This window comes from Salmo salar, chromosome 17 (genome assembly GCF_965601325.2).
Source record: "Salmo salar chromosome 17, fSalSal1, whole genome shotgun sequence".
Taxonomy (NCBI): domain Eukaryota; kingdom Metazoa; phylum Chordata; class Actinopteri; order Salmoniformes; family Salmonidae; genus Salmo; species Salmo salar.
This window is the reverse complement of record NC_138307.1, coordinates 16,899,501-16,971,143: the sequence shown is the minus strand read 5'-3', so window position 1 is coordinate 16,971,143 and position 71,643 is coordinate 16,899,501. Positions and strand designations below refer to the sequence as shown.

Below are 71,643 nucleotides of genomic sequence, written 5' to 3'. Positions count from 1 at the left end.
GTGTGTGTATGTGTGTGTGTGTGTGTGTGTGTGTGTGTGTGTGTGTGTGTGTGTGTGTGTGTGTGTGTGTGTGTGTGTGTGTGTGTGTGTGTGTGTGTGTGTGTGTGTGTGTGTAGGTAAAGGGGTTCCTAAAGAGAGTAAGAAGAAGACTGAAATAAAATAATGATTTGTTGCTGACTGTATTATTTGAACCTACTGGATTCAGAGTATGAGTTTAAAACCCCTTTCCCATTACTGTGCCTTACTCTTCTAACCATTACATTTTAAAAAATACTTATATTTCACATTGGCCAGACTGATGCTAAGCTACTGTATATAACAACACTAAACCAAGAGGTCTGGACTTTTATGGCACAAGAGGGCATACTCTTGTTGGTTGCTGGTTCAAACTCCGCTTCAGTTTTTTCACTGCTTTTGACATATCACTCCCTGCTAGATCCCTGTTGTCTGGAATAAATATACTGTAAATTATATTCTGACTAGTTTGAATTGTGTGGGCTCAATCAACCATCAATAAGCTATTATCAACCACAATGGGGCTGCCTCATCAATGGGGCCACTGTGGAAATGGTCAATAACTTCAAATTCCTTGGCGTACACATCTCAGAGAATCTGAAATGGTCTAACCACATGAACACCATACTGAAGAAGGCACGACAGAGATTCTTCAACTTCAGAAGTCCTGAAGAAATCCGGCCTGTCCCCGAGGGCCCTCACAGTGTTCTACAGAAGCACCATCGAGAGCATACTGTCGGGCTGCATCACAGCCTGGTACGGCAACTCCACCGCCGCGGACCGCAAGACTCTTCATAGGTTGATACGTGCAGCCGAATGCACCATTGGGTGCACACTGCATGCTCTACAGAGCACCTAAACTCAGCAAAATAAGAAACTTCCTCTCCCTGTCAACTGCGTTTATTTTCAGCAAAATTAACGTGTAAATATTTGTATGAACATAACAAGATTCAACAACTGAGACATAAACTGAACAAGTTCTACAGACGTGACTAACAGAAATGGAATAATGTGTCCCAGAACAAAGTGGGGGTCAAAATCAAAAGTAACAGTCAGTATCTGGTGTGGCCACCAGCTGCATTAAGTAATGCAGTGCGTCTCCTCCTCATGGACTGCACCAGATTTGCCCGTTCTTGCTGTGAGATGTTACCCCACTGTTCCACCAAGGCACCTGCAAGTTCCCGGACATTTCTGGGGGGAATGGCCCTAGCCCTCACCCTCCAATCCAACAGGTCCAATCCAACAGGAAGTCATGCACAGAACGAGCAGTATGGCTGGTGGCATTTTCATGCCGGAGGGTCATGTCAGTATGAGCCTGCAGGAAGGGTACCACATGAGGGAGGAGGATGTCTTCCCTGTAAAGTACAGCGTTGAGATTTCCTGCAACGACAACAAGCTCAGTCTGATGATGCTGTGACGCACTGCCCCAGACCATGATGGACCCTCCAAATCGATCCCGCTCCAGAGTACAGGCCTCGGTGTAACGTTCATTCCTTCGACACGCTAAACGTGAATCCGACCATCACCCCTGGTGAAACAAAACCGCGACTCATCAGTGAAGAGCACTTTTTGCCAGTCCTGTCTGGTCCAGCGATGGTGGGTTTGTGCCCATAGGTGACGTTGTTGACGGTAATGTCTGGTGAGGACCTGCCTTACAACAGCCCTACAAGCCCTCAGTCCAGCCTCTCTTAGCCTATTGCGGACAGTCTGAGCCCTGATGGAGGGATTGTGCGGTCCTGGTGTAACTCGGGCAGTTGTTGTTGCCATCCTGTACCTGTCCCGCAGGTGTGATGTTCGGATGTACCGATCCTGTGCAGGTGTTGTTACATGTGGTCTGCCACTGCGAGGACGATCAGCTGCCCGTCCTGTCTCCCTGTAGCGCTGTCTTAGGCGTTTCACAGTACGGACATTGCAATTTATTGCCCTGGCCACATCTGCAGTCCTCATGACTCCTTGAAGCATGCCTAAAGCACGTTCACGCAGATGAGCAGGGACCCTGGCCATCTTTCTTTTGGTGTTTTTCAGAGTCAGTAGAAAGGCCTCTTTAGTGTCCTAAGTTTTCATAACTGTGACCTTAATTGCCTACCATCTGTAAGGTAGGCAATCTTAATGACCGTTCCACAGGTGCATGTTCATTAATTGTTTGTTCATTAATTGTTTATGGTTCATCGAACAAGCATGGGAAACAGTGTTAAAACCCTTTACAATGAAGATCTGTGAAGTTATGGGATTTTTACGAATTATCTTTGAAAGACAGGGTCCTGAAAAAGGGACTTTTTTTGTTGTTGCTGAGTTTACAAGAACAGGTGTCGTAGAAATGCCAAGAAGATCATCAGGGAACCCAGCCACCCAAGCCATGCCCTGTTCTCCCTGCTTCAATCACTCAGAAGTGGGCAGAACAGGAGAATCATGGCAAAAACTGAAAGACTGGCCAATAGTTTCTACCCTCAGACCACCAGACTGCTGAATAGCCACCCACTAGGCAGCTACCTGCACCCCGCTCCCCCCTCCCCCCTGCTACTCCACCTATGGACATTCGCCCCGCCCCCCGTTACTCCACCCATCGACATTTCCTGCATGCTGCAGCTTGAAGCCGAAGATTTTCACTCACACCTGCAACCCTGTACATGTGACTAATAAACACTCAATCACCTATGCTATACTGCTTTCACACGCATATTAATTATACTCTCCGTTTCATCTAAAAACACATGCAAAAATCCATACTTTTATTTTGGCTATGTCAGAGGGGAGTGGTGATGTTATGATAGATTGTACTACAACAAAGCTTGTTTAATTTCTTTCTGACTACAATTCCCAAGATGCAATGTCGAAGCGCCTCTTGGTCACTTACCGGAAGTTTCTACGTGTTCAGTTGTCAGGAAGAGCTATTTTTTTACTGAGGAAAAGGAACTTTCTTCTCAAAATAGGAGGTTCAGTAGGTACGTTTATCCAACATTCTTATCTCAGTCTGCAACTAAACCATACATTCAGTTGTAGTCTTGGCTAACGTGCTACTAAGGCCAGCCAGTTCCATCAAAGGGTCTATGCTACGGACCTAACGTCAGCTAGCTACATTGTTTAGTCTAACGTTTGTCTTTTGACACTCGCTGGCACAAATTACTTTAGTTTAAACAATATTGTTGGCAGGGAAAACCACAGTTTGCCAGCTGACGTTAGCTTTCAAGAGCCATCTAGCTAGTTACTACTAGTCTGTTAGCCTGGCATGTCAACAAAGATCTGAGCACAGTATATCACACTGTCGTGACTGCTGGAGAGTCTGTTACAGACATATCAGATAGCTAGTAAGATGTCTAAACTAAACTACCGCAGACAGACTGACAGGATGGACAAGGAGGTCATTTAGGAAACAATCAATGTGACTGTTGCAATGACTTAATGTAATTTCATGGTAAAAGTCAATATTGTGCAGGTTCTTGGATGTTGACATAAGCTGAGAGTACTGTGTCACCAGGTGAGGCCTATGCAGGGAGAAAGGGAAGACTGCACCTCCACTGTAAATCAAATTCAGTTTATCTATGGCTCTGATTTGGTCTTCGTGATGCTTCCTGTGTTTCCCAGCACTATGTTGCCGACCACCTCGCCGCAGAACGGAAGCCTGAGCGCCCGCGATGCGGCACGCCACACAGCGGGCGCCAAGCGCTACAAATACCTGAGGAGGCTGCTGCACTTCAAAGCCATGGACTTTGAGTTTGCCGTGTGGCAGATGCTCTACTTGTTCACCTCCCCACAGAGAGTCTATCGTAACTTCCACTACAGGAAGCAGACCAAGGACCAGTGGGCCAGAGACGACCCTGCCTTCCTGGTGTTACTCAGCATCTGGCTCTGTGGTCAGTATCTTGGGTGTTTTTCACAGCAGTCGATCTATAACAATCACCTGCCCTTTCTGAACAAGTGTGCTTTCTAAAAACAAGGAGTGGGAACTGTGTAGCAATAGTTTGACTACTAGAATAACTTTTTGCAATTTAGAGAGTATAAATATGCACAACCAACAAAAAACAAAGCACCTTTAAAGCATCATATTAAAGTTTTGATTAGAAATGAAGCAGTAACAAATCATTAACCAACTCAAAATAGGATGCAATAAGGCTTTCTGTATCGGATGTAACCAGCAATCAAACAGGAATGAATGTATCATTTGGAGTATTAATGCCTGGTTATGGGACCCTCTTTCCATTGACCTGGTCTCATCTCACATGTGATTAAAACAGATCAGAGACATAAAGAGTCTGACAAATGACTGAAAGAAATTGATAGTAAGATGATTGTGGGAGCCCGTTTTGTTAGACTTATACAGTAAAATAAATAACTGAGACACAGAGCTCCAGTCAGTTTTACAATGGGTAACTAGCAACATGCTGGTGCTAAATATCACAACCGAAAAGCATCATTTTTGGGACAAATCACTCGCTCAATGCTAAACCTCGTTTAGATCTATTATTGAATAATGTGGCTATTGAGCAAGCTGAGGAGACTAAACTGCTGGGTGTCACCCTAGATAGCAGCTGTCATGGTCAAAACATATAGACTCAATGGTTGCTTAAATGGGAAGAGGTTTGTCCGTGATCGGGCGTTGCTCAGCCTTTTTGACATCTGTTGTCCAGACAGTTCCTACAGGCCCTAGTTTTGCTGCACCTGGACTACTGCCCAGTTGTGTGGTCATGTGCGGCAAAGGAGGACATGGGTAAAATTGCAGTTGGTCTAGAACAAAGCAGCCCGTATCTCACTTAGATGTACATGGAGGGAAAATGTCAGTAACATGCATGTCAGTCTCTCCTTTCTCAAAGTTGAGGAGAGATTGACTGCATCACTATTGGTCTTTGTGTGAGGTATTGATGTGATGAAGGTACCAAACTGTCTGTTCAAGCAGTTGGTACACAGTTCAGACACTAACCGGTACAACACAAGATATGCAACCAGAGGTCTCTTCACAGTCCCCAGGTCCAGAACAGAGGCTGGGAAACACAGTATTAAATAGAGCCATGACTACATGGAACTCTGCCACCCCAGGTAACTCAAGCTAGAAATAAAACCAGTTTAAAAAAAACAGATAATAGCACACCTTACTGCACAAAGGGGACTGTGAAGAGAGACAGCCATTTGATATTGTATTGTAATTTGCACTGTACTACTTACTATATATTAGACCTAGATATTGTATGTACTGATATGTAGGCTATGTGTGATGTTGTAAATGTATGTATTTCAGTGCTTTATTAAAAATGTTCTGTACTATGCATTGTCATGTTTCATGTGGACCCCAGGAATGGTGATGGGGTCCACATAGCTGATGGTTTTCCAGCAGCTAATGGGGATCCTAATAAATAACAAATATATTGCAAATTACAATATTATCATCTTTATGCTTTTTTCCTGTGGCTGTGACACCTGTCTCTCATCCTCTGTGTGTAGTGTCCACAGTGGGCTTTGGGCTGGTGCTGGACATGGGCTTTGTGGAGACTCTGAAGCTGTTGCTGTGGGTGGTGTTCATAGACTGCATCGGCGTGGGCCTGCTCATCTCCACACTCATGTGGTGAGTAGAGATTTACAGAAAGAGCTAGATGGACGTAAGGTGTATGGAATGGCTGGAAGCTTGAGGCCAGATGGAGCAAGAAGCATCATAGTGTGTGTATGTCTATCTGGTCCCTTCAGATACAGGCTAGAGGTTTGCCTTCGGGCTGTGCAAATGTTTAAATGCTGGTCCTTCCCCATGCTCTAAAGGCCCTTTCCTGTCTGCTGTATCCCCAGGTTCATCACCAATAAGTACCTGCTGAAGCCGCCCAGTAAGGACTATGATGTAGAGTGGGGCTACGCATTCGATGTGCATCTCAATGCCTTCTACCCCCTGCTTGTCATCCTGCACTTCCTACAGCTCTTCTTTATAAACCGTGAGTGCAGACATGTTATTACACATTTCTAACAAGGTGTTATTTGTTGTAACGCTGTCTGATCTCTGCTGTTTGTTTCAGATATCGTAGTGATAAACTCAGACTGGTTCCTGGGGTACTTTGTAGGGAACAGTCTGTGGCTGACAGCCATCGGCTACTATCTATACATTACATTCCTGGGATACAACGGTGAGGCCCCTTTAAGTTTTATCAAAGATTTTTTTAATAACTTAACCAAGATAGACCACAGCCTGTCGTTTCCAATGGGAACAAATGAGTCATAGTGGGCAGAACATGCAAGGAGGTGGGTAGAGCCAAGCACGAGCCAGCGAGATCCCATTGGCCCGTTCTAGCCTGCATCTGCATATTTCCGTTAGAGAACACCTTCTCTGTTGAGTGCCCATGTGCTATAACTCAATTCGCCTTTGCACTCCTTCTAAACAATGTGATGTTTTACAACTTTGGCAAAGTCTACAAGACTTAGTCCACTCTGTTCATAACAGATTCTAGTTTTGGGAACAGAAAACTGTATTGAGATCAAATGTTTCAAAACATGCAGAATGTCAGTCATCCTTCCTCTGCTGGCCACTGAGCTTCATTTTACATTTCAGTCATTTAGCAGATGCTATTATCCACAGCGATTACAGGGGCAATCAGGGTTAAGTGCCTTGCTCAAGGGCATAGACAGATTTCCCCCACCTAGTCGGCTCAGGGATTCAAACCAGGACCCTTTCGGTTACTGGCCCAATGCTCTTAACCACTAGGCTACCTGCCGCTTCCTCTCACTGCCATATTTGGTAGTGAGTGGAAACGACAAGCGGATGCTTCACATTTATATATTTGTTCTGTGGTTTTATTCACCCTTAAAGGGATAGTTTCACCCCCAGTGAACTATCAGACCCTCTAACAATGGTTAGGTCTACCAACTGTATATTTACTCCAGTTCCTCTCTCGCTGTCCCTCAGCATTGCCCCAACTGCAGAACACAGTGGTTCTGCTCTACCCCTTCGCCCTGCTAGTTCTCCTCTACATCCTCTCTCTCTCCCTGGGATGGAACTTCACCAAGGGCCTCTGCTGGTTCTACAAGTACCGCGTCCAGTAGACACTCTGGAGTCAGGACCAGAGCCCACAGACAGGTGGCTCTGAGGACTCATGGACAATGCTTTCATTCTGGAATGTGATTGGATGGGGTGATGCAGTTTTGTATACATTGTAAATAATACTTTGGTTGTAAGATACACAAATCGTGGATTGTTTTTAAGATATCTCGGTTTGTTTTCTTTCTTTTTTTAAATATGACGCACTGAAAATCTTGTTTATTGAAGAGAAAGAAGTAAAGAAAAGTGGTGAATTTGTATTTCAATTGGACTAAGGGGCGTTTCTCTGAGTGTACATTCCTGAGCACTTTCAATAAAGAGGTTTTACTTCATCCCCTTCTTCATTAACAGGAAAGAAATGCAATCTAAAACACGTGACAGTTGCTCCTGACCTCATGTAATATAGTAAAACAATATCAGAAAATTAACATTGTAGAATATTTATTTCCTGATAAAGTAAAATGATTGATGGTGATTCAGAACATAATGGCAAGTCAGACACTAGAGACATATCCATCACCTCAAACTGTCTCCCTCTTATCAAGATCTATCTGTACGAAACGCATTACGAAGAGTGGAATTGGAGCCCTCCCAAATAATTTGGTAAAAATAAACAATATGGGACAGCAGTAAGGTGTAGTTCCCAGCCCAGCGCTTATTACTTCAGGGAGTCCATCAACATCCCCTTGAAGCTCTCCAGGTCCACTGTCCTCATGATGACAACTTGGTGCTCCTTCTCCAGGACTCCCAGCTTGTCCAGGACCATCATGCCCCGGGTGTAGGTCCCCTGAAGCTCCACGGTAACCGCCACCGGCTCAGACACCCACACGAAACCGTCATCGATGGCCGCCGCCATGGCGTACGAGTCGCACGACACGAAACCCGGGCCAGCCGTCATCTCCCGTTGGTAGCGAGCGCAAGTGGCCACGGTGTGTTTGAAGATGCTCTTCATGAAGCGGGCCTTGTCTGAGTCCTGGGCCAGCCAGTTGTCACAGAACGACTGCAGGGTGCAGATTAGAGATGGATGGGACAAGTGGGTTTGGAGAAAAGACAAATCAACTTGCTCAAACAAAATGTATGTAAAATACTTGTAAAAAGACCGCAGGAGATATTTTGATACACAATTCATTACTAAGTAAGCCAGTGGATGCATCTCAATAATTGAAAGAGGCCACCTCCTTGTCTCATTTCCTCCCATCTGCTCTGATGTGAGAGCTGGACCAGTGCTTACAATACACCTGGTAGTGTGTGAGCCTTTATTTAGTCTGTATAGGTAGATGACCAGTACCTGTGCTCTTACCCATGGTAGCTTGTTCTCACAGCAGAACTCCCAGGTAGCGATGTAGGTTGGACAGAAGAAGCGGTTCAGGACGATGTAAGCAGCCTCCGGGTCGGCAGCAAAGTTGAACTCTGCACACACTGTGGTGTTCCCCCTCGCTGCAAACACAAATAACAATATCCAAGAAACAAATACGTTATTATTAGGTCATTATTTATATCATTTCATAACATCCTACCAGGTCAATTGACTGTATGACAAAGTATGTTGATAAGTCACTAGGCCTATGTAAATGGCATTATAGACATAAAGCCCTTACAGTCAGTGTTGCCTCCCATGATGAAGAGACCTTTGAGTTTCTGAGGGAGGGTGGGGTCAATCTTCACTGCAAGGGCCAGGTTGGTCAACGGGGCCAGAGCTACCAGACACACCTAGACAGAGAAACAACACTGAGTCAATCCAGACATCTACTATGGAAGGGAAAATAAATACTTAACGTCTTGGCAACGAAGCACTAGACCTTCTTGTTATAAACTGGTGCTGAACATCTCAAACTAAGAGCATTGTGTTTGGTACAAATCATTAAGTTCTAGACCTCAGCTGAATCTGGTAATGAATGGTGTGGCTGTTGAACAAGTTGAGGAGACTAAATTACTTGGCGTTACCTTAGATTGTAAACTGTCATGGTCAAAACATATAGATTCAATGGTTGCAGATGGGGAGAGGTCTAGCTGTAATAAAGAGTTGCTCTGCTGTTTTGACACCACACTCCAAAAAGCAAGTTCTGCAGGCTCTAGTTTTGTCTAATCTTGATTATTGTCCAGTCGTGTGGTCCAGTGCTGCATGGAAAGACCTAGTTAAGCTGCAGCTGGCCCAGAACAGAGCGGCACGTTTTGCTCTTCATTGTAATCAGAGGGATAGTGTTAATACTATGCATGTCAGTCTCTCTTGGCTAAGAGTTGTGGAGAGACTGACTGCATCACTTATTTTTAAAGAAACATTAACATGTTGAAAATCCCAAATTGTTAGCATAGTCAACTTACACACAGCTCTGACACACACACACACACACACATACACACTTATCATAGTCCCCAAATCCAGAACAAATTCCCCAAAACGTACAGTATTATATAGAGCCATTATTGCATGGAACTTCCTTCCATCTCATATTGCTCAAATAAACAGAAAACCTGGTTTAAAAAAACAATAAAGCAACACCTCACAGCACAGCACCTCTCCCCTATTTGACCTAGATAGTTGGTGTGTATGTATTGATATGTATGTATTGATATGTAGGCTACATGTGCCTTTTTAAAAATGTATGTAGTTCTGTCCTTGAGCTGTTCTTGTCTAATGATGTTCTGTATTATGTCATTCTGTATCATGTTTCATGTTTTGTGTGGACCCCAGGAAGAGTAGCTGCTGCTTTCGCAACAGCTAATGGGGATCCTAATAAAATACCTTCTTGTTTGGATTCCAAGCCCCAATGCAAAGACATTTCTCATAGATCTAGGGGTGCTGGGGTTTGGTTTTAGCTTAAGAACCTAACCCTTTTGTTACTGACCTCTCCAGGGTTCTCATTGACCAGCCTGATGATGGCTTCCACAGCCCCTTCTGTCTGCAGCAGCTCCAGGCCCGGGGCATCTGGGTCAGGGGTGTCCCCCAGCCCATCCTGCCCGTGGAAGGGGCCTGCCGACAGGGGGTGGCCCATCAGTGGCTCCGCAGCTCCACCGAACACTGGGATCTAACGCAACACAGTAGATATAATACACACTGATATTAGTCTATAATAGAGCATAAGTTTACCACCAAAATTGTATGATTGTTACAAATCAAATCGTTGTTTAATGTAGTGAGCAGTGTTTCCGCCAGGCCTACCTCAAGTCTCTGGCAGACCTTGAGGACGCGCAGTGTGTTCCTGCAGGAGTTTTCCAGGGAGGTGTTGCCGCTTACGCAGGTGATCCCCAGGACCTCCACGTTGGGGGCTGCGAGAGCCATCATGATGGCCTGGGCGTCATCCACCCCCGTGTCCACGTCAAGCACCAGTTTCTTCTCGGACCTCCTTGGATCCTTGAACGCTTAGAGGTGCATTCAACAACATATTCAGAACAGCAGTAACATTAAAAATGGGACATTACACTCCAAAATCTAAGATTGTGAACAATTTCTTTACCCGCAAGATTGTGCTTGACGATAGTTAGACTGTCGTTGCGGACGCGTCTTCTTTGAAAGACTAAAGCATGTCTGCTACACCTTGTCATGCACATTTATATCGGAATGCATGGAGAAGACACACAGTATAGGAATTGAATCAGAAGTTATCAGGCTGAGTAGAGCAGCCGTAAAGAATATCTGATATTTCCTATATGGAAACCATGTGTAACCCTGCCAGCTATACATTTTGGTGTTGGAACTGGCTTCTCAATAGGTCCCGTGTGGCTCAGTTGGTAGAGCATGGTGTTTGCAACGCCAGGGTTGTGGGTTCGATTCCCACGGGGGACCAGTACGGGGGAAAAAAATTATGAAATGGATGCATTCACTACTGTAAGTCGCTCTGGATAAGAGTGTCTGCTAAATGACTAAAATGTAAATGTAAATTTTTAAAATTGACCGGGCTAACGTTCTGTGCATAGAAATATAATTTATTATTATTAATATATAATTATATTTCTAATGGTTCTGTGCTACGTGAAACCCATGGACAAATGTCCTGCACACGTAGGTGGATAACCAGAGTTTGCCGGCATGTCACAGGTCAAAAGGTCGGTAAACTGTAGCCTGTTATTACCACTGGAGGTAGCGAACCGGAGTGTAAGCTCGCGAGACTTCCGGGTGGTTGTTCGAAGGTCAGGTAAAAAAAAATCAAACACCACCACTACATGTGAGGGTGTAACATCCGCAACGTAATGGCAATGCGCCGTCCTTAACATAATATCCCGTATTATGTCAGAAATACTAACCACATCCAGGCCGCCTTTTTCTTGCCTGTTCTCTTAGCTTTGTGTCAGTGTCCATCACCATTCGAATCCCTTTGGTCACCTCTTGTTTCTTCTCTTGTTTCTTTCGCTCACATTTTGGAGGACAGTTCATTGTTGCTGCAATGTTGTGAATGTCCTTCGGTAGGATGACTTTTCCAGTTACTTTGGTGAGCTCTTCAATCACCAATCTTTTGTTGCCATCGTACTTTGTCAGCAATTCGGAACACTTGGCGCGTTCAGCCGGACATAGTTGTCTCCTCTTGGGGTAGTGCTTGAACGCAGCCTGTACAAGAACATTCATTTATATACATGTGTGAACCACCATCAACCAGTAATTGTTATGCGATAGTCCTACTGTATTTTATCATAACAGTAAGACTATAAAATGCATCATGGTATTGCCATCTGGAATTGAACCATTATGTTGACCACTCACCTCACTGACTTCATGGTTGTGTATTTTGACCATTTCCTTTACAACTAATCTCTCTCCATCCTCTGTAGTTTTGACTTTGATTAAAGCTGGGCATCCAACCCTGCAGGTACTGTAGAGACAATGAGCCTGCTTTAACATTGTTTGAAAAATGTAAAACGAAATACATTTCTAATTTATATGCTCTCTTGTCCTGGAAAACATTACATTGAAATACTCTTTATTATGACGGACGGTGGCTGCAAAACAGTGCCCCCTGTCAGGAGATCTAGCAGATATGTAGGCTACATGACCATGGATACAAGCAAAAAAAAGTCATCTAGAAATGGAAGTTAGCTACCTCGTCTTCGGACGCACTCCTTTAGAATGTGATAAGAAATTTCTGCCACCGTGTATACAAGTCAGATGTATGTTCACATACTTCAACTCAGGATTGTAATGGTGCCTTGGATTTAATCGTTTGACTTTTTCAATTGTTCTTGCGTCGCGGCGATAAAACTGGACAAAATTCTCATTTTCGAATGCGGTGACCGCATTATTAAAGTCTGTATAATTTGAGTATGTCGACCCAACATTAAGAGAAGCCATTCCTCTGCACGAAACAAAAGACGTCCTTTCACGGAACCGCAGCCACTACCAGCGACTGCTTCTTATTCCCCCCTTTTTGTTAGTTCTTTAGTGTGCAAACCAGATGTTGAGTGCATTACTGCCACCGTCTGGACTGGAGTGTGATTGAGAGTAATAGACCACATGAAAGTGGACTGCTTGTCGGCCAAGGTTGTATTCTTAGCAGACTGTAGTTCTCTCAAACATATTAAAATACCAATCTTTGGACGTATCCTGAGCAGTGGAAGAAAATATGATCTATATATTCCAGAGATGTTTTAGTCAAAAATAAAGTGTCCAATATTAATGATCAAATAAAAATGCAGGGTTACAAATGGGGCTAAAAGCTGAGTAGATTTGCCTTCACTGTGCGTGACCACTATGGTCCTGACAGTTGTCATTCACTGTGCGTGACCACTATGGGCCTGACAGTTGTCCTAGGAATTCAACCCGGTACTTCTTTGTAAAAAGAGAAGTGAAAAATAAACCCAATTACCTCCACCTCTGGAAATGAGCCGCTGATGTCCATAGTGTGCCGTATGCCAATGGTGCTGCCATTGTCTTCAAGTAGCACTGTATTTTAGGAATCAAAATGTGTTGCACTTTGTTTCTTTCTAGTTGTGACTATGAGTAAGTCTTTGGATCGCTCTACAGACATTATAACTGGCTTCATATCTCTACAGCTTTGCTACTGTACAACAAGTGGCATCTTGCAGAGAACAAAAAAATCCTAGTAGCCAGACAAGGTCTTTTGTTTTACTGTGGCCTGGCTGGATGACATTTCACTCTAGCTAGAGTCATCCAGATAAGATTCTGGAAAAGAATGGAACATTCCAACACCTTGATGTAAACTTTCAAGTCTTCCATTACAAAGACAAAACAAAGACGAACATTCTTTTATTAGCGTCAGATATTGATGAAAGCTTCATCTAAAGCAACAGTCAGGCCTATACAGATATCCTCTTTGTGCAGGATACAAGATATGCGCTCATTACAATAGAAAGAAATACAAATCCAATCCCAACACTTATTGAATTATACCCTATAGTATAGTACATAAATGCAAAATAAAGTCTGCAGACAGCAAAATATGTTTCCAATAATACTACAAATATTTATGAGCATGAAAGAAACTACAGTAAACAATACACTAAATGTACACAAACTGCATCTCACAGTTGATTTTAATGGGTAAATCCTGTCGTGTGCAGTACAGAGGTGCCTGTTGAAAAGCAAACATAATATGTGAAGCTTTGATAGATACACACACACACACACACACACACACACACACACACACACACACACACACACACACACACACACACACACACCTCATTTGTAGGGTCAAGTCTCCTCTGGCTCAATTGTGTGTCAAATTGCAATCTCATTAAATGTTGCAAAACAGAAAGTCGACATTGCCGCTTGGTGGTGAAAATAGACATGACAAATATGTTGTTGAGCAGCACAGTTTCCAGATTAACGTACAATTTAACTCCCATACCGATAACAATTTTACTGACCATTTTTACCCTGGTCAACAACACCTGCCAACAAGACAATCCTAAAATAACAGTGCAACAAATGCAGAAAATGATCTGAAAGAAAAGTGCCTCTTGGGTGTTTAAATGGTTTACTACTGGCCTTTACATGGTTCAATATTAGAACAGAAAATAATCTACTCGATTTCCTTTACAAGCCAATGTTATATAATGTATTATGTTTCATTTGCTACCCTCAAACCAAACTTTTTCCAGAAATGAACTTGGTAAAAGAGGGAAGTGGATCTTTCTATAACATTAATAGCTTTTTAATATTCCTCTAAGTCTTTAAGGAATAGTTCAGGATTTTGGCAATGAGGCCCTCTTTGTGCTAAGCTTGTTAGCATTGGCTCGCGAAACTACCTCTAACTTCACCCGACTCCCAGGTGAACTCGTGCCAAAATCCCAAACTATCCCTTTAAGACAGTGCTAAGACTTCACAGTGAGCTGCCAGATAATGCCACACAGCTAAATCCATTCACAATCACAACCCTTCATTTGGCAAAGAAGTTGAACGCAGGCTTTACAGATATGAAAAGGGAAACAGTACATAGGTGAGGTACGCATCAGACACTGAAAGCTCTGGTTGGTCTTGGGTTGCCATTGCAGTCGGTGGGACGTCTCTTTGCAGGGTTTCTTAAACTATGGGTCGGGTCCCAAAGTGGGCCCTGGCCATGCAAGAGGTGGGTCGTGAGTTATGAGAATACATCTCTAATCACGCACTATTTCGTCTTCCTTTGGGTCGCTGGTGAACCATTTGGGTCACAGGAGGATGGTCAATTTCTTATTTAGTTCTGGAGCTGAAAACGTTGAAAGAACCCCTACTCTACAGGATTAGAGTACTGCTAAATCCACGTGGGGAAGGAATCCTTCATCAAGTCCATCAGACTGGCTTGACTTCCACATTAATGTGTAGTCTATGTGTAACACTCCCTAAATACGAACTCTGAAATGCATAGGCTCTGGCCAATGACGCCAACCAAATGTACAAATCCCAGTTTACATGTTAACTATGGGTTGAGAGACACAACTTTGAACATAGTCAGCATGAAGTAGCATCATCCCAGGATGAACGTTTGGTGACCTATAGATTGCCTGAGGCTCTGAAAAGAACAAAGTCCTCACTGTGTATAGCGGTAAAGAATCAGTGACTGTCTTTTCAGGAAAACGACCTCCTTGCTGTATCTTGACTACCCTAAAAACGTGATATAACCAGACAGTGTTGTTACTAGTCCCACCTGTATTATCTACAACTTCAGAACAATCTAGAAAGGTATGTGAGGTCTGAATAAATTGTATATCGTTTCTCAACCAGTAGTGGTTTGGCATTTTCCCCATTCCATAGTTCTTGATATTCGTCTTTGAAATGGAAAATATGCATCGATTCAGTGCACAGCTATTTACCACAGGACTTCCCCAACTACCGTAGGTTGAAGACCATCTAACCAATGATTCATTTTTTTATGCTGCCGTTGTTGTTGCTGTCCCTATTACAATAGAATATGATCCAAATCAAGTCTCAACCTTCCCAAACGTTCCGTCGGGGGGCCTGTAATGTTTGGGGAAGGCCTTGAGCTGCAGACAGTTAAAAGCATACTTGCGACATCCCACGTTCTTCATGGTATTCTCCCGTCTGCAGCCCTCACTGGGAAAAAGGAGGGAGGGAGGGAGGGCAAGCACAGATAGAGAGGATGACAGCAAAGTGAAGAAAACAAAACAAAAAAAGGGCTCGTGTTAAAAGACAATGAGGAACCCAAAAACCCAACCAACACATTGACGCCACAAAGAAACATGGGGGCAACAGCTAAAGCGAACGGTCGGATTGTCCCGGGAAATGGGGAATATCGGGATGTTGTTGGAGGGAGGGGAACAGAACACTAATACTGTGTACAGAAGACGTGCTTTCTAGATAGAGTTACGAGCACCCCAGATAAAGTGAAACAAGAGCAATAGCAAACGCACAAACTTAAAAGTTCTACATTCTAAGTTCAATGCAACAGTTCCATTCCAGGGAAAACAAACAGAACTGCACTATTCAGATACTCTATAGTGAAGTATACACCTTCTCCTCTGATACATTTGGCATGACGTTTATTATATAACATTAAAACTGATTCTTTGGGCTGCTGACTAATTGACTGCTATTGCACTTTCCAGAGAGAAGCATTAGAGAGAAAGGGAGAAATGCATTGTATTTCAGAGAGAAAGGGAGAAAAGTATACTATTTCAGAGAGAAGCATTAGAGAGAAAGGGAGAAAAGTATACTATTTCAGAGCATATTCATAAATGGTTATCCAAGCAATCCTGATATTGGGTTGGAACTTGGCAAAATACCAGACAAGGGTTAATACAAAGATATCTGGAACAGCAACTACAATGTCTCCCTCTCATTATAAAGTGACACCTGCATGACGATGATGTAATCACATCAAACTCTCCATAAGAATAAATATATTTAGCAAACGTGAGCATTTAGACATACAAGCATGAAAATATAATGCAAAGCAATATAAATATATTCTCTATAGTCAAAAGCGCTAAGGAATTCAAGAGAAACAGAAAAATAACACTTGAGAATTGAGTCAGGAACTTGGTTTTAGTTGGAATATTCCTGGATTTAGCATCACTATGGTTACAACATGTTTAACACAGTGGGTTTCTTCATCAGAATTAAATACACCAGCAGAACAAACTGTCACCAGCACATTCTGCAGTTCTCTACAACTTTAGAATGGTCTCCTAATTGCGTGTATCCCCAGAACGGAGCAATCCAACTCTTTTCATAGGACCTACTGGGTGACAAGCTTCTGTAGTATCATTACCAACCAGCAGGACAAGCTATTTCACATTTGGTTGAAGCAAACGTCATCCTAATATTGTACATACTGGGGTTGCATCCTAAATAGCGCCCTATTCCCTATATAGTACACTACTTTGACCAGGACCTATAGGGCTCTGGTCAAAATTAGAAAATTAGTGCACTATGTAGGGAATAGTGTGCCATTTGCGACATAATTTGTGTGCCGCTCCCCTGGCTGACACTCAGCTCGCTCCCCTGGCTGACACTCAGCTCGCTCCCCTGGCTGACACTCAGCTCGCTCCCCTGGCTGACACTCAGCTCGCTCCCCTGGCTGACACTCAGCTCGCTCCCCTGGCTGACACTCAGCTCGCTCCCCTGGCTGACACTCAGCTCGCTCCCCTGGCTGACACTCAGCTCGCTCCCCTGGCTGACACTCAGCTCGCTCCCCTGGCTGACACTCAGCTCGCTCCCCTGGCTGACACTCAGCTCGCTCCCCTGGCTGACACTCAGCTCGCTCCCCTGGCTGACACTCAGCTCGCTCCCCTGGCTGACACTCAGCTCGCTCCCCTGGCTGACACTCAGATGGTGTTTTCATGGGACAATAGAGGTTAGTTCTACACTAGCATACTTATCAATAGATGATCTGATTTTATACATTTCTATTATTTACAATATGGATATATAAGATTGAAAAAGTAAATACTGTAGAATACTGAGAAAGAAATACTGCATGTACTTACGTATTTGTCGATATTGTAAAACATTGCACAAAAATCGGTAAAAATAAAACATCTGAATATTCAAAACCAAATAATTGAACTACCCTAAATACACTATTAAACCCAGCCTAGCTCTCATACCAGTCACACAGGTGAGAGGCCTAACAAGCTTGCATATAGCTCAACCAACAAGGACAAAAGAATGCCTCCAGCTTTCCATTGTGGGGGTCTAGGAGTTGGAAATGGGGGGTGGAGGGGATGTAAGACAAGCGTGACAGTCTCACAGAGGAGGCTATTTTGGGACGGATGGTCCATTTCTTTAGTAGGTCACTTTAGATTGGATTGAGTGTGGCCGTCTTGGGACGTAACACAGCACTGAAGACAGGTATTATACTGATTAAAATGGAGAGAGAGGCTATGGGGCTGAAAAACAATAATACCACTAGTCTACATATTAATGAGTGCATATACCATTAGATGGCTAATCATGTTTTTATGGGACTAGATAGCAACTACTGTATATGATAATGGTTGATGGACTCTCTCGGCAGAGACCAGGAAGTCCAGAGTGCAAGGCTTGGAAGTAACCCAAAGAGTCTGCTATCAAATCCAGAGAAGCGGGATGGATTTGGGCTGCTGGAAGTAACCCTTTGACCTGGAATAAACATCCAAGACCTTTAACTACCATCTGAGACCTGGCTAAAACATTTGGCACAACAAGCATGGGCTGTGTCTCAAATCATCCCCTATCCCCTATATTTAGTGCACTACTGGTCAGAGGTAGTGCATCATCTGGTGGTAGGGAGCCATTTGAGGTTTGCCCATGTACATTCTCTTCTCTGTCATTTCCCTAGAACTGCAACCCTTATAGGTTCTCAAACAAAGAACCTATTCATAGATACAAACTCTATAGTAAATAGGAAACTTGGTACAGACATGAAATCTGATAAACTAAAAAATAAATACTTCAGAAAAAAACTACACTGCATAATCAAAGCAGCCAACAAAGCTCCCCTGAAATATCATACATTCCCAGATTTAGCCAATTCAAATTGCTCCGACCAAGATGAAACTGTGTCAATTGGCAAGACAAGCTAACAACCTTCATTAAGATGACAACGTTGATAAAAAGTGCATTGGTTTAAAGTGAAAGCGGACACAAGTCTCTCCTGCTGTAAGAGTAGGAAGGCCTGAGGAACAACAAAATGGCCACCAGATCAAAACCACATCAGCTTGATATTGCATGGCCAAGCCATCCCTTGGCTTATGCTGTATGCAAACCTTATGGAAGACGTAAACGTCAAGCAAGCCAGAACATTTGCATGACTGAAAATAAGCTCTGTGCAAAACCAAAGGATCCATGACATCATATTATCATAATAGCATGGTTATAATCATGTCATGAGTTGGGAAGCTGCACTATAAATACTCAAGGACAACTGGGACAAAACTTCCATTAAATTCAGCTAAAACTTCTTACCGGCTATATTTCAAAGTTACTCTCCATACTCTGTTTGTATTTGATTGTTGTAAAACAATGGGTGTTAAACTGAGTAATATGTCAGAACACTGACAGTAACAGTCTCATATAGTACTGCACATAGACCTTTAGACCAGCCTCCTGCTCTGACTGGATTGGTTAGGACCGAGAGCAGGGCGGGAGGAGTGCTGGCTGCCCATTGGGTGGAACAGCTGGTAGTTTAGCCGAGTGATGCACATAAAGTCCAGTCACACTGTCTGTCCTCGACCAATCAGAGGGTTCTCCCGGCTGAGCTCCAGACAGACTGACATAGAGCGACTGACTGACTCCCTGTCTTCCTCCTTGACTGACAAACTAACTTTTTGCCTTTCTTCCTGACTGACTGATGGACACACTGGGGGGAACGGGCAGAGAGAAGAGGTGAGTAGAGGTTGAGAGTAGGTGGGGCTGGGTGGCAGAGGGGCTGTGCCTTCAGCTGCAGCGGAGCTTGGCCAGGAAGTAGGCGACGCTGAGGAACAGCCAGACGACCAGCAGGTTGGGGCTGAGGGCCAGCAGGGGCAGGGAGTACAGCAGGCTGGGGTCCAGCCTGAAATCACGCACAGGCAACAGGCCACTCAGGTTCTTCTGGGTGACCCCCTCCCTGGTCCCAATGCTGCGGAGAGGGGGAGGGAGGGAGGAGAAGCCGGGGCCAAAAAGTACAGGTGGCATGGATGGATGGATGGATAGGACAGGGATGAAGTGGCCAATAAGAGTGGAGGAGACGGTAATACACGATATGAATGATATGTGGTGGCCATGATCAGCCATGGATAACAAAGAGAGATACCAGTGATGGTGCAGGTGGGGTGTGATAACATTACGGTTAGGGCCACAGCCAGTGGAATGGAACGGGAAAAGAAGACCCATTCAGCCAGTAATGAACCCAAACAAGGATAAGAAACACCCCAAATTAAAAACGGATAAAGGAAATAATTCCAACCAAAACATGAGAAATGATAGACATTGTCATAAAAGAGGAAGAGAAAGAGAGAAAGGAGAAAATTAAGAGAAATGTTCTGCATCTTTAGGAAAGGAAAGATCAAGAGGTAAGAAGAGAAGACAGTGATGATTCTGCATGTTCATACCACAGACAACAGATATGGGGGGGGGGGGGGGGTTGTGCTCCAATCCATTTCATTTCAGTCAAGTCATTGAATTTGGATTCACTTCCTGAATAGCAGGTGGGGTGGGGGGGTATGCCAGCCTCAAGCCATGCACTTAAAATTCCCCATACCAAATAGGAACAGGAAGTGGGCAGGTGAAGAGAGGAGCGAGAGACCATGCAGGAAGCTGCAGGACAGCATTACATTACTACCCAACAGATCTTTCACATAACCTACTGTACTCTACAGGGCTTCCGTTCTGGGAGTCGTCACATCCTTACACAAGGTTTCTGTTCCTTCTACCCTCCTTCACTTCGTCTAGCCCTTCTTATCTTCTCAGCAAGCAGTGTCAGAGAACAGGGGGATGGGGTTGGAGGAGAGCTGGATAGGGGGATGATGTGGGGGTATGGATAGCGAGCTCTGTCGTCATGGGGGAGCATTCTCCACAAACTGGCTGGACAGACTGACAAGCAGATGCTGCGTGAGGAACCAATGCTAATTACAGAATTAAAATACAACTTCTATATTTTATTATTTTTTAAATGGCGGAGAGGGGACCCTGTAGTTGGCACTGTCCCAGCATATGGAGCGAGCAATGTGTGTGTGTTTCTTTTTAGTTCAGGCAGTGGGCTGGACACCTACCTGCGCATGCAGTCGAGGGCCTGGGAGAAGACCTGTGGGGCCATGCCATGTTCGTGCTGTAGGATCAGACACTGCTCCAGGGTGACGGACATGGCCGTGCGGTCCTTAGCACTCTTACAGCTGGTGAAACGTACGCCGTTCAGACGACGACAGATCTGGGGAGGAGAGATACCAGGAAATAGACAGCAGGCTGCTCACTACAAAATGATTCTTCAGCCCTGCTCTGGATCCTCATTAGTAACATCCATACAGTATGAAATGGACTGGACTCAAAAGGATAATCTCCAACAATTCATTCATGGCCCTGCAGCGAAAAATGGGCTTACCTCTGCTGCCTGCCACAGGATGTCCACGTTCTTGTTCTTCCTGGCGTGGACGTTCTGTCCCAGGAACCTCAGCAGCTCTGGTAGACACGTCTGGGAACGAGACCTGGGCAGGCCTGAGACCAGCGGGGGATGTTACAGGCTACATCTTAACAATATTCTCCATATAGGTCCATTTACTTTATGGTGACTTACAGTCCTCAGGTAGGACCATATAGGGCCATTTACTTTATGGTGACTTACAGTCCTCAGGTAGGACCTCCTTGAACTGTTGATAGTAGGAGTTGAGTCTGGCCAGACTCTCTAGGTTAATGATCTCCTGCAGAGACGTGTCTCCAAACCTGTCACAAACAGATGACATGTCAACAATACAGGGACATCACCACTCTGCATCCCTCTATCATTCCTTCCCCCCGCTCACTTCTCTGCCAGCGTCTGCTGTTCGTTGATTCCCACGTTGAAGAGCACCGGCTGGACGCGCAGCAGCATGCCGTTCTGGATCTCCCGCGGCAACGCGTCAAACATGGTCTCCGGCAACGGGATGCGGACGTTGAAGCCATCCCGGTTGCCGGTGATGACCGGCAGCATGTCGGGGGAGGAGCTGGAGGTTGCCTGGGTCACCTTGAAGGTGACGTTCCGTAGGTCCATGATGCCAACCGACATGTCCTCCAACATGGACAGCTCCTCACCTGGGAGGTATGTGAGAGAGTGAACAATTACTAAACAGAGAGAGAATGAGAGAGATAGAAAACGAGAGAAAGAACGAGAACGAGAAAGAACGAGAACGAGAGAGGTGAGTGTGTACTTTACCGTAGGTGCTGAGCAGAGACTCAAACTGGGCCAGTAGGCCGATGGTGTAGAGCTGCCTGAGGAAGCCATCGTCACGGAGACAGTTCCTCAGCTTGATGATGAAGCCACAGATGAGGGCAGTGAGCTGGAGACAGATATTAACATTAACACTGAGTATACAAAACATTAAGAACACCTGTTCTTTCCATGACAGACTGACCAGGTGAATCCAGGTGAAAGCTATGATCCCTTATTGATGTCACTTGTTAAATCCACTTCAAATCAGTGTAGATGAAGAGGATACGACAGGTTAAAGAAGGATTTTTAAGCCTTGAGACATGGATTGTGTACGTGTGCCATTCAGAGGGTGGATGGGCCAGACAAAAGATTTAAGTGCCTTTTAACGGGGTATGGTAGTAGGTGTCAGGTGCACCGGTTTGAGTGTGTCAAGAACTGCAACGCTGCAGTATTTTTCACGTTCAACAGTTTCCTGTGTGTATCAAGAATGGTCCACCACCCAATGGCCATACAGCCAACAAGACAGCTGTGGGAAGTATTGGAGTCAACATGAGCCAGCATCCCTGTGGAACGCTTTTGACACCTTGTAGTCCATGCCCTGACGAATTGAGGCTGTTATGAGGGCAAAAGGGGGGGGGGGGGGGGGCAACTCAATATTAGGAATTGTTCCTAATTTTGGTATACTCAGTGTATATTAACACTCAACATTCACTTCAACATCACATAAAAAAAAAAATCTATTTACACACATTCTACCTCACTGCTTGTGTGTGTGTGTGTGTGTGTGTGTGTGTGTGTGATGTATGCGCACGTGTGTTTGCTAATGGGTGTCCGTGCACATGCATCTGCGCGCACATCAGTATGTGTGCATGTGTTCTGTGCTGACCGTCTGGCAGAATACCACGTCTCTTCTGTACTGCAGGGACAGGTCCATGGCGATGGTAGGAGCACTGTCCTGCATCAACAGGAACACCATGGAGCTCTTAGCCTTGTCACTCATCATAGCCACACACTCTGTCAGCGTGGTGAGGAGAGGGTACAGCGCCTCGCTCCACTCCCCTGGGCCACACACACACAAACAAAAACAGTAACACACACACAGTAACACACACACTATGTACTCTTCTGCATTGAAAGCATCCTGAGAGACCCTTGAACTGCTGCTGCAACTCCTTCATATAATGTGAGACAATAACATGTGAAAACACATTGGACTTTAAGTCCATTTCTGATAAGGTACTTGAAACAGATGTCATATATAGAGCTAGACGAAGCAGTAGCACTGAGCTGGGCTGCAGCTAGAAGCAGTCAGAGAGACGGGACAGAAGCAGGGGAGAGGACAGAGCTCTTACCTGGGAAAGCCTCCTCGCCACTGGGGCTGCCATCTGGAAGGGGTGGAGGTGCCACATGCATGGTTAGGGAGCGCCATCAGCAACATGGCAGACAGCACACACAGTACAGTAAAAGCACATAATAAGCTAGCTGGCTACAGTACATAGGCTGAGCTGGTACATAGGCTGAGCTGGCACATAGGAGGCCACAGCAACGGGACTTTGGCTGGCCTCCAGAATACAACAAGCACTGACAGATCTACCTAACACAGAGAAAGATTAACCACAAATAGGAAATATACATCATTGGAATGTTTAAGAAAAAATATTGCACAAAAACAAGGTAGGCCAATTCTAATAGGTTGAGATATGATGAATATGATAGCAGTATGATGATAGGACAAATGTGCATGACAAAGCAAAAAAGCAAGTGAAGTGAAGAAAGAAAGAAACCTACATGGGGTTTTGTCAGGGCTGGGTGGGCATGCATGAGTCAGATTCAGGGTGAGAGGAGGCAGGAGGGAGGATGATGGTGAGGAAGGTAGTGATGGTGATGAAGGCTCCTCCTGGGTCATGCATTCGGGGTTGATCCAAAATGCCCTGGTACTCTGGTTACCTTTTTTACTGCTGCCGCCCTGCTGGTGGCCTGGGGTAGTGTCCCCCTGGCTGCTGTCGCCAGGCAGACGGTACTTCTGAAGGAGTTTGTCCACCCGCTGGATGATACACTCCAGACTCTTGTCTACATTTACCCACACCTTCTCCTGGGGGGAGGGAATGAAGAGGAGGAGGAATAGAAAAGAGAAGAACAGTGTAGGGGAAGGGAGAGAAGTGTGGAAGAGAGGAGAAGTGAGGAGAGACGAGAGAAGAGAATAAACAAAAGCCAATAAAATCTAGAGTTCCAGTCAAGACATCTGATGACCAACAAACCAAACACAACAAATCCCTCAGTAAACACACTGCTTTCTTCCTTACATACTGGAACTGTATTTAAGTGCTCCTAAACCACACAGGCTAAACTGGAGTTGACCTGTGAACCCCTGAGTCCTGGTGACCCCTTGCCTTACCCACTCCTCCTCGTGCCAGTCGACGTGCAGCGAGGAGCGGCTGTTGCATCCGCTCCACTTGGCCAGCAGCGTGTCCTGGTCGTTGCGCAGGACTACTTGATCGGTGGCATCGGCGGAAGGTGACACCTTGGAGGCGATGTACTCGGGGCGCGCCGCGTTCAGCGCCTGGATGGCCGAGGCCAGCAGTTTGCAGTCGCACTCCGTCACCAGCTGGCGAGTCTGAGGGTAAAGGTCACACGAACCACACAGCGGGAATTGAGCCAAGCAAGAGGCGCCATTCTGTATTCTCTTCCGTCCACATGATGACAAATTAAATTGGTCAAATAATATATCAATCTCTTTGGGTTTATGACTGAAGACAAAATACACACCCCACAAAGGTCAGTAAAACAGCACAAACAGACCTGGTACCAGGCCAGGGGCTCTCCCTCCCCAACAGACCTGGTACCAGGCCAGGGGCTCTCCCTCCCCAACAGACCTGGTACCAGGCCAGGGGCTCTCCCTCCCCAACAGACCTGGTACCAGGCCAGGGGCTCTCCCTCCCCAACAGACCTGGTACCAGGCCAGGGGCTCTCCCTCCCCAACAGACCTGGTACCAGGCCAGGGGCTCTCCCTCCCCAACAGACCTGGTACCAGGCCAGGGGCTCTCCCTCCCCAACAGACCTGGTACCAGGCCAGGGGCTCTCCCTCACCTTATCAGCCAGGATGGCGAGGGTCCTCTCCAGACCGTTGGCAGAGCGGTCCTTGGCGGCGCGGGACAGCCTCTCAGCATAGTAGCTGACCTGGGTCTTCAGGGTGTTGATGTGGGAGATGATCTCCTTGGCCCGGACAATGTCCTGGGGGATGTACACTATAGACTGACAGCTGGACAGGGCACTGCTGCAGGGACGGACAGGGTGGGGTGTTAAGAGAACACAGCATTTACCCTGAGTCACTCATACAGTAGATACTAGAGGTCGACCGATTAAATCGGAATGGCCGATTAATTAGGGACGATTTCAAGTTTTCATAACAATCGGAATTTTTTTTTTTTTTTTTTTTTACACCTTTATTTAACTAGGCAAGTCAGTTAAGAACACATTCTTATTTTCAATGACGGCCTAGGAACGGTGGGTTAACTGCCTTGTTCAGGGGCAGAACAACAGATTTTTACCTTGTCAGCTCGGGGATTCAATCTTGCAACGTTACGGTTAACTAGTCCAACGCTCTAACCACCTGCTTTACATTGCACTCCACGAGGAGCCTGCCTGTTACGCGAATGCAGTAAGAAGCCAAGGTAAGTTGCTAGCACGCATTAAACTTACCTTATAAAAAACAATCAATCAATCATAATCACTAGTTAACTACACATGGTTGATGATATTACTAGTTTATCTAGCCTGTCCTGCATATAATCGATGCGGTGCATATTCGCGAAAAAGGACTGTCGTTGCTCCAACGTACCTAACCATAAACATCAATGTCTTTCTTAAAATCAATACGCAAGTATATATTTTTAAACCTGCATATTTAGTTAATATTGCCTGCTAACATGAATTTATTTTACCTAGGGAAAATGTGTCACCTCTTGCAACAGAGTCAGGGTATATGCAGCAGTTTGGGCCGCCTGGCTCGTTGCGAACTGTGTGAATACTATTTCTTCCTAACAAAGACAGCCAACTTCGCATGATTTAACAAAAGCGCATTTTGCGAAAAAAAAAACAATCATTGCATGACTGTACCTAACCATAAACATCAATGCCTTTCTTAAAATCAATACACAGAAGTATATATTTTTAAACCTGCATATTTAGCTAAAAGAAATCCAGGTTAGCAGGCAATATTAACCAGGTGAAATTGTGTCACTTCTCTTGCGTTCATTGCATGCAGAGTCGTGCAATGACTTCAAGCCTATCAACTCCCAAGATTAGGCTGGTGTAACCAATGTGAAATGGCTAGCTAGTTAGTGGGGTGCGAGCTAATAGCGTTTCAAACATCACTCGCTCTGAGACTTGGAGTAGTTGTTCCCCTTGCTCTGCATGGGTAACGCTGCTTCGAGGGTGGCTGTTGTCGATGTGTTCCTGGTTCGAGCCCAGGTAGGAGCGAGGAGAGGGACGGAAGCTATACTGTTACACTGGAAATACTAAAGTGCCTATAAGAACATCCAATAGTCAAAGGTATATGAAATACAAATCGTACAGAGAGAAAGTCCTATAATAACTACAACCTAAAACTTTTTACCTGGGAATATTGAAGACTCATGTTAAAAGGAACCACCAACTTTCATAGGTTCTCATGTTCTGAGCAAGGAACTTAAACGTTAGCTTTCTTACATGGCACATAATGCACTTTTACTTTCTTCTCCAACACTTTGTTTTTGCATTATTTAAACCAAATTGAACATGTTTCATTATTTATTTGAGGCTAAATTGATTTTATTGAGGTATTATATTAAGTTAAAAAAAGTGTTCATTCAGAATTGTTGTAATTGTCATCACAAATAAAGTAAAAAAATACAAAAACAAGTAAAAAAAACGGCAGATTAATCGGTATCGACTTTTGGTGGCCCTCCAATAATCGGTATCGGCGTTGAAAAATCATAATCGGTCAACCTCTAGTGGATACAGGGACACACAGACAGTAGTCACACACAGACAGTAGTGACACAGACAGTAGTCACAGTCACAGACAGTAGTGACAGTCACGTAGACAGTAGTGACACAGACAGTAGTGACAGTCACGTAGACAGTAGTCACACAGACAGACAGACACGTAGACAGTCACGTAGACAGTCGTGACAGTCACGTAGACAGTCGTGACAGACACGTAGACAGTAGTCACACAGTCCCGTAGACACAGTCCCGTAGACACAGTCCCGTAGACACAGTCCCGTAGACACAGTCCCGTAGACACAGTCCCGTAGACACAGTCCCGTAGACACAGACAGTAGTCACAGAGACAGTAGTCACAGTAGTCACAGAGACAGTAGTCACAGAGACAGTAGTCACAGAGACAGTAGTCACAGACTAGAGGTCGACCGATTAATCAGAATGGCAGATTAATTAGGGCCGATTTCAAGTTTTCATAACAATCGGTATTTTTGGCCACCGATTTGCCGATTATTATTATTTTTTTTTACCTTTATTTAACTAGGCAAGTCAGTTAACACATTCTTATTTTCAATGACGGCCTAGGAACGGTGGGTTAACTGCCTTGTTCAGGGGCAGAACCTTGTCAGCTTGGGGATGCAACCTTATGGTTTACCTTGTCAGCTTGGGGATGCAATCTTATGGTTAACTAGTCCAACGCTCTAACCACCTGCTTTACATTGCACTCCACGAGGAGCCTGCCTGTTACGCGAATGCAGTAAGAAGCCACGGTAAGTTGCTAGCTAGCATTAAACTTATCTTATAAAAAACAATCAATCATAATCACTAGTTAACTACACATGGTTGATGATATTACTAGTTTATCTAGCCAGAACTGCGTTGCATATAATCGATGTGGTGCGCATTCGCGAAAAAGGACTGTCTTTGCTCCGACGTGTACCTAACCATAAACATCAATGCCTTTCTTAAAATCAATACACAGAAGTATATATTTTTAAACCTGCATATTTAGCTAAAAGAAATCCAGGTTAACATGCAATATTAACCAAGTGAAATTGTGTCATTTCTCTTGCGTTCATTGCACGCAGAGTCAGGGTATATGCAGCAGTTTGGGCCGCCTGGCTCGTTGCGAACTAATTTGCCAGAACATTACGGAATTATGACATAACATAACAGGAACATTTAGACTCACGGATGCCACCCGTTAGGTAAAATACGTAACGGTTCCGTATTTCACGGAAAGAATAAACGTGATAGTTTCCGGATTCTACCATATTAATGACCTAAGGCTCGTGTTTCTGTGTGTTATTATGTTATAATTAAGTCTATGATTTGATAGAGCAGTCTGAGCGGTGGTAGGCAGCAGCAGGCTTGTAAGCATTCATTCAAAATAGCACTTTCGTGCATTTTGCCAGCAGCCCTTCGGAATGCATTGCGCTGTTTATGACTTCAAGCCTGTCAACTCCCAAGATTAGGCTGGTGTAACCGATATGAAATGGCTAGCTAGTTAGTGGGGTGCGAGCTAATAGCGTTTGAAACGTCACTCGCTCTGAGACTTGGAGCAGTTGTTCCCCTTGCTCTGCATGGGTAACGCTGCTTCGAGGGTGGCTGTTGTCGATGTGTTCCTGGTTCGAGCCCAGGTAGAAGCGAGGAGAGGGACGGAAGCTATACTGTTACACTGGCAATGCTAAAGTGCCTATGAGAACATCCAATAGTCAAAGGTATATGAAATACAAATCGTACAGAGAGAAATAGTCCTATAATAACTACAACCTAAAACTTCTTACCTGGGAATATTGAAGACTCATGTTAAAAGGAACCACCAGCTTTCATATGTTCTCATGTTCTGAGCAAGGAACTTAAACGTTAGCTTTCTTACATGGCACATAATGCACTTTTACTTTCTTCGCCAACACTTTGTTTTTGCATTATTTAAACCAAATTGAACATGTTTCATTATTTGAAGCTAAATTGATTTTATTGATGTATTACATGAAGTTAAAATAAGTGTTCATACAGTATTGTTGTAATTGTCATTATTACAAAAAAAAATAAAAATAAAAACAGCCGTTTAATCGGTATCGGCTTTTTCTGGGTCCTCTAATAATCGGCATCGAAAAATCATAATCGGTCGACCTCTATCACAGAGAGTCACAGAGACAGTAGACGCAGACACGTACAGAGACAGAGACAGTAGACGCAGACAGAGACAGTAGACCCAGACAGAGACAGTAGACCCAGACAGAGACAGTAGACCCTAGACCCAGACAGTAGACAGTAGACCCAGACAGTAGACCCAGACAGTAGACCCAGACAGTAGACCCAGACGTGTAGACAAAGATGGTAAGAGCACACACAGGAACGTGAGACTGAATGTGCACTGCATTCTGGGAACTGAAGGAGATTGTACTTCTGCAACATTCTCTCACACTGCTTGACAGATTACACAGCTGGCTACAGACAATACATATGTGAATAATTCAACTCTGTTAGAATATTCTACTCTGCAGGTCTGGGACTGAGGTGAGCATCCACATCTGCATGCACAAGCCTGTTCCTCACCTGGAACACAGACAACATAGAACCACAGATGTTCAGAGTGAGGCAGACTGTTTAAGATGTAGAATGCCGTTGTTATGGATCTGTCGGTCTCTGTAGTTCTATGCCTCTGAAACCCCATAGCAAGAACTCTACTGTAGATCACCCTCTGTCCATATACAGTAGCTTACGATGGTATTCACAGGCGGCCATTGTGGATTCTCATACAGTGGTGAAACACAGGTAGGTGACTGAGCGACTCAGCCTTACAGCTAAACAACAAAGTCAGTGGTGAAACACAGGTAGGTGACTGAGCGACTCAGCCTTACAGCTAAACAACAAACTCAGTGGTGAAACACAGGTAGGTGACTGAGCGACTCAGCCTTACAGCTAAACAACAAACTCAGTGGTGAAACACAGGTAGGTGACTGAGCGACTCAGCCTTACAGCTAAACAACAAACTCAGTGGTGAAACACAGGTAGGTGACTGAGCGACTCAGCCTTACAGCTAAACAACAAACTCAGTGGTGAAACACAGGTAGGTGACTGAGCGACTCAGCCTTACAGCTAAACAACAAACTCAGTGGTGAAACACAGGTAGGTGACTGAGCGACTCAGCCTTACAGCTAAACAACAAACTCAGTGGTGAAACACAGGTAGGTGACTGAGCGACTCAGCCTTACAGCTAAACAACAAACTCAGTGGTGAAACACAGGTAGGTGACTGAGCGACTCAGCCTTACAGCTAAACAACAAACTCAGTGGTGAAACACAGGTAGGTGACTGAGCGACTCAGCCTTACAGCTAAACAACAAACTCAGTGGTGAAACACAGGTAGGTGACTGAGCGACTCAGCCTTACAGCTAAACAACAAACTCAGTGGTGAAACACAGGTAGGTGACTGAGCGACTCAGCCTTACAGCTAAACAACAAAGTCAGTGGTGAAACACAGGTAGGTGACTGAGCGACTCAGCCTTACAGCTAAACAACAAAGTCAGTGGTGAAACACAGGTAGGTGACTGAGCGACTCAGCCTTACAGCTAAACAACAAAGTCAGTGGTGAAACACAGGTAGGTGACTGAGCGACTCAGCCTTACAGCTAAACAACAAAGTCAGTGACGGCGAACAAACAATTATTTCCGTGCAGAAAGAACCAAACAAACAGTGGGGAGAATAAAATGACTAAAGAAAAGAATCAGAGTACATAGGAACTCACCATTCTTCCTCATAAACGCTGATTAGAAAATAAAGATGCAATTGGAAAAAATTTAAAAGCCAGAAAACTGAAAATCATCTTAGAAATATATAATATAATTAACGGGAAACGCCAGGGCTAAAAGCAGCATAGCATGTAGTGTACAATGAGAAAATGACAAAAACAGGAAGTCGGCAGTCAAAATACGGATCATGCAGTAGCACAGGAACAAGGGAAAACAGACGTACATGGATTTGATAAATGAAGCATTGCATTTGACAGTATGTTGTGGGGTATCATTCATTAACCACAGAAATAATATCATTCTCAAGACCTGATTCTCAACTATATAATGATGTTTATGTTTAGACGAAAGCAGTGGTTCGTGTTTAATGCTGGTATTCATTCTGCCTAATGGTTAAAACCTGTTAAAACACCGTAAACATGTTTCGACATTTTAAAAAGGATGGGGAGAGGTACAAGGGTGTTTCTCTACCAAAAACAGACTTAGGATTCACTTGATTAGAAATGTGTCCGTTAAAAACAAGAGACTTAAAAAGCCAAGCCCATTCCCAGCCAGATAGTCAGTCAGTAGGGTTGTTAGCTGAAAAAATGTGATAAGATTAGTGAGCATTGGCAGCAAGAAGGATAAGCCTAATAAAAAGGTCTAACCAAGGTTCTACCACAGTTCCACCTGGGTTCCACCTCTTTGTGAGGTTCTGTACTCACTGTTTCTTAGCCTCCTCGAACTTGGTGATTTGCTTGCGCAGGCCGCTGTTCTTGAAGCCCTGGCAGTGGGCGGCGGGAGCCCCGATAGTCACCACGTCATACGTGTGGTCTGAGGGAACATAAATATTATGGCCAAAGTGGAGAGCTGCATGAACAGCCAGGAGGGGAAAAATGGAATGGGGCTCAGCTCACCAAAGCCAGACTCATCCTGCACCCTCATCCTCTGGACATGAAGGTTGGTGGGTATGAACTCCAGCTTCCTCTCTGCCTTCAGGTTACTGGCCTTGAACGATGGACCTGAAGGAAAGATCAGAGAAAAGAGAGAGGTGGAATAGACAGTAGGATTATCATGTTAAACCACAACAAAACAAGCACCTTAGACATTGTTATCCGAGGCTTAAATAAGTTAGTGAGTGTGTTACTTGTAGTCGTGCGTGTGTGCGTACAGTACTAACCCTTGTAGTTGGTGAGGTCAGAGAGAGTCTCCTGGTAGGCGAGGATGATGTTCTGGTACTGAGTGACTATCTGTCGTCGAAGGTTCTCCCAGCATGGTGACAACTCTCCCAGCTCCTCCAGCTCACAAACCCTGAACACAGACACACACACTTTGGCATTAAGTGACATTTTATTAATGCACACTCAATAAAAAAAATCTCTGGACACGGTCATAAATGTGCATGTCTGTGTGTGTGTGTGTATATGTCTATGTGTGTGTGTATATATATATATATATATATCTATCTCTGTGTGTGTGTGTGTGTGTGTGTGTGTGTGTGTGTGTGTGTGTGTGTGTATATATATATGTCTATGTGTGTGTGTGTATACACACACACACACACACACACACACACACACACACACACACACACACACACACACACACACACACACACACACATCTGTGTGTGTGTGTATATATATATATATATATATATATATAGCTCAAAAAAATAAAGGGAACACTTAAACAACACATCCTAGATCTGAATGAAAGAAATAATCTTATTAAATACTTTTTTCTTTACATAGTTGAATGTGCTGACAACAAAATCACAAAAATAATCAATGGAAATCCAATTTATCAACCCATGGAGGTCTGGATTTGGAGTCACACTCAAAATTAAAGTGGAAAACCACACTACAGGCTGATCCAACTTTGATGTAATGTCCTTAAAACAAGTCAAAATGAGGCTCAGTAGTGTGTGTGGCCTCCACGTGCCTGTATGACCTCCCTACAACGCCTGGGCATGCTCCTGATGAGGTGGCGGATGGTCTCCTGAGGGATCTCCTCCCAGACCTGGACTAAAGCATCCGCCAACTCCTGGACAGTCTGTGGTGCAACGTGGCGTTGGTGGATGGAGCGAGACATGATGTCCCAGATGTGCTCAATTGGATTCAGGTCTGGGGAACGGGCGGGCCAGTCCATAGCATCAATGCCTTCCTCTTGCAGGAACTGCTGACACACTCCAGCCACATGAGGTCTAGCATTGTCTTGCATTAGGAGGAACCCATATGGTCTCACAAGGGGTCTGAGGATCTCATCTCGGTACCTAATGGCTGTCAGGCTACCTCTGGCGAGCACATGGAGGGCTGTGCGGCCCCCCAAAGAAATGCCACCCCACACCATGACTGACCCACCGCCAAACCGGTCATGCTGGAGGATGTTGCAGGCAGCAGAACGTTCTCCACGGCGTCTCCAGACTCTGTCACGTCTGTCACGTGCTCAGTGTGAACTTGCTTTCATCTGTGAAGATCACAGGGCGCCAGTGGCAAATTTGCCAATCTTGGTGTTCTCTGGCAAATGCCAAACGTCCTGCACGGTGTTGGGCTGTAAGCACAACCCCCACCTGTGGACGTCGGGCCCTCATACCACCCTCATGGAGCCTGTTTCTGACCGTTTGAGCAGACACATGCACATTTGTGGCCTGCTGGAGGTCATTTTGCAGGGCTCTGGCAGTGCTTCTCCTGCTCCTCCTTGCACAAAGGCGGAGGTAGCGGTCCTGCTGCTGGGTTGTTGGCCTCCTCCACGTCTCCTGATGTACTGGCCTGTCTCCTGGTAGCGCCTCCATGCTCTGGACACTACACTGACAGACACAGCAAACCTTCTTGCCACAGCTCGCATTGATGTGCCATCCTGGATGAGCTGCACTACCTGAGCCACTTGTGTGGGTTGTAGACTCCGTCTCATGCTACCACTAGAGTGAAAGCACCGCCAGCATTCAAAAGTGACCAAAACATCAGCCAGGAAACATAGGAACTGAGAAGTGGTCTGTGGTCCCCACCTGCAGAACCACTCCTTTATTGGGGGTGTCTTGCTAATTTTACATTTACATTCTAGTCATTTAGCAGACGCTCTTATCCAGAGCGACTTACAGTAGTGAATGCATACATTTCATACATTTTTTTTCCTGTGCTGGCCCCCCGTGGGAATCGAACCCACAACCCTGGCGTTGCAAACACCATGCTCTACCAACTGAGCTACAGGGAATTGCCTATATTCCATTTGCACAACAGCATGTGAAATTTATTGTCAATCAGTGTTGCTTCCTAAGTGGACAGTTTGATTTCACAGAAGTGTGATTGACTTGGAGTTACATTGTGTTGTTTAAGTGTTCCCTTTATTTTTTTGATCAGTGTGTGTGTGTGTGTATATATATATATATATATCTGTGTGTGTGTAGTAGTGTACCTGACAGCGTCCTCCTCCAGCAGCAGTTTGACATACTGTCTGGGGATGTTGAGAGACAACACACTTTCAGCCATCTGTTCAAGCACCCGCAGGTGGTGACCGTCCGTGGTGGGGAAACGGTACATTCTGGACATGGTTCCTCCAAACACTGACACACACACACACGGAAAATGCTCAACGTCATCTAACACAATCTCTGAATCATTTCTTTTGCTCCACAGTTGAGTAATAAATGATAAAGGACCTGCATATTTCAAAAGGTCCTATTTTGTCTCGGTGATGATTTAAAGTGTAAGAGGAGCGCGTAGAAAAAGTATTTCCTTCCCAGAGGACAATAAGCCATTCCACTGTATACAGATGTCTGTCCACACACACACACACACACACACACAACCTGAGAGCGGTGACTAAGAAAAGCAACACTCTCTCACTGAGCATACGGGTAATGACATTACTCAGTGAAACCTGCTAACATCCAGCCAAGAGGCGCAGAAATCATTTTTTACAACAGAATCACATTAGGTGAAATGTTACGGAGGATGATACCGAACTGCATTTGTCTCAGGTGACACTTATGAAACATTGGCGCCTGCTTACAAAGCGTCTCAGTGGGGAGACAGACTCTTCTAGTGGGATTTGGTAGAGGTGGTGCCAGTGGGCTGAGATAATGGGACAGACCCAGATGTCCCTCCTACCTGATGTCAGCAGGGTGTCTTTGCATAAAGATGCATATTTGGCTCTGACACCCATGGATTCTGTCAGGCTCTCATCCACCGGAAGCACGGTCTGTGGCACACAGGGATAGAAGAGTCACACATGCAGGATACACACACACACACGACCCTGGCCACGGTCTCACAGGTCACGGGTGTCTGACATTTGGTGTCAGCGGTAGGGATCCGGCGGAAGTCTAGGAAGCTCACCCTGCCGCTGATGGTGTCTGGTAACCTGGCAACAGGCAGAGTCCTCTGGTCCCTCTTCTCCTCTATCTGCCAGGCCATGATGGTGATGTTCCCCACGTGCTTGTTCTCTGCAGATCTGTTCATCAATAACACATCAATAGGGCTGTCAACGGCATCCCCCAGGATCACACAGTCAAGCAGCAACAATCAAACAGCAAAAAACTATGACAGACCCAAAACAATCTAGCTGAAAAATGTATAGGCTTCATATTTACATTACTATGGAGTCATACATTTAAGCATCCTCGTCGGTTATAAGACAATAATAATTTGGGTGCTTATATTTGTCCTATTTCACAAATGTACAAGTATATATTATACACGTGTGAATTAGATTAGACTCCTCCTGAGACCCCCTCACAGAGTGGGGTCACGGCCAGGGTCAGCCTTGGATAATTAAAGAATGAAACAGAATTAGTGAGCGTTGGCAGCAAGCAGGACACACCTGATACAACATCAACCCTGAAACAATTAGGGTTAAGTGCCTTGCTCAAGGGCACATAGATTTTGTTTTACCTTGCCGGCTCAGGTTACTGGCACAGTGATCCAACCGCTAGGCTACCTGCTGCCTTACCAAAGGCATGTTTTATTTAACCTTTATTTAAATAGGCAAGTCAGTTAAGAACAAATTCTTATTTTACAATGACGGCCTACCCTGGCGACACCGGGCCAATTGTGCTCCACCCTATGGGACTCCCAATCACGGCCTATTGTGAAAGAGCCTGGATTCGAACCAGGGTGTCTGTAGTGACACCCCTAGCACTGAGATGCAGTAATAGGGATGCAGACCACTGCGCCACTCGGGAGCAATATGAAGATAATTCTAATGACATACGAATCCTGTCTGATTCAATTCCATTGTTGGGACTGATCAGAGAGGTGTTTATGGTAGACACGTGACTGTCAGGGTCAGGTGTAACCTGTGTGTGTCTCTCATACCTCAGGTGTAACCTGTCTGTGTGTCTCTCATACCTCAGGTGTAACCTGTCTGTGTGTCTCTCATACCTCAGGGTCAGGTGTAACCTATGGTTCTTCTCCTGCAGCAACTCCTTCACAGGAAACAGAGCTGAGCCCAATAAATACATCTAGGTCAGGAGAAAGAGAGAAGGCGAGAGAATAAAGAGAGAGAAAGCGAGGGCGAGGGAGGGAGTGAGCGAGAGAGAAAGAAAGGATACAGAGACAGACGTCTAAGAAAACAACACTCCCAAGGTGGCTGGTGAGGGAAGGGAGATGATGAAAGGAATGGGACTGACCTAGTAGTTTATTATCTGATGGGACCAGGACATATTGCTTGTTGTTTTAATCTTATCTAATATCACTCTACTCACCGTGCCCTGAGAGCGGTCCTTGACGTCGTACACAGACAGCTTGACCTGCGTCTGCTGGTTGATCAGAGAGTCCAGGAAGAAGGCTATGCTGCTCAGGAATATAGGGTTATTGGTGCCCTGTAGGGGGAAGCAATCAATCCATGAAGCTCTCATTGTTGCTTCATCTAAACTGTACACATACAGAAAGATATTAGTTAACAACATTCTAAAATCCTGTTTTATTGTCACATGCACCCATCTGTTGTGTTGTTTTACAGGGTCAGCCATAGTAGTACGGCGCCCCTGGAGCAAATTAGGGTTAAGTGCCTTGCTTAAAGGCACATTGACAGATTCTTCACCTTGTCAGCTCGGGTATTCCAACCAGTGACCTTTCAGTTCCTGGTTCAAACTTTGAACCACTAGGCTACCTGCCGAATAACAACATCCTACAATCATATAGGAACACAACAGTGCAGTGCAATGGACGGCCCAAGGGGGCAGAGGGACGACGGCAGTAGGGGGCAGAGGGACGACGGCCAACAGGGGGCAGAGGGACGACGGCCAACAGGGGGCAGAGGGACGACGGCCAACAGGGGGCAGAGGGACGACGGCCAACAGGGGGCAGAGGGACGACGGCCAACAGGGGGCAGAGGGACGACGGCCAACAGGGGGCAGAGGGACGACGGCCAACAGGGGGCAGAGGGACGACGGCCAACAGGGGGCAGAGGGACGACGGCCAACAGGGGGCAGAGGGACGACGGCCAACAGGGGGCAGAGGGACGACGGCCAACAGGGGGCAGAGGGACGACGGCCAACAGGGGGCAGAGGGACGACGGCCAACAGGGGGCAGAGGGACGACGGCCAACAGGGGGCAGAGGGACGACGGCCAACAGGGGGCAGAGGGACGACGGCCAACAGGGGGCAGAGGGACGACGGCCAACAGGGGGCAGAGGGACGACGGCCAACAGGGGGCAGAGGGACGACGGCCAACAGGGGGCAGAGGGACGACGGCCAACAGGGGGCAGAGGGACGACGGCCAACAGGGGGCAGAGGGACGACGGCCAACAGGGGGCAGAGGGACGACGGCCAACAGGGGGCAGAGGGACGACGGCCAGCAGAGGGACGACGGCAGTAGGGGGCAGAGGGACGACGGCCAGCAGAGGGCAGGGGGACGACGGCCAGCAGAGGGCAGGGGGACGACGGCCAGCAGAGGGCAGGGGGCGACTGCAGTAGGGGGCAGAGGGGCGACGGCAGTAGGGGGCAGAGGGGCGACGGCAGTAGAGGGCAGAGGGGCGACGGCAGTAGAGGGCAGAGGGGCGACGGCAGTAGAGGGCAGAGGGACGACGGCAGAGGGACGACGGCCAGCAGAGGGACGACTGCAGTAGGGGGCAGAGGGACGACGGCCAGTAGAGGGACGACTGCAGTAGGGGGCAGAGGGACGACGGCCAGCAGAGGGCAGGGGGCAACTGCAATAGGGGGCAGAGGGACGACGGCCAGCAGGGGGCAGAGGGACGACGGCCAGCAGGGGGCAGAGGGACGACGGCCAGCAGGGGGCAGAGGGACGACGGCCAGCAGGGGGCAGAGGGACGACGGCCAGCAGGGGGCAGAGAGACGACGGCCAGCAGGGGGCAGAGAGGCGACGGCCCCAGGGGGCAGAGGGGCGACGGCCCCAGGGGGCAGAGGGATGATGGTCTGTCTCACCTCAATGATCTCAGTCTGGGCGTGTTTGGTCCAGAAGGCCTGGGGAGGGGTGGTGCAGCTCACTGCCACAAAGCTGTTGGGTTTCCGCTCCAGAGCTGGGGTCACCAACTCATTACAGGCTGGGGAGGGAGGGACACAACACGTTGGAACGCATGGAACAAGAAATGAAAGACAAATTCCTATAGAAGTTCATTTACTGTACTCACCCACACTGAACTCTAGAACAGGCTCATCTGGATCCTGGCTGTTCCCTACAGAACAGCAAAGTATCATTAACTCATACAAGTCATTTTCCACTAATTCAGTTGGCAGAAATGAAAGGACAACAGTGATAAAAACATGGTGTACCTTGATATACAGACTGGATAAACAGGATGTGTACAAGACAGGAAGTAATTCCATTACCAATTGTTCATCACATGGTCTCTCATATTGTTTGTTTCCTTGATATTGTCTGTGTCCAACACACAACAAGCAACCCTTTCCCATTCTCACCTGCGAGCGCCAGGCCGATCATCTCAGAGGAGAGGTCAAAGGTGTTGGCCCGGTACACTGACCAGGGTCTCTGGTGGCGGGGGCTACGCTCTCTAGCCTCCGACATCCTGATGGCCTTCTCCGGGGGGAGGAGAGGCACGGGTGGTGGTGGTGAGAACACACACACCCTTGTACTGAGCCACTCCACGGCCCCGCCTGGGCCTTCCTCTACGAGCTGAGAGAAGGAGAGAGAGGGAGAAAGAGGGACAATGATACACACCAATTATACGTCCATTCACATCTCCACTCTGACCATTGTTTCTCTCTCGCTCTCTCTCTTCCCTCTCTCTCTCTTTCTTTTCCCTCTCTGTACCTCCCCTTCACCGCTCACGTTTTGCTTTTGGTGCAGGAGCACTGCAGGCTGTGGAGGTGGCTGGACTCCCAGAGGAGAGGCTAGTCCACATACAAAGAGAGAGAGAGACGGACGGAAATATAGAGAGAGAGACAGGGATGGAGGGACATCGACAGAGAGAGCTGCACGTGTCTGTGAACATGCAGTTAGATATCATTACTCTGCTTCAGCAGCATCCCGAGGGCACTGCATCCATCTCTCTGCTGCACAATCTGCTCTCAACCGCATCTGACAAATGAGCTTATTTGTGTGTGTGCGCACACGCGTCCGTCTGTCCCTCAGTGTGCGTCTATGTGTACTGGAGTCTGACTGCCTGGCAAGGCTTTCGTCCATGGAGTCCTAAATTATCCATAGATTTCAGAGTTTTGATACAGTGGATGCATTGTCTTTGTTTGGGCACAAAGTGTTCAACATGAAGTAAACACTGTCCTTTAGCCTGCCAGCAGACAGGAACAAGCTCTGAATACGACAAAGTTATTCGTCCTGTTTACACAATGGTCTCCCGTTATTTCATAACTGTTGCTTACAATTTCACACTATTATTTCAAGGGGCACTTTATCACATTAATTCAGAGAGAAGTAGGTGTCAAATCACACATATTTCAACCCTTGTGTCATCAGTTAATTGATAGCATAGAGGAACAGAGTTATAAAACGTATGATCTTAAATAATGGTAGCATACAGTGCCTTCAGAAAGTATTCAGACCCCTTGACTTTTTCCACATTGTTGTTACGCAACAGCCTTATTCTAAAATGTATACAATATTTTAGTCCCCTCATCAATCTACACACAACATCCCATAATGACAAAGTGAAAAGGTTTTGATTTTTCTAAAATAAATAAATAAATAAATAAATAATAAATATATGTGGAAAGGCACACACCTGTCTATATAAGGTCCCACAGTTGACATGGCAGGTCAGAGCAAAACCAAGCCATGAGGTCGAAGGAATTGTCCGTAGAGCTCTGAGAGAGGATTGTGTCGAGGCACAGATCTGGGGAAGGGTACCAAAACATTTCTGTAACATTGAAGGTCCCAAAGAACCCAGTGGCCTCCATCATTCTTAAATGGAAGAAGTTTGGAACCACCAAGACTCTTCCTAGACCTGGCCGCCGGGCCAAACTGAGCAATTGGGGGAGACGGGCCGTGGTCAGGGAGGTGACCAAGAACCCTATTTGTCACTCTTACAGAGCTCCACAGTTCCTCAGTGGAGATGGGAGAACCTTCCAGAAGGACAACCATCTACGCAGCACTCCTTCAAAATCAGGCCTTTATGGTAGTGGCCAGACAGAAGCCACTCCTCAGTAAAAAGTAACATGACAGCCCACTTGGAGTTTGCCAAAGGCACTTAAAGGACTCTGATCATGAGAAACAAGATTTTCTGGTCTGATGAAACCAAGACTTAACTCATTGGCCTGAATGCCAAGCATCAGGTCTGGAAGAAACCTGGCGCCATACCTACGGGGAAGCATGGTGGTGGCAGCATCATGCTGTGGGGATGTTCTTCAGCGGCAGGGACTGGGAGACTAGACAGGATCGAGGGAAAGATGAACGGAGCAAAGTACTGAGATATCCTTGATGAAAACATGCTCCAGCACGCTCAGGACCTCAGACTGGGGCAAAGGTTCACCTTCCAACAGGACAATGACCATAAGCACACAGCCAAGACAACGCAGGAGTGGCTTCGAGACAAATCTCTGAATGTACGTGAGTGGCCCAGCCAGAGCCTGGACTTCAACCCAATCGAACATTTCTGGCGAGACCTGACAAAAGCTGTGCAGCGAATGCACTGTATAAGCTGGCATCAACTGAAGGGTCTAGATAGGCATAAACGGAGCAACAGGTGCCCTTCACACAAAAAAACAATGAGTGGTGACAGATGTTTTTCTCAACGTTGAACTGATACTTTCATATTAGTGATGTGTATTCCAAATATAGAGTGCATTTCTGCTCTCCCTCTTCATCACAAAACCCTCCAATGTCCCTCCCACTCCTCATCCTCTTCCCACACCTCCCCCTCAGGGGACATAGTTCATCCAGGGAAGGCCCTCAGCCATTGGCCATTTAGCCCAGAAACCAGGCCTCTCCTCAAACAGGAACAATTAGCCCATTTACACTGAGGCTAGAGGCTGTGGGTAATAGACCAGCCCTGGTCTACTTAACAGCTTCAGTAGAGATCCACACTATTTCTGTCACTGCTAACAGCTGGAGTATAGTAGCTAGCAACAGCCCACAGCACCAGGGCTAGAACACCTCAGAGAGACTAGGTCAGGCAAGGAGGAAAAACTCAGAGCTGCTTGCTTTCACATACATCTATTGACAATACCCAGGTTAGTTAAGATGATCAACACTGCCTGGATGTACCGTATAAACAAAACCACTTATCAAGGTTCCGTTGAACGCTTTGTTCCTCTGATACCACAGGTCCACTGCTGGGTTAAATAACAAGTGTTGGGCTGATATGTAGGGCCTCCTTCATGCAGAGAGCCTTTCAAGCGTTCATGTGGACTATCCCAGAGATTCAGCTGTGGCGAGATAATACAAACAGCAGGATGTTGTTCTAGGGATTCTGATGGAACCACTCCATCTGCCCCGATTGTCTCCATGGTAACAACAGTGCGCTCTTCAAAGTATCACTCTAGGCCTTGCTCAATGAAACACTAACTAGGTTTCCTGAAGAAAAAGGTTTGCTTATTTAGTTGGACTGTAAGGACATAGACATGACAGAAGGGTTAGTCATCAGCTTGACTGGAAGGCATATTACTGTGTGTTATGATGAAGAGTAGGAGCAGAAGGATGAGGACATCTTGCTAGCTTAATGATGTCTGCTCTGATCAAGTAGGTAAACTTCCCCTGCAGGCCAGTGTTTCTCCTAGGTTACATCAAGGACATCTTGCTAGCTTAATGATGTCTGCTTTGATCAAGTAGGTAAACTTCCCCTGCAGGCCAGTGTTTCTCCTAGGTTACATCAAGGACATCCTGCTAGCTTAATGATGTCTGCTTTGATCAAGTAGGTAAACTCTCCTGCAGGCCAGTGTTTCTCCTAGGTTACATCAAGGACATCCTGCTAGCTTAATGATGTCTGCTTTGATCAAGTAGGTAAACTCTCCTGCAGGCCAGTGTTTCTCCTAGGTTACATCAAGGACATCCTGCTAGCTTAATGATGTCTGCTCTGATCAAGTAGGTAAACTCTCCTGCAGGCCAGTGTTTCTCCTAGGTTACATCAAGGACATCCTGCTAGCTTAATGATGTCTGCTTTGATCAAGTAGGTAAACTTCCCCTGCAGGCCAGTGTTTCTCCTAGGTTACATCAAAAGAAAGGAACAGAACTAAATACCCGGACTGCATAGACCAAAATATTTGAGGCTGTGTTTAGGCAGGGGTGTGCAACAGAGCTAGGGAAGGGGGGGGTGGGCGTCCCACCTAAGCATTCATAGGGGAAACCCTGTCGGAGAGACACACATCCTCGGAGTGCCGTCAGTTAGGCATCATTCCACAGAGGCTGGGCTGGGGGCTTTCCTGGCAGGAGTACAAGGTGCTGGAGGCCTGTCTTGTCTACTCAGGCAGAAATGCTGGAGGAGAGCCCATCGATAGCAAGCGGATGCTGCTGGTGGTGAAAAGCTCAGCAGATACAGGTCTGGTTAGCACACTCATCACAGATCCTCTTCTGCCCGGCCAGTGCACATGTGGCTCTGGTCAAATAAAGTGCACTATATAGGCAAAAGGGTGCACTTCAGGGAATGAATCCAAATGTCTTGTATGTGCTCTCTGTACAATGGATCAACATTGATTGAATTCATTGTCAGGTTCTTTGGCTACTATCTACAACTGTTCTGTAATTGCCTGGGAATATGGGCCACATCGGTAAGAGCCAAACGGTAGCAGATGGTGGTAGGTCTGATCAACGACAATGGTGCCAGGATCGTGGACTACAGTAAAGGGAGGGCCAAGCACACCCCCATCCACAGGGCTGTAAGGGAGCGGGTTGAGAGTCAAGTTCCTCTGTGTCCTCATCACTAAGGAAGTAACATGGTCCTCACACACTACACAGTCAAGACAACACCTCTTCTTCCACAGGAGGCTGAAAAGATTTGACATGGGCCCTCAGATCCTCAAAAAGTTCTACAGCTGCACCATTGAGAGCATCTTGACTGGCTGCATCACCGCCTGGTATGGCAACTGCTTGGCATCTGACCGTAAGGTGCTACAGAGGGTAGTGCGTACGGCCCAGTACATCACTGGGGCCAAGCTTCCTGCCATCCAGGACCTCTATACCAGGCGGTGTCAGAGGAAGGCCCTAAAAATTGTCAAAGACTCCAGCCACCCAAGTCAGACTGTTCTCTCTGCTACCACACGACAAGCTGTACCGATGCACCAAGTCTGGAACCAACAGGACCCTGAACAGCTTCTACCCACAAGCCAGAAGACTACTAAATAGTTAACCAAATGGCTACCTGGACTATCAGCATTGACCCCCTTGCCCAAAATCTTTTGACGCATCACATACGCTTCTGCTACCGTTTATTATCTATCCAGTTGCCCAGTCACTTTACCCCTACCTATATGTACATATATACCTCAATTACCTCGTACCCCTGCACATCGACTCAGTACTGGTACCCCGTATATATAGCCATGTTGTTACTCATTGTGTATTCCTTGTTTTACACATTTTTTCTATATTTTTCTCTGCATTGTTGTGAAGGGCCAGTAAGTAAGCATTTCACTGTTAGTCTACACCTGTTGTTTATGAAGCATGTGACAAATAACATTTGATTTATAGCGCGAGAGTGAGGAGACCCTGATGATTAGTAACTCACATGAACTGGGACACATGGGCTTCTGGAGCTTCCACGGCTCGGTTAACAAATCCTTGCTGGGTTTCTGACGTAGTTTCTCACACCCAGTAACAACTGGAGAATACCGCACAGACTGGGCCGGGACCAGACTCAGTTCAAAGCGGTTTCTAGGTTTGCGAATACGGGTTTGATGAATTCTCAGTGTCTTCGTTTTACCCTGGGCACCTGGTACTGTAGGTTAACCAGATAAGTAAACAGAGACATTGACACTTGGGACATTGTCCTCACCAGAGAAGCTAAGGACTTACAATGCGATGCATATGTTTCTACCTGATTTAACTTAAAAAGGGGGGGAAGTGACACCAACGGCGACAGCTAGTCTTACTGGCGTCCGATCTGACTGGCAGGGTTTAGTGGATTTCACTTCTGCTGTTATGTTAAGTTTAATTCTGCATGCAACCGGCAAGCTCTCTATGAAGGAACCGAGTGAGTGAGTGAGTGAGTGAGTGAGTGAGTGAGTGAGCGTTTGTGACATTGAGGACCCTGTGAGGCGTCCACGGTACTGCCTGAAATCAGATTTCTCCTTTCTCTCCCTGTTCACTCCCTCCCTCCCTCCCTCCCTCCCTCCCTCCCAGCAGACTCCAATCCTGCTAATTCCACCGTTAATTCAGCCGTGTGACTCAGTGACTCCATCAGAATTACCAGCCAAGCGACAAGATCATTCTTTAATTTGTCTTCAATCTAAAAACCTCAGCTTGCCTTGGCTGTGAAAGCACCTCAAGGCTCGGTGTTTCTTCCCACTGTGCTGGTTTCAGGACCCTTCCTCCGGAGCTCCTCTGAGTGGGATTGACACTATCACAGAGGGGTCTTGTCCAATCACAACTTTAAATGAGGATGTGTTTGTATCAAGGGTTTCTCTGCTCTCAGTCTCAGACAGTCTCCAAGCCTGAGAAGGGCAGTGTGGAGGAGAGCTCAGACCTGTTGCCCTTAAAAGGCAAAAAAACTTTGTGTTGACTGACTGCCAAGGTTCTGACTGTCCAGGCCAGGCATCATACATGAACGCACACAAACGACGAGCTAAAAGCATACCGTTTCAGAGTTTCCTTCGATCTTTACTTCCCATCTCTCCCTTATCAAACACACCTATACAGAAGACAGGATAACGGCTCTCCCTCCATGTCTCTAGTTTCCATCTTACTGTTGTCCTCCTGCACTCCCAGCCCACATTAGTTATTTTTATAGCCCCAGCCTTGTCTAAACAGATTTCAACTCTGCACCACACCAGTATCTGTGTCATAATGACTATGGAGAAGGTAAACACTGCTGGAGAGCAAACAGAGTACATTCATAATTAAAATTGTATCACTTTTGACACTAACAATGCTTATTTTATCTGTCTAAATGAGGTGCTATGAGTAAGCCCTGTATCAGGGTCAAATAGCACTGGACTCATTATTTTGATAGAGACTCAAACTATTAAATTCTATCTCCAAAATCTTAGACTTTTCTGCCATTTTCATTTCCTGAATAAATATCCAGATGAATTTGTAGGTGCAGAAAGTCTTACATATTCTTCACCTTCATTTGTATGATGTAGAGTAGTTAGAGCTGCCCTCCAGACTAGACTGGCTACCTAGTTCCTACAGTAGTTAGTGTTGCCCTCCAGACTAGAGGTCGACCGATTAATCGGAATGGACGATTAATTAGGGCCGATTTCAAGTTTCATAACAAAATCGGCAATCGGCATTTTTGGACGCCGATTATGGCCGATTACATCGCCCTCCACAAGGAGACTGCGTGGCAGGCTGACTACCTGTTACGCGAGTGCAGCAAGGAGCCAAGGTAAGTTGCTAGCTAGCATTAAACTTATCTTATAAAATAAACAATCAATCTTAACATAATCACTAGTTAACCTAGTAATATCATCAACCATGTGTAGTTATCTAGCTTGTCCTGCGTTGCATAATATCGATGCGGTGCCTGTTTAATTAATCATTGAATCACATCCTACTTCACCAAACGGGTGATGATTTAACAAGCGCATTCGCGAAAAAAAAGCTATGTACCTAACCATAAACATCAATGCCTTTCTTTAAAATCAATACACAAGTATATATTTTTAAACCTGCATATTTAGTTAATATTACCTGCTAACATGAATTTCTTATAACTAGGGAAATTGTGTCACTTCTCTTGCGTTCTGTGCAAGCAGAGTCAGGGTATGTGCAGCAGTTTGGGCCGCCTGGCTCGTTGCGAACTGTGTGAAGACCATTTCTTCCTAACAAAGACCGTAATTAATTTGCCAGAATTGTACATAATTATGACATAACATTGAAGGTTGTGCAATGTAACAGCAATATTTAGACTTAGGGATGCCATCCGTTAGATAAAATACGGAACGGTTCCGTATTTCACTGAAAGAATAAACGTTAGTTTCCGGATTTAACCATATTAATGACCTACGGCTCGTATTTCTGTGTGTTTATTATATTATAATTAAGTCTGATTTGATAGAGCAGTCTGACTGAGCGGTGGTAGGCAGCAGCAGGCTCGTAAGCATTCATTCAAACAGCACTTTCCTGCATTTGCCAGCAGCTATTCGCTGTGCTTCAAGCATTGCGCTGTTTATGACTTCAAGCCTATCAACTCCCGAGATTAGGCTGGCAATACTAGTGCCTATAAGAACATCCAATAGTCAAAGGTATATGAAATACAAATGGTATAGAGAGAAATAGTCCTATAATAACTACCACCTAAAACTTCTTACCTGGGAATATTGAAGACTCATGTTAAAAGGAACCACCAGCTTTCATATGTTCTCATGTTCTGAGCAAGGAACTTAAACATTAGCTTTTTTACATGGCACATATTGCACTTTTACTTCTTCTCCAACACTGTTTTTTCATTATTTAAACCAAATTGAAAAAGTTTCATTTATTTAAGACTACATTTATTTAATTTATGTATTATATTAAGTTAAAATAAGTGTTCATTCAGTATTTTTGTAATTGTCATTATTACAAATATATATATAAAAATAGGCCGATTAATCGGTATCGCGTTGAAAAATCATAATCGGTGGACCTCTACTCCAGACTAGACTGGCTGCCTAGTTCCTACAGTAGTGAGAGCAGCCCTCCAGACTAGACTGGCTGCCTAGTTCCTACAGTAGTGAGAGCAGCCCTCCAGACTAGACTAGCTGCCTAGTTCCTACAGTAGTGAGAGCAGCCCTCCAGACTAGACTGGCTGCCTAGTTCCTACAGTAGTGAGAGCAGCCCTCCAGACTAGACTGGCTGCCTAGTTCCTACAGTAGTGAGAGCAGCCCTCCAGACTAGACTGGCTGCCTAGTTCCTACAGTAGTGAGAGCAGCCCTCCAGACTAGACTGGCTGCCTAGTTCCTACAGTAGTGAGAGCAGCCCTCCAGACTAGCTGCCTAGTTCCTACAGTAGTGAGAGCAGCCCTCCAGACTAGCTGCCTAGTTCCTACAGTAGTGAGAGCAGCCCTCCAGACTAGCTGCCTAGTTCCTACAGTAGTGAGAGCAGCCCTCCAGACTAGCTGCCTAGTTCCTACAGTAGTGAGAGCAGCCCTCCAGACTAGACTGGCTGCCTAGTTCCTACAGTAGTGAGAGCAGCCCTTCAGACTAGCTGCCTAGTTCCTACAGTAGTGAGAGCAGCCCTCCAGACTAGCTGCCTAGTTCCTACAGTAGGCTCTGTCTGCCTTACAAATCAAGACCTTGTTCATGTCAGGGAGAGGGAGGGACTGTTCAACAGCTCAGGGTGTACCTGCCCTACCCATCTCTCTCGCTCTCCAGTCACCAGCTTTCTCTCAGGGTCATGTTAGGATGCCACATCCTAACAGCATCCTCATATACACCATAACAAAGTGCCTGAGATGTGTGCAGGTGTACTTACTGTCAGTGGTGAAGGCAGAGAGTGGCAGGTAGCCTTGTGGTTAAGAGCGCTGGGGCAGTAACTGAAAGGTTGCTGGTTCGAGTCCCTGAGACAGCAAAGTGAAAAAAAATGTTCTGTTCTGCCCTCGAGCAAGGCAGTTAAACAACAACTGCTCCCCCCCCCCCCCACACACACACACAACCAGAGGTTGGATTAAATGTGGAATTAACATTTGGGTTGAATGCATTCAGTTGTGCAACTGACTAGGTATCCCCTTTCCTTTCCCAGAGGGAGGGGAAGCCAGCTGATCCTGTCAGAGAGGAGCAACAGACTGGATCTGACCAGAGGAGACATGTCAGAAAAACTAAAAGGAAGGATATTTCAGTATTTGCTCCACTTCCCCTAGCTGTATATAGCAGAGTATACAGCAGCGTAGCTATGATCTGTATCTGTGCATTGAGTTTGACAGTGACCGAGGCTACAGGACTGCCAAGTCACAGTCAGAGGTAGTGAGGCGTGTAACATGATGCTAACCAGAAGAGGAGACATTTTCACAATTTAACCTTCACATCTGATATTCTGTCTCTGCCATGGCCTGCCCATCCCCCCCCCCCCCCCCCCCCGCCACACACACACACACACACCACTCTTCAAAGTGATAACTCGCTTTTTGAAGGTATGTGTGTGCCTGCCAGTGTGCACGTATGTGTGTGTGTGTGTGTTAGTTTGAAGCTCTACTGAGGCAGTGCTGTGTGTGCTTCCTATTTCAGAAGCAGTCCTGCATATACTCAATCCAGATAGTCCCTGCATCATCAGTCAGAGACACTGATCAATGGACTGGAGCCACTGGACCACCCTCTGTGTGTGTGTGTGTGTGTGTGGGCACATTGTGTGTTGGGGCTGTCCCCGAAAAAAATATACAAATCTTCGTCGACCAAAAGTCGTCTGTTCTTTCAACCAACTGAATAACATCTTCAAATCTCAAAGTCATTATCATTTGGTTAATCAAAAATTCTATCCAAATCTAAATAAAAAGCCGAAAAAGTTACTTCTATTGCCATCTATGTAAAAATAGTCTACATTAAGCCAACAAATAAAAACTTTGCAGCCTGCAGGTAGAAAATATCCTGATAAAAACTAAATATCCTATAAATCACATTGGCTACAACGTCTGCAACGAACTTGAAACATTGTATCAACTATTAACTTGGGTCTAGCCCGAAGCTTGCGCTGCTAGCAACATTGTATGTAATATTCTGGACATTCAGAGTTTCCCCAACCAGTGAGCTTGGGACAGACACAGCTGTAGGCTACTTGAGCAAGGCATAAGAAGCAGGGCAAAAGCTCACCGAAGCTGAGTACCAGCACCTCAAATGGTCTACTGCTTGAGCTCCTGTTCCTCTTATAGAATATTAGCTCTAAAGTATTGTGGAGCTCCTGCACCTAAATATGAACAGTACCAGAACCCAAAATGAGTTACTGAACGTATTTCAGTCCAAGTCATGCACTGATAAGAAGTAATCAGGTCTATTTCATGACGTTTCCACTGGATCAGAGCCAGACATTTTTCCCTTTCACGCTGAGCGGTTACCGAAAGGGAGAGGGCTGGAAAAGATTTTTCAATTACATTGAGGAACGATTGTAATTCTCAATGGATGTAAAAACAGACTTTGATGGCTTTCTGTTTGGTGAAGTAAACATTACTTTGAGAAGCTCCACAGTTCATTAGTGGTGGTGGGTTAAGCCAATCAGATCCACAAAGGGACACATTTATATGCCTACATTTGGGCGCAGGCCAGGTAGCCTATAGGCCTACTTCTATGCATATGTGTCCTTACTCAACATTGACAGGAGCACTCCAAACAACAGACAATGACTAAATTGACAAAACTCTTGAAATAAACTAAAACTTGTTTCTCACAAGTGTAGCATAAGTTGTGCACTCCGCAAACAATGTGTCCACTCCGACAATGATAACTGGAAGACTGGAATAATATTGCATGCATTAACATAAATTACCATAAAGAAAGTAACAACATTGTAGATTAGAAATGATAGGAATTAACGGTAAATGTCCTACTGGTGATGTATGTAATGGGGAATTGATATACACTAACAAAATGAAAACAATTCACAATGAAGTTATGAAACAATGAATGTGCACAAATTGGCGGGAGAGAGCACATTCTGGAGAGAGATGTGCATTGTGCATCTGGGCGCATGGTCAATACCACGTCTGCATTGGTCATGTAGTATTTACAGTGATACGGCCTCAGCAGAAGTCAGAGCATCATACCTCTTGCGCTTCGGGGAGCAGTGCAGAGCTGTTGTCAAGGAAGTGAGTTTGTTTTCTACAGGATGTACCGCCCCCACCTACCGTCAACCAATCATGTCATTGCAGAGCTCTACAGAGCCCCCCGCATTGTTGAAACATTTGGGAGTTGCATGGCAATGCGGAGCTCGTTTAGGCTCCACTAAAACAAACAAAAACAATCTCGGTCCACCAACAACCTAACGATCAAACAATCAACTAATTGGGGTCAGTGATAGATAAAGTATTTGATCCTCTGCTGATTTTGTACGTTCGCCCACTGACAAAGAAATGATCAGTCTATAATTTTAATAGTAGGTTTATTTGAACAGTGAGAGACAGAATAACAACAACAAAAATCCAGAAAAACGCATGTCAAAGAAATCTCTGATTGAGAGGGTGTCAAATACTTATTTCCCTCATTAAAATGCAAATCAATTTATAACATTTTTTGACATGCGTTTATCAAGATTTTTGTGTTGTTATTCTGTCTCTCACTGTTCAAATAAACCTACCATTAAAATAATAGACTGATCATTTCTTTTTCAGTGGGCAAACATACAAAATCAGCAGGGGATCAAATACTTTTTGCCCCTCACTGTATATGCATGTGTGAGTGTGTATATGCATGTGTCAGTTAAAACATGTAGGGGGATGGGAGATGCTAATTTTCACCTGAAAGGGTTAGAGCTGCTCTGAACTTCTAAAGAAATGATTCATGCACTATCCTGAATAACCTGTTGCTTCTTCTGTGTGTGTGTGTGTGTGTGTGTGTGTGTGTGTGTGTGTGTGTGTGTGTGTGTGTCGCTCTCACAAGCTCACACACAGTCCAGCCCGAGGGGAAATCTAAATCACAGTCCATGTGACTCATTCTATACGTGTAACTAACAGTGCATCAAGCCTAAAACACGGGAGTAATATCTCAAAATAACTGCTTGTCATCTTCCATCATACACTGTGCACTCTGCTAGACAGATGCCATTACTTTGGTACAGATCTTCAAAGTGTAGAGACAACGCCATGCAAGCAGCTACTGTGCTCTGACAAATCAATCTAGTGCATGTGATGATATGCAGTAGCATCATTAGTATACCTGTGAGAGTCAGCACTGTCTGCAACCATGTGGAGCCACGACCAACTAGCAGGCTGATTGGCTAACTATCATGATGACATAACCAGTGAGGAGAGCAACACTTGCCATCTGCACTACTGTAGTCTACCCACACATCTAGCCCCCACTTCCACATCAGTCAAGTCAGGTAAGCATAAGACTCAGCCACGCTTTATCCAAATTACGTGGCTGGCCTAATATCATTACTATTCTAGGTTGAGAAAGACTGAGATTACGGATTGTGCTCAGTGTTTGATGCACGCTTGTCAGTGCTGTTACTGTTCTCACACATCAACACAACTGAGGAAGAGCCCCGGAGTTGGACAGAATTCTCTTATGCTTTCTTTTGCCATTATTTGTCTTATTTCTTTAAACCCTGAAGTCCCTATGGGATACATTATGTACCTGTTGTGTGATGTTTGACTGAGCTTTGAACATCAACAGCTTTTTCACGTTCAGTGTCTAGCTGGGTAAGATGTACAGTATTGCGTATTTCCTCTGGTGTACCTCACTTCCTGAACTGCAATCAGGAAATGTTCACATTGAGGATAAATGCATCAATGTCCTCATCTCACAGGGAAGTCGTCAGACAGGTCCTTGGTTCAGATTAAGAAGACTTCAAGATTACATAGGAACCCAAAAGAGGGAAGTCAGAGAGAATCAAAAGCAGTGAAGGACAATTCCACGGTGGGACCCCAATTTTTCACTTTAAAATGTATGCCAAACAAAAAACATTGATTTCAAAGTTTAACAAACTACACAAATCTATGCACAATGACTACTTTGAAAAATTTACACAGTAAATAAATGAATAAAATTAAAACAGCAGATGCAAGGTTTGGTAACAGAATTACAGTAAAATCTCCCTCAGTTTTATTCTGTTACCAAGCTTTGTACCTGCACAGTTCATCCTGTAAATGTGTTGTAAAATGTTCTGTGTTAATTGTTAAAAAGTAGTCTTTGTGCATACAATTCTAATGTTTGTTAAAATGTTGAAATCAATGGTTTTTGTTTGGTATACATGTTTTCTGCGTAAATCCATTACTATGGAAATGCTCTGAACTATTATGATTAAACGTCTGTCTCTTCTGATTTCATCCTGAATGCCTAACTCAATGGGGTGAGCTGGACGTGACAAACATTTACAAACTGAAACACAAGAACAACCGTTATTGTATACGGATGGGAGCTCAGTGAATATTACAGTGCATTCGGAAAGTATTCAGACCCCTCGACTTTTCCCACATTGTTACGTTATAGCCTTATTCTAAAATGAATAAAATTATTCCCCCCTTCAATCTACACGCAATACCCTATAATGACAAAGTCAAAACTGGTTTTTATTATTATTTTTTAAATGTATTTTTATTTTTATAAATGAAATACCTTATTTACATAAGTATTCCGACCCTTTGCTATGAGACTCGAAAATGAGTTCTGGTGCATCCTGTTTCCATTTATCATCCTTGAGATGTTTCTACAACTTGGAGTCCACCTGCAGTAAATTCAATTGATTGGACATGATTTGGAAAGACACATCTGTCTATATAAAAAGGTCCCACAGTTGACAGTGCATGTCAGAACAAAAACCAAGTTGAGGTAGAAGGAATTGTTTGTAGAGCTCTGAGACAGGATTGTGTCCAGGCACAGATCTGGGGAAGGGTACCAAAAAATGTCTGCAGCATTTAAGGTCCCCAAGAACAGTGGCCTCCATCATTCTTAAATGGAAGAAGTTAGGAACCACCAAGACTCTTCCTAGAGCTGGCTGCCCGGCCAAACAGAGCAATAGGGGGAGAAGGGCCTTGGTCAGGGGGTGACCGAGAACCCGATGGTCACTCTGACAGAGCTCCAGAGTTCCTCTGTGGAAATGGGAGAACCTTCCAGAAGGACAGTCATCTCTGCAGCACCTCACCAATCAGGCCTTTACGGTAGAGTAATATAATGGCACCGGAGGGGGTGGCTTTTACAGGCTCCTAACCAACTGTGCTATTTGGTTCATTTTTTCACATTGTTTGTAAGTCATTTTGTACATAATGTTGCTGATACTGTCTCTTATGAATGAAAAGAGCTTCTGGACATCAGAATAGCGATTACTCACCTTGAACTGGACAAAGATTTTTCTTCAAATGAGTTTGACGCGAAGGATAAACTGCTTTGTCAAGACAAGGCCCAAATCCCCATCATCAGTGTGAAGAAAAGATTGAGGAAAAGGGGGAGGGCGGCGGAGTGCCTTGTAAGAATTCGCAGACGAGTAGGTAAACCACCACCTCCCTCCGTATTATTGGCCAATGTGCAATCATTGGAAAACAAACTGGATGATCTACGATTAAGACTATCCTACCAACGGGACATTAAACTGTCAAGGTATTGCTCGCCTGAGGTTGAATACCTCATGATAAGCTGTAGACCACACTATTGTACTTTTTGGAGAAATGTCCTCTGGTCTGATGAAACAAAAATAGAACTGTTTGGCAATAATGACCATCGTTATGTTCAGAGGAAAAAGGGGGACGCTTGCAAGCCAAAGAACACCATTCCAACCGTGAAGCACGGGGGTGGCAGCATAATGTTGTGGGGGTGCTTTGCTGCAGGACGGACTGGTGCACTTCACAAAATAGATGGCATCATTAAGGAAAATTATGTGGATATGTTGATGCAACATCAAGACATCAGTCAGGAAAGCTTGGTCGCAAATGGGTCTTCCAAATGGACAATGACCCCAAGCATACTTCCAAAGTTGTGAAAAAAATGGCTTAAGGACAACAAAGTCAAGGTATTGGAGTGGCCATCACAAAGGCCTGACCTCAATCCTATAGAACATTTGTGGGCAGAACTGAGAAAGCGTGTGCGAGCAAGGAGGCCTACAAACCCGACTCAGTTACACCAGCTCTGTCAGGAGGAAAAGGCCAAAATTCATCCTACTTATTGTGGGAAGCTTGTGGAAGGTTACTCAAAACGTTTGACCCAAGTTAAACAATTTAAAGGCAATGCTACCAAATACTAATTGAGTGCATGTAAACTTCTGACCCATTGGGAATGTGATGAAGAAAGAAAAGCTGAAATAAATCATTCTACTATTATTCTGACATTTCACATTCTTAAAATAAAGTGGTGATCCTAACTGACCTAAGACAGGGAATTGTTACTAGGATTAAATGTCAGGAATTGTGAAAAACTGAGTTTAAATGTATTTGGCTAAGGTTAATGTAAACTTCAACTGTATGTGAGAATGCTATTCATTGACTACAGCTCAGCATTCAACACCATAGTGCCCACAAAGCTCATCACTACGCTAAGGACCCTGTGACTAAACACCTCCCTCTGCAACTGGATCCTGGACTTCCTGATGGGCCGCCCCAGGTGGTAAAGGTAGGCAACAACACATCTGGCATGCTGATCCTCAACACTGGGACCCCTCATTGGTGCGTGCTTAGCCCCCACCTGTACACTCACGACTGTGTGGCCAAGCATGACTCCTACACCATCATTAGGTTTGCTGACGACACAACAGTGGTAGGCCTGATCATCGACAACGATGAGACAGCCTATAGGGAGGAGGTCAGATACCTGGCAGTGTGGTGCCAGGACAACAACAACAACCTCTCCCTCAATGTGAGCTAGACAAAGGAGCTGATCGAGGACTACAGGAAAAGACAGGCCGAACAGGATGCATTAACATCAACGGGGCTGAAGTGGAGCGGGTCGAGAGTTTCAAGTTCCTTGGTGTCCACATCAAGGAACTATTATGGTCCAAACATACCAAGACAGTCGTGAAGAGGCCACGACAACATCTTTTCCCCTTCAGGAGACTGAAAATATTTGGCATGGGTCCCCAGATACTCAAAAAGTTCTACAGTTGCACCATCGAGAGCATCCTGACCGGTTGCATCACCGCCTGGTATGGCAACTGCTCGGCATCTGATCGTTCGTATGGCGCTACAGAGGGTAGTGTGTACAGCCCAGTACAAAAAAAACATTTAATCCAATTTAGAATAAGGCTGTAACGTAACAAAATGACAAGAAAAAGTATGTGAACCATTTGGAATTACATGGATTTCTGCATAAATTGGTCATAAAATTTGATCTGATCTTCATCTAAGTCACAACAATAGACAAACACAGTCTGCTTAATCTAATAACATATACAATTATACATTTTTATGTCTTTATTGAACACACCGTGTAAACATTCACAGTGCAGGGTGGGAAAGGTATGTGATCCCTAGGATTTAATAACTGGTTGATCCTCCTTTAGCAGCAATAACAACCAAACGTTTTCTGTAGTTGCGGATCAGACCTGTACAACGGTCAGGAGGAATTTTGGACCATTCCTCTTTACAAAACTGTTTCAGTTCAGCAATATTCTTGAGGACGTCTGGTGTGAACCACTCAAGGTCATGCCACAGCATCTCAATTGGGTTGCGGTCAGGACTCTGACTAGGCCACTCCAGAAGGCGTATTTTCTTCTGTTCAAGTCATTCTGTTGTTGATTTACTTCGTTGTCCTGCTGCATCTCCCAACTTCTGTTGAACTTCAATTGGCAGGCAGCCTTACATTTTCCTGCAAAATGGGAATTCATTTTTCCGTCAATGATAGCAAGCTGTCCAGGCCCTGAGGCAGAAAAGCAGCCCAAACCATAATGTCTCTCCACCATACTTTACAGTTGGCATGAGGTGTTGATGTTGGTGTGCTGTGCCTTTTTTTCTACACACATGATGTTGCGTGTTCCTTCCAAACAACTTTAGTTTAATCTATCCACAGAATAGTAGTGGAACATCCAGCTGCTCTTTTGCGAACTTCAGACATGCAGCAATGTTGTTTTGGACAGCAGTGGCTTCTTCCGTGTGTCCTTCCATGAACACCATTCTTGTTTAGTGTTTTACCTATTGTAGACTCGTCAAGAGATGTTAGCATGTTCCAGAGATTTCTGTAAGTTTTTAGCTGACACTAGGATTATTCTTAACCTCATTGAGCATTCTGTGCTGTGCTCTTGCAGTCATCTTTGCAGGACGGCCACTCCTAGGGAGAGTCGCAACAGTGCTGAACTTTCTCCATTTATAGACAATTTGTCTTACCGTGGACTGATGAACATCAAGGCTTTTAGAGATACTTTTGTAACCCTTGCTTTATGCAAATCAACAATTCTTAATCTTAGGTTTTCTGAGATCTCTTTTGTTCGAGGCATGGTTCACATCAGGCAATGCTTCATGTGAGTAGCAAACTCACATTTTCTGAGTTTTTTTTATATTGCAGGGCAGCTCTAACCAACATCTCCAATCTCGTCTCATTGATTGGATTCCAGGTTAGCTGACTCCTGACTCCAATTATCTTTTGGAGAAGTCATTAGCCTCGGGGTTCACATACTTTCCCCCAACCTGCACAGTGAATGTTTAAATTATGTATCAATATAGACAAGAACAATACAATAATTTGTGTGTTATTAATTTAAGCACACAGTCTATTGCTGTGACAAAGGAAGATCAGATCACATTTTTGGACCAATTTATGCATGAATCCAGGTAATTCCACAGGGTTCACATACTTTTTCTTGCAACTGTATATGCAGAAAGTGTACAGCAGAGTGGGTACATTTCTGCAAAAACCTAGAGCATTGAAGTGCGAGGCTCAACTTCTCCACTGTTTTGGGTCCCCTGGCTACCACACTGTTCACAGCGTGAAGCAAACTCATGCACATTCGAAGATACAGTGTGTGACTGTGTGATAGTGAAGTGTTACATCTCACTCATCTCAATATCTCCGGTTCTGCTTGTGGCAATGTCATTTCGCTGAGTCTACTTTAAGGAAGAAACATTCCCAATTTAACTGACAGTCTAAAAATGTCTTCAGATCACTGGCATTAGTCACGTTATTGAATGTTGACATTGACCAATGTTCTTCAAGCCTGGTCGTGGGGACCCAGTGAGTGAAGGCTTTTGTTACTGTTCAGCGCTAACCCATCCGATTCAACCCAATGTTGGCGTAGCCGAGAAGCTAGGCCTATAATCTCACCAGTGGGACTTAACAGACAAACACTGAACACTACAACAAAGACTAGATAAACATTGCCACAGAGCAGCAAGGAGCTGTTTTCCTATTTAATCAATAGATAAACTCACACTATGATAAATGCATGTTTCTGCCATTAGATTCCTCCTTCATAGGCAGTCTGAAGAGGACTCGCTCATTATGGCCGACGAGGGCGGCCGTTTAGAACAGCATGCAGAGGACTCTGGGTATTATTTATTCCCTGTCAACGGCCCATCTGAGAGCATCACCCCAGCCAAAACCACCATAGGGGGTTAGAGTAGTGCCTAATTCTACAGACTGAGCATAAGAAGGGATGCTAAGTAGTAGTCTTCGCAAAATGGCTTCAGTCCAGTCAGCACATAAATCAGATACAATACATAGATTATATTTAAAATCTCCCCAAAAATCCATACCTTTATCCAGTGAATGCTACAGGCAGCCTGTAGATAGTAGCATTAGCATAGCAGCTAGTGAATGAAGCAGCATGGTGGCGAGTGACACAGCACAGTGCAGGCCTGTAGAAGGGCTAATCCATATCCGGCTGCATGCTACAGCTGTACAGACAGACTAGTACATCTCTGCTCCTAACAGCTGAGCTTGGTTCCTCGTCTATAGGGTAAGATGACAGTCTGCGTAGCGAGTGAAGGGCCCGGCTGTGGATGCGGTCTCCTCACAGCAGAGCAGCATGTAAACAAACCCACACGCAGCAGCAGCGTCATTATCACTGCTTACACTCTCCCCATCTCTCTGCCTCCCACTTTCTTCATCCCTTCCTCGCTTGCTCTCGTACTTTCTGCCTGCCTCCTTCGCCCTCCCTCTCCCCATCTGTCCCTCTCCATTTCTCTCCCTCTCCTTATTCCTGCAGTAGCTAAGAGAAGCAGACTGATAAGGTAATGTCTTCTCTCTGGCTGACACTGTTCTCCAGCAGAAATACACAGGGAGAGGGACAGGAAGGGACAGATGGGACTGTGGATGCTCAGTGACAAACTGGGCTGACAGGACCCAGACGGGCTTTGTCCAGCCGAGGAAGGAAATGAACGGGAGAGGTGTCACTGTTCACATCTTAAACCCCGCTCCAGAACCTCCTCAGTGATTTGGGAAACGTCCAGGAAGAAAACTGTGAAAGAGCTGTATGCTGTAGGCCTGTTACATGTTGTTGATTCCCAGACCAATAAATAATCAACTGTGGTGGCGGGAGAACACTTCCCTGCTCCCTGCACTGTGTCACGTTTGCAGTCACGCCTCCCTCTCTCCCGGGGTCCTATGCTTAGTATCGTTTAGTGTAGGGCACCGACTGACCAACGGCAGGTTTCACTTCTCTACACATGTGGATTTATGGTCTCCATTTAGCCTGCCATCATCAATAATTCAGTCTGTTGCATAAGAGGGAAACGCAGAGGTTTATGTCCCAAACAGTACCCTATTCCCTATAAAGTGCACAACTTTTGACCAGAGCATTATGGGCACTGTTCAAAAGTAGTGCACATCTTAAGGTACAGGGTGTTATTTGAGACCCAGCCAGAGACAGTGGACTCGGGATAGCACCCGGCACTACTTGACTACAGACCTGTCAGCACACATCCCCAAAACAACTTTGGTTCAGGTCTAATGGATTTCAGTGTAAAACAGCAAAGACGGGCAAGGCAATGCAGCGAGGCAGAGTAGCTATTGCCGTCTGAGGCACCGGCTATCCACCAAGTAGCAGGATGTACAATGTCGCTCATAAGTAAATTACTGAAAGAGAAAGGAGAGTTTAACAAGCAGACTTTTATGACAAAGGAAAAAAGATTATAGCAGAGTAATTAGTAAGACAGCAACCGTAGAAAGTGTGTCAATGTGTGTGTGTTGGAGAAGAGTATGACGACATGAGAGTGCAGAGGAGTTGAGTGTAGTGTGTTGCAGGAGCATCGTATGATGACGTAACATGCATGAGCCTGATTGAGTGTGTGTTTATGTGGGAAGCTATTATTGGCTTATAAGAGCAACAGAGTAGGCAGAGCATTCAACTGGCTGTGTGTGTCCGATTCACTGTGTTTAACACATATGAATCTTAAGAGTGTCTTCTCAGAGAGAGAGATTTAGTTATAGATTCATTTTCCATATATAGATTTTTATATTTATTACATTCTACCATTTTATATTACAATGTATACATTGTTGCTTTGGCAATATTGACACAATGTTTTTCAGAGAGCGAGAGAACAGTCTCCTGTTTGCCCTCTGAGCCCAGTGGGAAAAAAATCCCATCGCTGAGTCACAGCACTCCCCCATACATATTTACATACACAGTGGCCTCAGGGTCTGTATGCGCACGTGTGCGAGAGGTAGCTAGCTACTATATTGAATCGCAAAACTACAGTGCCCAACTTAGTACAATGTAGTACTGAGCAACAGCCTAGTCAAGCCAACTGGGAGTAGTCTCAGAAACATCTCCTGGTCTTTCCAGATGCCTGGTCGTAACTCGTAAGCTTCCTCTCAATCAATAAGCATGTCCCCTCCCCTTGACCTTGGCTCTGATGGCTCCTACCAGGAAACCACTGACTGAGTCTGCCTTTACGACCTCACTCCACTCGCGTGATTTGTAGTGGTCATCAATTCAGATAACCACTCAAGCCATGGACTGTATCAACCCTCTAATGACTGTCCATCTCATGACTGGTGTCTTTTTTTCTTTAAAGCTCTTTGAGAATCGTTATGGAATAAATAGCGCTACAAAAGTTGAATTAATTATTAGTAAATCATGCTAATGTGATTATGTACGCAAACTAGCACTCAGCAAAGGCAGCTAAGGGCCGTCACCTCTGGCCAGGCACTGTATGCCTCAAACTGATGTCATTTTTCACTTGGTTATGTTCTTGTTCATCAGTTGTTCTTATCGCGTCGCCACAAACACACATTATCTCCACTTTGGTCCATGTGCGACAGAGCTAATCCAGCAGTACAAAGGCTGTGTCCAAAACGACACCCTATTCCCTAGTGAACCAAAATGCACCCTATTCCCTATATATAGTGTACTATGGGCTCTGGTCAAGAGTTGTGCAAAATATACTAGGGTATACTGTGCCAATTTGAATGTGACAGACACTTGAGTGATGTGATGTGATGGGACAGAGACACTGGGTTCTCAGCACAGGAGGCTACTGAGGGGAGGATGGCTCATAATGGCTGGAATGGAGACAATTGACTGGTATCAAACGATGAATTTGATACCATTCCATTGATCCTGTTCCAGCCATTACTATGAGCCCATCCTCCCCAATGAAGGTGGAACCAACTTCCTGGCATTCTCAGGGATTTCAACAGGCTGTGTAGGTAGGTAGGCCTGTTGCTGAGTCCCACTGAGACCAAGGTCTCTTTTACAAAGGAGCCATGCATATACACAATTTACAAGCTTGACGCCCTCAATCTCAGACAAATTATCAATGAACCTACCAGGTACAACCCCAAATCCATGAACACGGGCACCCTCAGATGTCATCCTAACTAACTCGCCCTCCAAATACACCTCTGCTGTTTTCAATCAAGATCTCAGCGATCACTGCCTCATTGCCTGCATCCGTAATGGGTCTGCGACCAAACGACCTCCCCTCATCACTGTCAAAAGCTCCCTAAAACACTTCTGCGAGCAGGCCTTTCTAATCGACCTGGCCGGGGTATCCTGGAATGACATTGACCTCATCCGGTCAGTAGATGATGCCTGGCTATTCTTTAAAAGTGCATTCCTCACCATCTTAAATAAGCATGCCCCACTCAAAAAATGTAGAACTAGGAATAGATATAGTCCTTGGTCCACTCCAGACCTGTCTGCCCTTGACCAGCACAAAAATATCCTGTGGCGTTGTGCATTAGCATCGAATAGCCCCCATGATATGCAACTTTTCAGGAAATTAGGAACAAATATAGACAGGCGGTTAATAAAGTTAAGGCTAGCTTTTTCAAACAGAAATTTGCATCCTGTAGTACTAACTCAAAAAAGTTCTGGGACAATGTAAAGTCCATGGAGAATAAGAGCACCTCCTCCCAGCTGCCCACTGCTCTGAGGCTAGGAAACACTTACCACCGATAAATCCACTATAATTGAGAATTTCAATAAGCAATTCTCTACGGCTGGCCATGCTATCCACCTGGCTACCCCTACCCCGGTCAACTGCCCAGCACCCTCCACAGCAACCCGCCAAAGCCCCCACCATTTCTCCTTCACCCAAATCCAGATAGCTGATGTTCTGAAAGAGCTGCAAAATCTGGACCCATACAAATCAGCCGGGCTAGACAATCTGGACACTCTAAAATGATTTACCGAAATTGTTGCAACCCCTATTACTAGCCTGTTCAACCTCTCTTTCGTATCGTCTGAGATTCCCAAAGATTGGAAAGCTGCCGCGGTCATCCCCCTCTTCAAAGGGGGTGACACTCGACCAAAACTGCTACAGACCTATATCTATCCTACCCTGTCTTTCTAAAGTCTTCGAAAGCCAAGTTAACAAACAGATTACCGACCATTTTGAATCCCACCGTACCTTCTCTGCTATGCAATCTGGTTTCAGAGCTGGTCATGGGTGCACCTCAGCCACGCTCAAGGTCCTAAACGACATCATAACCGCCATCGATAAGAGACATTACTGTGCAGCCGTATTCATCGACCTGGCCAAGGCTTTTGACTCTGTCAATCACCACATTCTTATTGGCAGACTCAACAGCCTTGGTTTCTCAAATGATTGCCTCGCCTGGTTTACCAACTACTTCTCTGATAGAGTTCAGTGTGTCAAATCGGAGGGCCTGTTGTCCGGACCTCTGGCAGTCTATGGGTGTGCCACAGGGTTCAATTCTCGGGCCAACTCTCTTCTCTGTATACATCAATGATGTTGCTCTTGCTGCTGGTGATTCTCTGATCCACCTCTACGCAGACGACACCATTCTGTATACTTCTGACCCCTCTTTGGACACTGTGTTAACTAACCTCCAGACAAGCTTCAATGCCATACAACTCTCCTTCCGTGGCCTCTAACTGCTCTTAAACGCAGGTAAAACTAAATGCATGCTATTCAATCAATCACTGCCTGCACCTGACTTAGAATACGTGGACAACTACAAATACCTGGGTGTCTGGTTAGACTGTAAACTCTCCTTCCAGACTCACATTAAGCATCTCCAATCGGCTTCCTATATCACAACAAAGCATCCTTCACTCATGCTGCCAAACACACCCTCGTAAAACTGACCATCCTACCGATCCTCGACTTCGGTGATGTCATCTATAAAATAGCCTCCAACACTCTACTCAACAAACTGGATGCAGTCTATCACAGTGCCATCTGTTTTTTCACCAAAGCCCCATATACTACCCACCATTGCGACCTGTACGCTCTCGTTGGTTGGCCCCCGCTTCATACTCGTCGCCAAACCCACTGGCTACAGGTTATCTACAAGTCTCTGCTAGGTAAAGCCCAGCCTTATCTCAGCTCACTGGTCACCTTAGCAGCACCCACTCGTAGCATGCGCTCCAGCAGGTATATCTCACTGGTCACCCCCAAAGCCAATTCCTCCTTTGGCCACCTTTCCTTCCAGTTCTCTGCTGCCAATGACTGGAACGAACTGCAAAAATCTCTGAAGCTGGAAACACTCATCTCCCTCACTAGCTTTAAGCACCAGCTGTCAGAGCAGCTCACAGATCACTGCACCGGTACATAGCCCATCTGTAAACAGCCCATCTACCTACCTCCTCCCCATACTGTATTTATCTTGCTCCTTTGCACCCCAGTAGCTCTACTTGCACATTCATCTTCTGCACATCTACCATTCCAGTGTTTAATTGCTATATTGTAATTACTTCACCACCATGGCCTATTTATTGCCTTAACTTACCTCATTTGCACTCACTGTATATAGACTTTTTGTTTTCTTTTGTTCTACTGTATTATTGACTGTATGTTTTGTTTATTCCATGTGTAACTCTGTGTTGTTGTATGTGTCGAATTGCTACGCTTTATCTTGGCCAGGTCGCAGTTGCAAATGAGAACTTGTTCTCAACTAGCCTACCTGGTTAAATAACGGTGAAAGAAAAGAAATAAAAAACACTGTCAGATCCAGGTCAGAGATAACACTGCTGAGGATGAATGGTGATAAATCACATGGATGAGGTTTAACCGGTTCATAACGAACTCCTCTGGTCGCTCACTGTCTGTCCACTTCAGCCTGTGTCACAACGGGATGATTTACAATACAATTACAGTGGCTGTGTTGATACTGATAACGCACACACAAATGTTTCAAATAAATCAAATAGTAATCTTACAAGAAAACAGAGTTACAGTTAACGCGTTGGTAAAAGACTGCACAGGAGGTGGTGGTGATGATGCTGAGAGAGTGTTCAATAATGCACCCATCTGGTCTGTAAAGCTGACACATGGCACCGCTTGTTTTCATTTTAGCCATGTGGAACTAACTGAGGCTTGTAGGAAAGGCCTGTCAACCACACCACCACTCTCCCAACAGGCTTATATAACCCACCACTTCCACTTTCAGTAACTAGAAACCCCTTAACTCCACCATTCAAGATCAGCCAACACAAAACACAGTCGTCATAGATTTGAACGTACAATGCTGCCCTGGCAATGCCAAGAACCCGTCATGATGACAATGAATGTTAGCTGAGAGAATTTCATGGTAATAGATTATTCAATAAATACTAGAATATGGTTTATCATGGACCAAGAGTGTTTAAGTGGATGAACAAGGAGGCAGGCACTCAGTGGGCTACGGATATAATTTCACAGCCTGACTGCAGATAGTCATAAAATACTAGGAAAGAATACATAGGATGCCTAGGAAAGAATACAATGTCCATCCACATTAAAAGCCCCGTATGTCTTGGTCATTGGAGGCAGAGTGCGCATCCTCTGCTCGCTCCCCTCTTCCCATATGAAAACATTACATGAAAATAAGACGACTAGCCTAAGTTGCAGGTGGTGTTCATACCTAAACGTATCATAGGCAATAACTAGCTGTAGACCGCAATAAATAAAAAGCATATGGGTGATAACTGACTATACAGAGAAGAATACAACTTAAGTTGAAGCTTTTTTTGCAAGGAGGTGTAAACAATTAATGAGCAAATTAGCTATTATGCTAATCTTCTCATGGCGACTTCTCCTGCCTCTCCAACTAACCAGATAACTGCATTTCAAGATGAAGACACAAACCTTTCTACGACGTTTGATGACAATTAATTTGGTGGGAAAGAGACAGCGGTTGGTGTTGACGCTCGCTTGTTACATTTGTTTCCAGCCTGTCTGTGCACTCCGCAGTGTGATCTCGCCTCGCCTCTGTATCATGTGACGTTGCAACTTCATTAAAGGAACCTCCCCCTACTTGAGTCTGAGGCACATTCAGGAGGACACAACTTTATTGAAGACAAATCTATTTTCAGTAAATCGTGATAGGCTCCATCTTTGCACAGTGTCCTGGGAAAAATCGAATTAGATTTTGGAATGACCAATAAAAGGCATGATGAAGAACTATATTTAGATTCAAAACAGAAGTCAATGACATTGGGAAAATCAGGCTACAGAATATAATCAAGATATGAGTCTATGCTATGATTGAACTGATACAAATACACTTACATGGATAAAAGCGTCCGTTAAATGGCATACATTATTATTATAATTATCATTATTATTATAAAAGCTTTCTGTCTCAAATAAAAATGGCTTCACTCTCTTGTGGTTGAGCGATGCTGTACAGGAGCTCAGTCAGACCTGTGATGAATCCTGGCTAAATCCTGTAGGAAGGCTAAATCCTTACAACATCTTGGCTCCAGTAAGGCATGGTCCAGCATTATGTTCCTGCCCTGCATAGACAGTCATTATTACAGTCATTTCAAATGTTATCATATGTCATTATCTGAGCATATCACTGGTTATTACTATTACAAACCGGGTGGTTTGAGCCCTGAATGCTGATTGGCTGAAAGCCTTGGTATATCACGGGTATGACAAAGCATGTATTTTCACTTCTCTAATTACATTGCTAACCCGTTTATAATAGCAATAAGGAACCTCGGGGGTTTGTGATATATGGCCAATATACCAGTATACTCCATGTTGCGTCGTGCGTAAGAACAGCCCTTAGCTGTGGTATATTGGACATATATCACACCCCCTCGGCCTTATTGATTAAGTTTGAGTTCTTCTTCTTCAGTTCACAGTTAGATTAAGCTGTACTACCATCATGTGGCCAAAATTTGCAGTTGCAGCTTTCACATTTGTGTGGTCTCTATTCTCTTAAAAGAAAATGTACCATCTAGAGCAGTGTTTCCCAACCTTGGTCCTCCAGTACCCCCAACAGTACACATTTATATTGTAACCCTGGACAAGCACAGCTGATTCAACTTATTAACTAATCATCAAGCCCTCAATGAGTTGAATGAGTTGTGTTTGTTCAGGGCTACAATGAAAATGTGTACTGTTGGGGGTACAAGACTTGGTGAAAACTGATCTAGAACCTAAAAGGGCTCTTCGGCTATCCCCATAGAAGCACCCTTTGAAGAACCATTTTTGGTTCCAGGTAGAACCATTTTGGGTTCCATGTAGTACACTTTACAAAAGGGTTCGACCTGGAACCAAAAAGGGTTTTACTAGGAACTGCCAAAGAACCCTTTTGGAAGCCTTCTGTGATTTATCATTGAAACATCAATAATGTATTATGGTGAAATCATTTTCCTTTAAACCTGACAAACAATATGATTTGAATAGTACAAGCATTTTCTTCAGTAAAATGAACTCACGGAATTTGTGTTTTTGTATTCAGCCAAGCTCCTGTGCTTTCTGAGCTAGCCTACATCACTAGAAAGCTAATAAACTTAGTTGGGGAGCACCTCCTAAAGTAACCTTGTAGTCTTTCATATTTTAATACAGAGTGGCAGACATGGCAGCAATAATGTTAGAAAGGCAACTTTATTGTGCATAGTTATGTCATGCAATTTTTTTTGTTCATATTGACATTACATTGGATGGACAAAAGTTATATCAACATTTGACAGGTCAGTGATAATGTTAGAACGGCAACTTTATTGTGCATAATTATGTGATGCCATTTCTTTTTTCATTTTGACATTCCATTGGATGGACATAACTTTTGACTGGTACTGTAAGTTTGGACAAACCTACTCATTGAAGGGGTTTTCTTTATTTTTACTATTTTCTTCATTGTTGAATAATAGTGATGACATCAGAACTATGAAATAACACATATGGAATCATGTGGTAACCATAGGTTCTTCAAAGTAGCCAACCTTTGGGAGGCAGTGTAACCTAGTGGTTAGATTGTTGGACTAGTAACCGAAAGGTTACAAGATTGAATCCCTGACCTGACAAGGTACAAATCTGTCGTTCTGCTGAACACTGTTCCTAGGCTGTCATTGAAAATAAGAATTTGTTCTTCACTGACTTGCCAAGTTAAATAAAGGTAAATAATAATTTCCCCCTGTGGTCCTCAGAGCTGTTGTCTTTTTCCTCTACATGCTGCCCCCATCGTCCTTAACAACAGCTACTTCCTGCCCACCCGGACCTTCTTAGAGAAGGTGGGCACGATGTTGTGCTATGCCGTGGTGTGCACCCTGTGGAACAGCATTGGCATTGGCCTGTCTCTCTATGTCCTCTGCCGGATTGAGGCATTCTGGTTGAAGGACACCGATCTGCAGGAGAACCTGCTGTTTGCCTCCATCATCTCTGTGGTGGACCCGGTAGCTATGTTTGCGGTGTCTAAAGATATTAGGGCCTCCCGAGTGGCGCAGTGGTCTAAGCTTGTAGCTTCAGTAGCCTCAGGCGAAGAGCCTCAGGCGCTCTTCGTCTTTATGTACACTTACCCGGCCTACCTGGTGGCTGAGCTGTTCTCCATCTCCAGCATCATGGTGGGAGTGTGTTAACACACACATATACACTGAGTGTACAAAACATTATGAACACCTCCCTCTTTCCATCACATAGACTGACCAGGTCAATCCTGGTGAAAGCTATGATCCCTTGTTGATGTCATTTGTTAATGTGTGTGTGTGTGTGTGTGTGTGTGTGTGTGTGTGTGTGTGCATGTGCGCTCATATACTCTACACACAGCTCCACTCCTTCTTCTGTGTTCTCGCTCTCTTCCAGGTGTGCGAGTCTTGACTCAAATCGCTAACCCTTTTCGTACCGTTCCCTTCAACATGGCCTGTGAGGGGCCATCTGCTTTGCCCTAGTCTTTACCTTGCTAGACAACATCCAGCAAAATAATTGATTTGTTACTGCATCCATCGCCATCATCATATTAACTGTCTTCGTCCAGGTATGGAATTTGTCCAGGTATGGCTGCCCGTGCATATATAATGCTAGTCCATTTAGAACACTGAGGTGCACAAAAACAAGTTGATGCATATATGATATGAAGAGGATTTCAGTTGTGTGACTTGTGACCTTTCACACAGGATATCGGCATTAGGCCCTTGATTGAATTAATGCACATTCTAATGACCAATCGCAACATAAACACCATTAATGTCGAGGTTCACATCAGGGAAGGTAGAGCGCTAGCTAGCTGGATAACCAATTTACCATCAATCATTTTGTTTAGATAGCAACGCCTTTGATTAACTATCTTCTACCCTTCCATGCCCATTCAGACTGGGACCTCTGAGGTCTAGTATATTATGTCTCTCTGAGATCTAGTTCTAGTATCTTATATCTCTCTGAGGTCTAGTTCTAGTATCTTATGTCTCTCTGAGGTCTAGTTCTAGTGTCTTATGTCTCTCTGAGGTCTAGTATCTTATGTCTCTCTGAGTTGTAGTTCTAGTATCTTATGTCTCTCTGAGTTGTAGTTCTAGTATCTACAACTCATCCAGAACGCCGCAGCCCGTCTGGTGTTCAACCTTCCCAAGTTCTCTCATGTCACCCCGCTCCTCCGCTCTCTCCACTGGCTTCCAGTTGAAGCTCGCATCCGCTACAAGACCATGGTGATTGCCTACGGAGCTGTGAAGGGAACGGCACCTCCATACCTTCAGGCTCTGATCAGGCCCTACACCCAAACAAGGGCACTGCGTTCATCCACCACTGGCCTGCTGGCCCCCCTACCTCTGAGGAAGCACAGTTCCCGCTCAGCCCAGTCAAAACTGTTCGCTGCTCTGGCACCCCAATGGTGGAACAAGCTCCCTCACGACGCCAGGACAGCGGAGTCAATCACCACCTTCCGGAGACACCTGAAACCCCACCTCTTTAAGGAATACCTAGGATAGGATAAAGTCATCCTTCTAACCCCCCCCCCCCCTTAAAAGATTTAGATGCACTATTGTAAAGTGGTTGTTCCACTGGATATCATAAGGTGAATGCACCATTTTGTAAGTCGCTCTGGATAAGAGCGTCTGCTAAATGACTTAAATGTAAATGTAAATCTTGTCTCTCTGAGTTGTAGTTCTAGTATCTTGTCTCTCTGAGTTCTAGTTCTAGTATCTTATGTCTCTCTGAGGTCTAGTTCTAGTATCTTATGTTTCTCTGAGTTCTAGTTCTAGTATCTTATTTCTCTCTGAGTTTTAGTTCTAGTATCTTCTGTCTCTCTGAGGTCTAGTTCTAGTATCTTATGTTTCTGAGTTCTAGTTCTAGTATCTTATTTCTCTCTGAGTTTTAGTTCTAGTATCTTGTGTCTCTCTGAAATGTATGTCCAGTATCTTATGTCTATCTTAGTTCTACATTCTTATGTCTGAGGTCTAGCATCTTATATCTCTCTGAGTTCTAGTTCTAGTATCTCTCTGAGGTCTAGTATCTTATATATCTCTGAGGTTTAGTTCTAGTATCTCTCTGAGTTCTAATATCTTATATCTCTCTGAGTTCTAGTTCTAGTATCTTATATCTCTCTGAGGTCTAGTTCTAGTATCTTATGTCTCTCTGAGTTCTAGTATCTTATGTCTCTCTGAGGTCTAGTATCTTATGTCTCTCTGAGGTCTAGTTCTAGTATCTTATGTCTCTCTGAGGTCTAGTTCTAGTATCTTATGTCTCTCTGAGGTCTAGTTCTAGTATCTTATGTCTCTCTGAGGTCTAGTATCTCTCTGAGGTCTGAGGTCTAGTATCTTATGTCTCTCTGAGATCTAGTTCTAGTATCTTACGGCAAAAATAGCTTCTGGATATCAGGACAGCGATCACTCACCTCGGATTAGACAAAGATTTTTTTCTTCATCAAGCAAGATGCACAGCACATTCCTCAAACACCCGACAAGGCCAACATCCCCATTATTTGCAAGAGGATGTAAAGGCATGCGTAACTGGTGGCAGTGAAGTCAGACGCAGGAGAGCAGAACTAGGAAATAGCCGGAGCAGTTTAATTCCAAAACCACCGGCATACAGAAAATACCAACATGGGTACAAAACCTGACGCGCAACAGTAAACATGTGCACAAGCACTCCACCGTAGTAGCACCAATGGAAACCCCTAACATCTACCCGAGCACTCTCGCGACCACCCCGTGAGAGCCCTCTGCCACGAGACAGTGGGGTCATGACAGGCTAACCAGGGTAGGCCTAGCACCATGGGAAATGCAGGAGAGTCAATAAGGAAGAGACTGATTCTCTCCTTGTGATCCCCCTGCGTCACCATGCCCAGGGGAGCGGTGGCCTCCCTAATCAACCCTGACCCTAATGGTCGACTATCTAAGGCGTGAACGGGGAAGGGCACAGCCACGGGAACAATGGGGATCCCTAACCTATGGACAAACGATTTGTCTATACAATTCCCAGCCGCGCCTGAATCGACGAGCGCCTTATGCTGGGAAAAACATGCATACAAAAACATGTGTGCAACAGAGGGCTCTGGGTGAGAATGGTGCCGGCTCACCTGGGGTGACACCAGAGTGCCCTGCCTACTGCCTCGATCCACAGAGGAACCAACCCTGCACCGACCAGCAGTGTGACCTCTGCGGCCACAGATGGTGCACGAGACGGAACCTCCTCCGGTCTCCCTGCGCACAGCACCTCCCAGCTCCATGGGCATCGGAGTGGTGGTGCTTGGGGATGGAACCGACAGACCCCGATCTGGACGTCCGCGGGTAGCCAGCAGGTTATCCAACCGGATAGACAGGTCCACCAGCTGATCGAAGGTGAGGGTGGTGTCCCTGCAGGCCAACTCCCAACGGACGTCCTCGCGCAAACTGCAGCGATAGTGGTCGATCAGGGCTCTGTCGCTCCATCTCGCGCCGGCAGCCAGGGTCTGAAAGTCCATGGCGAACTCCTGGACGCTCCTCGTCCCCTGCCTCAGGTGGTAGAGATGTTCACCCGCCGCTCTACCCTCGGGCGGGTGGTCAAAGACCGCCTGGAAACGGTGGGTGAAATCCTCGAAATGGTCCACTCCAGGGCTTTCCCTGAGAGGCACGAGACGAGGGAGGACACCGTCTCATGGCCCGAAGGAGCCGGGTGGACGGTTGCCAGGTAGAGCTCTAGCTGCAATAGGAACCCCTGGCAGCGTGCAGCAGTCCCGTCGTACTCCCGGGGAAGGGCGAGATGAATCCCACTTGGACCGGGTGAAGGGGAAGCGAGTAGTGGAGGCCCTGGTTGTGCTGGGGGAGGTGCTGGAGGAACTCCCTGTCTCTCCCAGTGGTCCATGGTTTGGACCACGCGGTCCATGACGGTGCCGAGATGGTGGATCATCGCTGCTTGCTCCTGGACGCGCTCCTCGACCCCTATATCAGGGGCACCTGCTCCTGCTGACTCCATATAGTGGTGCGGAATTCTGTAAAGGCGTGCGTAACTGGTGGCAGTGAAGTCAGACGCAGGAGAGCAGAACTAGGAAATCGCCGGAGCAGTTTAATTCGAAAACCAACGGCATACAGAAAATACCAACATGGGTACAAAACCCGACGCGCACCAGTAAACATGTGCACAAGCACTTACAACAAACGATTCTGCACAAAGACATGGGGGGAACAGAGGGTTAAATACACAACATGTAATGAGGGGAATTGAGACCAGGTGTGTGAGAAGACAAGACAAGACAAAACAAATGGAAAAATGGATCAATGATGGCTAGAAGACCGGCACCGCCGACCGCCGCCCGGACAAGGAGAGGAACCGACTTCGGTAGAAGTCGTGACAGAGGAAGAAACGCAGGTACAGGGGACACAGAGCGGGATGCCTCGTGAGGACCCGCAGAAGGCGAGTGGGAAAGCTGCTGTTATCGTCAATATTACTTGCCAACATGCAATCATTGGACAATGAATTAGACGAGGTACGATCACGATTATCCTACCAACGGGACATCAAAAACTGTATTATCCTATGTTTCACGGAATCGTGGCTGAATGACGACATGGATATTCAGCTAGTGGCAGTATCTTATGTCTCTCTGAGGTCTAGTTCAAGTATCTTATGTCTCTCTGAGGTCTAGTTCAAGTATCTTATGTCTCTCTGAGGTCTAGTTCAAGTATCTTATGTCTCTCTGAGGTCTAGTTCTAGTATCTTATTTCTCTCTGAGGTCTAGTTCTAGTATCTTATTTCTCTCAGAGTTGTCGTGTCTTTGGCATCATTAAACATTAAATCTAATCAATTCTCTGTAATTATTATTACGTGATTAACTAATCAGGTAAATGTAATTAACTAGGAAGCTGGGGCACCAAGGAAAATATTCAGATTACAAAGTTATAATATTCCTAATTCAACTTTTCAAATATTTTAATATCTGATCAATTAGTCTTCTAATGAATGAATTATTCTTTACCTCACGTTAGTCT

At 45.2% G+C, this 71,643-nt stretch overlaps 4 protein-coding genes across 19 annotated transcripts in view; 2 read left to right on the top strand and 2 right to left on the bottom strand.

The window, feature by feature from the left end:
• Window positions 1-471, top strand: part of LOC106574634 (uncharacterized) — a 12,725-nt gene extending 12,254 nt beyond the window's left edge. For both annotated transcript variants that reach the window (XM_082963506.1, XM_014150627.3), the window contains exon 11: window positions 1-471. This exon is cut by the window's left edge and continues 200 nt beyond it. The gene's annotated coding sequence lies outside the window, so the exon portion shown is untranslated.
• A 2,392-nt stretch (window positions 472-2,863) lies between these two features.
• Window positions 2,864-7,352, top strand: unc50 (unc-50 homolog (C. elegans)). The gene is given in 6 exon segments (NM_001173908.2): window positions 2,864-2,957; window positions 3,598-3,866; window positions 5,449-5,569; window positions 5,785-5,924; window positions 6,006-6,113; window positions 6,890-7,352. Coding segments are annotated over 5 exon segments (771 nt in total). The 5' UTR covers window positions 2,864-2,957; window positions 3,598-3,601; the 3' UTR covers window positions 7,027-7,352.
• A 93-nt stretch (window positions 7,353-7,445) lies between these two features.
• LOC106574632 (inosine-uridine preferring nucleoside hydrolase) lies at window positions 7,446-12,392 on the bottom strand. 3 transcript variants are annotated; one of them, XM_014150626.3, is made up of 8 exons: window positions 12,055-12,392; window positions 11,718-11,826; window positions 11,264-11,564; window positions 10,182-10,381; window positions 9,868-10,047; window positions 8,650-8,731; window positions 8,310-8,458; window positions 7,446-8,021 (listed from the first exon to the last, which is right to left on the bottom strand). In XM_014150626.3, exons 1-8 carry the CDS (start codon window positions 12,300-12,302, stop codon window positions 7,680-7,682), a joined length of 1,611 nt encoding a protein of 536 aa, XP_014006101.3. In that variant the 5' UTR covers window positions 12,303-12,392; the 3' UTR covers window positions 7,446-7,679. The 3 variants fall into 3 exon arrangements, with proteins under 3 accessions (XP_014006101.3, XP_014006099.3, XP_014006100.3); XM_014150624.3 differs by having other exon boundaries at window positions 8,620-8,731; window positions 12,055-12,391; XM_014150625.3 differs by having other exon boundaries at window positions 8,322-8,458; window positions 8,620-8,731; window positions 12,055-12,390.
• An 812-nt stretch (window positions 12,393-13,204) lies between these two features.
• LOC106574638 (inositol polyphosphate-4-phosphatase type I A) lies at window positions 13,205-64,251 on the bottom strand. 13 transcript variants are annotated; one of them, XM_045698995.2, is made up of 24 exons: window positions 64,103-64,251; window positions 38,373-38,586; window positions 38,084-38,128; window positions 37,878-37,996; window positions 36,198-36,314; window positions 35,875-35,954; window positions 34,831-34,945; window positions 34,603-34,693; window positions 33,908-34,055; window positions 31,674-31,804; window positions 31,411-31,515; window positions 31,219-31,327; window positions 30,511-30,528; window positions 24,862-25,048; window positions 24,170-24,388; window positions 23,563-23,866; window positions 23,127-23,159; window positions 22,661-22,833; window positions 21,778-21,901; window positions 21,389-21,656; window positions 21,211-21,308; window positions 20,971-21,083; window positions 20,645-20,799; window positions 13,205-15,506 (listed from the first exon to the last, which is right to left on the bottom strand). In XM_045698995.2, exons 2-24 carry the CDS (start codon window positions 38,476-38,478, stop codon window positions 15,374-15,376), a joined length of 2,991 nt encoding a protein of 996 aa, XP_045554951.1. In that variant the 5' UTR covers window positions 38,479-38,586; window positions 64,103-64,251; the 3' UTR covers window positions 13,205-15,373. The 13 variants fall into 13 exon arrangements, with proteins under 13 accessions (XP_045554951.1, XP_045554956.1, XP_045554952.1 ...); XM_045699000.2 differs by having other exon boundaries at window positions 23,722-23,866; XM_045698989.2 differs by lacking the exon at window positions 13,205-15,506 and adding an exon at window positions 16,444-19,512.
• Between the last annotated feature and the right edge of the window lie 7,392 nt (window positions 64,252-71,643).

Excerpts from the sequence above, each read along its gene's own strand:
- LOC106574632 (XM_014150624.3), bottom strand. The coding sequence starts at position 12,302 with ATGGCTTCTCTTAATGTTGGGTCGACATACTCAAATTATACAGACTTT. Across the intron at positions 10,382-11,263 it reads AAAAAGGCGGCCTGGATGTG|CGTTCAAGGATCCAAGGAGG; the intron begins GTTAGTATTTCT and ends TGCACCTCTAAG. Across the intron at positions 8,459-8,619 it reads CATGGGAGGCAACACTGACT|CGAGGGGGAACACCACAGTG; the intron begins GTAAGGGCTTTA and ends TTGTGTTTGCAG.
- LOC106574638 (XM_045698989.2), bottom strand. The coding sequence starts at position 38,478 with ATGTCGGAGGCTAGAGAGCGTAGCCCCCGCCACCAGAGACCCTGGTCA. Across the intron at positions 31,805-33,907 it reads CTGGAGGAGGACGCTGTCAG|GGTTTGTGAGCTGGAGGAGC; the intron begins GTACACTACTAC and ends GTCTGTGTTCAG. Across the intron at positions 19,513-20,644 it reads GCCCTCGACTGCATGCGCAG|CATTGGGACCAGGGAGGGGG; the intron begins GTAGGTGTCCAG and ends CCCTCTCCGCAG.